Raw genomic sequence first — 72,089 nt, 5'->3', positions numbered from 1 at the left:
ACTAGTATTCTGTCTTGGTCCTGCTCAACTTAAAACCTTTAAATTCCAGGGTCTGCCTTCATACCTTTAATTGCGCGTTGACACTGTCCCCCGTCTCATGAATCAATATAATATCATCTACAAATAGCATGCACCATGGCACCTCCCCTTGGATGTGGCACGTCAGTATGTCCATTGTCATAGCAAACAAAAAAGGGGTTGAGTGCCGACCCCTGATGCAACCCTATCATGAATAGAAAATGGTCTGAGTCCCCACCCACCATCCTTAATCGGGTCTTTACTCCATCATACATGTCTTTAATCAACCTAACATAGGCAATAGGCACACCTCTAGCCTCCAAAAATATCCACAAAACCTCTCTCGAAACTTTATCATACGCCATTTCTAAGTCGATTAATACCATATGCAAGTCCTTTTTTCTCTCTCTATACTGCTCCATCAATATCCTAACAAAGCTTCTATTGTCGAATGCCTCGGCATAAACCCAGACTGGTTCTCGAAATTAGACACACTCCTAGCTCTACCACTATCTCCCAGACTTTCATAGTATGACTAAGCAGCTTGATACCCCGATAGTTATTGCAATTTTGGATATCACCCTTGTTCTTGTATACAAGAACCATCGTGCTTCACCTTCACTCTTCGGGCATATTCTTCGTTCTAAAAATAACATTAAATAACCTAGTGAGCCACTCCAAGCCTGATTTGGCCGTCCTCTTCCAAAACTCCACCGGAATTTCATACGGGCAGGTCACTTTTCCCCTGCTCATCTTACTTATAACCCCCTCAACTTCATCAACTCTAGTACGCCTACAATACCCAAAGTCATAACGACCCCCGAAGAGTTCCAAATCACCCAGTACAATGCTCATGTCCCCCTCCTCGTTCAAGAGACTGTGGAAGTAGGTATGCCATCTTTGACGGATAAGCTTCTCATCCAGCAAAACTCTACCTTCTTCGTCCTTGATGCACTTCAATTGGTCCAAGTCACGCGCCTTCCTTTCTTGTGCCTTGGCTAACCTGAACAACCTCTTATCCCCACCTCGGCCCTCGAGTCCCTCATACAAATGACTAAAAGTTGTTGTCTTGGACGTTGTAACTGCTAGCTTTGCCTCTTTCTTAGCCAACTTATAATGCTCCTTATTCGCCCTATTCTCCTCCTCCTCATTTACGCTTTCCACCAACTTCAAATATGCTGTTTTCTTGGTTTTCACTTTTCATTGCACCTCTCCTTTCTACCACCAGTGTCCCTTGTGCTCACCAGCGTAACCCTTTGAGACCCCTAATACCTCTCTCACGGCTTCCCTAATGCACTGCGCAGTCGTGGTCCACATAGTGCTTGCGCCCCCACTACTCCTCCAAGCCCCTATAGTCACCAGCTTGACCCCCAACTCTTGCTCTTTAACTTCCGTCAAGGCTCCCCACTTGATCCTATGTTGGCTATATATCACCCTCTCTCTCCTTTTCCTCGTGATCTCAAGGTCCATGACCAAGAGCCTATGAAGGGTCGAGAGGTTCTCACTCGGGATGACCTTGCAATCCGTGCAAAGACTTATCGGACTTCCTGCAGATTAAATAATCAATCTGAGTCTCAGCCCTGAACTCTAGAAGGTGACCAAGTGCTCCATCTTCTTTGGGGAAACTCGAGTTTGCTATTACCAAACCAAATGCTCTAGCAATGTTCAGCAAAGACGTTCCTCCTCTGTTTCTATCTCTAAAACCGAAGCCACCATGCATATTATCATACCCCCCAGACGTCGCTCCAATTTGGCCGTTGAAATCTCCTCCTATGAAAAGCTTCTCGGTGAGCGAGATATGCCGCACCATCTCATCCGAATCCTCCCAGAAATGCCTCTTGACTTCCTCATCCTAGCTTGCTTGGGGTGCGTACACACCGATTATGTTCCAAGTAAAACCTCCAACAACTAGCTTACTAGTCATCAACCTGCTATTCAACCTCATAACCTCTACCACTAGATCACATAGGTGTTTATCGACCAAATACCTACCATGTTCTTTCCCCACCCTCCCAGAATACCAAAGTTTGAAACTGCTCATATCCCGCGCCTTATCTCCTGCCCACTTAGTCTCCTGTACACAAGCTATATTAATCTTCCTTTTCTAGAGAATCTTCGCTAACTCTACAGATTTTTCAATTAAAGTTCATATGTTCCAAGACCTCACTCTCAGCCTAGTAACTCCCTTAGCCATCTCACCCCTTACCCCCCCCCCGGCACCCCCTCCCCCATGTTGACACCCCTAAGGATAGACCTTACCCTACCATCGTTTACCCAAGCTACTATAATCTAGGAGTCAGTATGTAAGTACTATCCCAAAAACAAGTGACAAAAATAAAATGAATTACCGAAATATAATCTATCACTAAAGGTCGCAAAACAGGTGAAGAAATAAAATAAAAGAACTAGCGGGAACTATAATCTACAACTAAAGGTTAGATAAATAGGTGAAGAAATAAAACAAAGGAACTGTAATCTACAACAAAAGGTCATAAAAAATGTGCAAAACTATAACAGAACTACTAGGGATATTTAATAAAGATACAAAATAAAAATGTAAACAGGTAGATTTCAATATAAACAAGTATTCAAAGCAATCACAAATGTATATAGTTTGACAATACTAAGGCAAATACTAACTAAGGATCCAAGAATAAAAATAGGCAGACAAAGAGATACAGTTACGCTAAAATGTCAAACTATTAAAATAACAAGACAAGAGAGGAATAATAGAAGCTAGATTGTAGCCTTTGAAGTTAACGAAAATCAGGCTAGCGGTGATGGATTGTGACGAGTTGGAGCAATACTCTATGTATTTCTCGTTCAAATAGAGAGAAGAAATTTCAAATATTTTGTGTTTTTTCTGGAATTTAGACCATCCAAGAAATCGGCAAGAATTGACCAGAATCTGAATTTGGTAAAACAAGGTGATCACGCCCAACTATGCCTTATAAAAAGGACTAAGCGGTCATTGCAAATATAATCCGATTTACAAGTCCGGAGTCGAATCCCACAGAGAACTAAGGCCTAGCTACAGCTGTTCACTATCACCAAGAAGACAAGCTTGAACAGTTCCTAACTTATAGATATTAAGACTATTGTGTTTAACTAATTAACTAATAAATTAAAATAGTAAATTAACAACTACAGATACTAAGGATTAGGGACAAGATTAAGGAAGTCTAGAGTTATGATTTCCCCAGTTGTCGGAATCATTCCCGCTATGTCTTCTATAATTTCGCCTAAGTATTCTCTATCGATCATGAGCGCTCTGCGTGTTGTAATTCTCTCCTAAGTAATTACGACAATTTACTAGACATACTCTCCCGAGTTACGCTAGCTGGCTATAATTATAGCTCACTTAGATCGCACCCAATGTTTCGTTATCCCTAATCCCACCTTTAAACCCTTGGTTATTGATTTCTCACATACGTCGGGAGTGATGTTGTTCAACAACTACCTAAATATGCACTCTCTCCCGAGTAATACATACTAAATAGGCACAGCTAATTGAGGGCCCTTCAATCAATCACAAGAATAATATAGTTGAACAAATAGATAAAATACTACGACTCAATTATATAAAAACATAACAAGAATTTATCCTACAAAAGATTCCATCAAAACTCTAGATAACAAATTAGTTATTCATAATAGTGTGTAAAACTACAATACTAAAAGTCATAACCAACAATGAAAAATAGAAAAAGGAAGGAAACACTCGTAGAAGAATTTCCCGCCTTGCTCCTATTGTGTCTCTGCCTCCTTAGGTCGAATATGTGTCAAAAGTATGTCCAACCCCTTAAAAATACCGTTTTTCCATGGATATATACCAAGTAGGGTCGGGCCCAAACAATTATACCTTATCCTACGCGAAAAAGGACAATATTTCACGTCTGGACTGCCGTGGCCACGGCCCGACCGCGGTACAATCGCGGTATATGGCAGGTATACTGCCTCAGCCCGCCTCAGGTCCGCGGTGACGATTTCGACCGCATTTTTCACCCTGTTCCGTTTGGAATTTGGAAAAACGTAAAACATAAAAGTTGTAGACCATTGCGTTAGATTTCTAACCATATATTGTGGAGACCAAATGGAATTCTGAGCATAAAGTTATGTATATTTTACTAGACAGTGCATAATATGCCTACTCGATTCTTTGTTTTGTTGCTCTATCATTCGTTGATCCCCCAATACGATCCTGGCTTAATTCTTTGGGCTTTTACTCAGACTTGAAAGCTCAAAATTACTTGAATTCATTCTATAACATCTATATAGCTTGGAATCACTCCTACAAGGCATAAAATACACCGTTAGTGCAAAACACTAGCGATTAAAGCGCAAACTCAACTAAAGTGTAGTAAATTTGAGTGTATAAGCGACTAAAATACGTAATTATAGCCTATCATCAACACCCCACATTTAAACATTTGCTTGTCCTCGAGCAATCAAACTACACTTTTTTATAGACACGATATTTTTAATCAATTCTCCTAACTCATCACACCAAGAGTATTTAAAATAGACCAAGCACAAAAGCGTAACATCTTCACCTCAAGATTTGACTCACAAGTACCACGCATTATTCACAACTCACTCACTTACTCTAGCATAGAGGTCACTGATATTACCTTTCCTTCATGAATCAAGTGCCCTCACACAACAAAAGAGAGTAGTTCCATACAATAAAATTTAAGCACACTTAGGAACTCAAGATAGAAAGAATTCACTCACTCTCAGAAATAACAATATGCCACAAAAGATGCACCATAAGCTTGCCCATAGTGTACTACTCCACTAATCGAGCTCATTCAATCTAGGGTCAATTAGGATTTTATTTGGTTGTAATGTAGGCTACGGGACGGATAGGATACATTTAGATATAAGAGTGACTACACTTCCCTAAATACTTTAATACATATACTTTAACATTCAAACCCCATATTTATGTCAAACCAAAACTCCACCTTCACATCAATGTATATTACCTCATTCTTCTTTAAGCACAATTACAGTAAGAGTCACCACTTATTAAAGAATACTTTTTTTTCACAGCAATACAACTATATTTTTTTGGCGAAATACATACGGAGACACTTAAAGTTGGCATGATCTTTCATTTAGACACCTGAACTTAAGAGAGTTCTTATTGAGCACTTATACTACCCAAAACTTATTCCAATTGAGCACTTATTTGACAATCAGCCAAACTAACAAAGTTTGTGAAATGCACTCACTGCTGACGTGGCGAATGAAGAATAATAAAAGGACATATATTATTTTGAGTAAAAAAAAAAGTAAAAACTATGTTAAATCTATTTAATAAACAAAATAATTAGTGGTCTTGGTGTTCTTCATAATTTTCATGTATGTTCTTGTTACAAGCACGATTTTAATCCAAATTTTTATGAGAAACTCCACCAAATTTGTTATAACTTCAGCTAAACATTCCCCACGACGACCCGAAGACAACCCCAATATTAATTTCCCAAACTTTCATCAAATCAAGTAACTCATTTTAAACCTTCAAGCTTTTTAAAGACCCATTAATGGTGGATTTCATTTAATTGCAGTTCTCTGCAACAAGGGGATGCGGCTGCTGCTCTTGACTTCTCCAACCTTAAATCAAATCCAGGATTTACAAGAAAAATTAAAATCCAATAATAAAAATTAAAAAATCAAAAATTGAAGAACATTGAACTCTTGTTAAGAGGGGAGCTCGTTGGAACCCAGATCGTTTTCCTAGGGTTTTAGAATCTTTTCTGTGACCAGCACGGGAGAAGAAGAGGGGAACTCGTTGGTTTTTTGGAGAGGATGAGGTCGCCGGTTTCTCTTGCCGAATTCTGGCAGTGAAGAGACGCAGATCTGTTTTGTTTTTGAGGGAGAAGATGAAGGAAATAAAAAAGAAAAAAGAAAAAATCTGTTTTTTGGGTCTTCACGCGCCTATATCGGGTGAAATTCACTTTATGTGCCAACTCAGCAAGAAATGCTCAATTGGAATAAGTTTCGGGTAGTATAAGTGCTCAATAGGAACTCTCTTAAGTTCAAGTGTCTAAATGAAAGATCGTGCCAACTTTAAGTGTCTACGTATGTATTTCGCCTATTTTTTTTCCAATTCAAGTGGCTCTTACTTGTTCAAAATAGTACACCTTTCTCCTGGTTTTATTAGTTCCACTCAAAAGCCAAACCAACCACCCCACACTTTAACTTTTACATAAATCATCACAATTCAAGTGCTCATGAGAGGTTAGAAGATTCAAATAAATGGTTAATTCAAACAAATGGGTAAGGCTTGTAATGTGGTTGCCAAAGAAACAAGATTACAAGCTCAAAGGAGTTAACTACGATACATAACAATTAGGTGGATAAAATATACATATCTGGCTCAACAAAGAAATGCCTAAATCACTTCCAAGACTGAACAAAACTACTATTTCGCTTCGCAAACACACAAGGCAAGTTCTAGGCATCAAATGCAATGCACAGAATATAATAAATCCTTACACACACATGACACATAACTCACTCAGGATTGGTTTCATCAAGACACTCTAGTCAAAGCAGTTAAGCAAAGTTAAGATCATAAAATTTAAGGTACTTATACAAGAGTCGAAAACTGAGCCTAAGCGTCACAACCAAAATACTCACTATTCTCAAGGCATAACAAAGTCAAGAGATATTGCTTCAATTCAAAACACAACACAATGGCTCCTACTCCCAAAAAAAACTAACTACACCCGATTCAAACAAAACCCTTGGAAAAGAACCGCGACACAAAGAAAAACCAAGGGGGAATTGTCACACTACCTAACAAAAGAAAATCTTTTTATTTTATTTTTTTAGACTTAAATCCCTCAAGAAATTGTCTAATAGATCCATCGTCGGGAAAAGTCCAATCTTTAAAAAAATATTATTTAATTAAAGTAACAAAACTAAAGTAGCATGAAAAGTCACTCAGATAATCTCCTCACCCCACACTTAAAATTGTGCATTGTCCTCAATGCACAACATAACCATAAGAAGGTAAGAGAAACTCTCTGGTAGGCCAAATGCCGAAGCGCTAGCAGTTCATAGAGTACTCAGACTTCTCCCAGGCTTGGTCCTTCGTGCGGGTACCTCGCACTTAGTTTCAACCATCAGCTTCGCTGTTACATCCTTCTAATAGCTTTGCTTTCCATGCTCCTAGAAAATTAAAAATCGGCACTACAAAACTAATACAATAAAAAAATTATCAAAAAAAAATAAAACAAAGCAGTAAAGTTGGGTTGCCTCCCAACAAGCGCTTGATTTAACGTCGCGGCACGACACAAATCATTTATTGCCTCCACTTTGAACTTATGAATTGGACCCCAAGTTTTGCTTCAAGCTTATGATTATGCTCTTGGGGCGGTACAAATTCTTGCGAGCCAAAAATTAGATAGAGTCTTATGCACTTTTTGGCTCTCAACCGAGGAGTGTCACCTTGCCTAGATGGCCTTGAGAATTTCAAAATATAAGGCCCATCTACCTCTTCCTTGGACTCCTTTTTATGCTCGTAAAGATCCATTCCCATTTTATCGTCCGAACATAATGTAGAGAAGTGTTTGGAATGAGGTCCAACACGCTCCAATACATGAACTTCAAGATTTTCGACCTCCTCAACACCCAAAACACTAGAGTCAACTAAATTTGTATCTTCAACGTCCCTGGTTGACTCTAGTATTACTTCTTCAATATCGACATCCTCAAATTCTAGATGGTTAGAGTTTTGGGGTTCTACTTTGGACCCCTCCATTGGAACCTCAATTTCCGTCTCTAATGCAAACTGCTCCTGGATACTATCCATAATATTGACATATTGAGCATTAAAAGCTTCAACTAGTTGACTCACTTGAGCCTCTAAGTTGTTCATAGTTTCATCTTGTCTTTCTATCTGTAGTTGTATTTTACTTTGTTGTTCTATAAGGCACTTTAACATATCTTAGATCTTTTTTAGGTCAGCTTCCTTAGGTTCTTTGTTCCTGTTATCCTCACAGGAAAACGTAGAATCATCATAATAAGGGGTTGGGGGAAGATAAGAAATATAAGCACAACCATGAAAGTGACTATCTTGACAACCACACATATCACACACATTCCACACATAAGATTGAGTTGGTGCACATAACTCGCTCTCGGAAATATTTTGATAATTTTGCCAAGGGTGATTTTCATCACAATATGCATAAGGAGGATTAAAAGTAGAATTAACAACATCAAAACTTTCATAATTCCATGATGCCATATTTTTTTTTAAAATAAACAAGTAAAACAAATAAGAAAGAAAAAAAAATACAAAAAATAAAAATAAAAGTTCAAACTTGAAACCTAGCAATATGTACACCTACAGCTACACCGTTAATTCTTCGGCAACGGCGCCAAAATTTGATCACGCCCAACTATTACTTATAAAAAGGACTAAGCGGTCGTTGCAAATATAATCCGATTTACAAGTCCGGAGTCGAATCTCAGAGAGAACTAAGACCTAGCTACACCTGTTCACTATCACCAAGAAGACAAGCTTGAACAGTTCATAACTTATAGATATTAAGATTCTTGTGTTTAACTAATTAACTAACAAATTAAAATAGTAAATTAACAACTACAGATACTATGGGTTAGGGACAAGATTAAGGAAGTCTAGAGTTATGATTTCCCCAGTTGTCGGAATCCTTCCCGCTATGTCTTCTATTATTTTGCCTAAGTATTCTCTACCGATCATAAGCGCTTTGCGTGTTGTAATTCTCTCCCGAGTAATTACGACAATTTACTAGATATACTCTCCCGAGTTACACTAGCTGGCTATAATTATAGCTCACTTAGATCGCACCCAAGGTTTTGTTATCCCTAATCTCACCTTTAAACCCTTGGTTATTGATTTCTCACATACGTCGGGAGTGATGCTGTTCAACAAATACCTAAATATGCACTCTCTCCCGAGTAATACATACTAAATAGGCACAGCTAATTGAGGGCCCTTCAATCAACCACAAGAATAATATAGTTGAACAAATAGAGAAAATACTACGGCTCAATTATATAAAAACATAACAAGAATTTATCCTACAAAAGGTTCCATCAAAACCCTAGATAACAAATTAGCTATTCATAATAGTATGTAAAACTACAATACTAAAAGTCATAACCAACAATGAAAAATAGGAAAAGGAAGGAAAAACTCGTAGAAGAATTCCTCGCCTTGCTCCAATTGTGTCTCTGCCTCCTTAGATCGAATATGTGTCAAAAGTATGTCCCACCCCTTAAAAATACCGTTTTTCCATGTATATATACCAAGTAGGGTCGGGTCCAAACAATTATACCTTCTCCTACGCGAAAAAGGACAATATTTCACGTTTGGACTGCCGCGGCCACGGCCCGACCGCGCTACAAACGCGGTATATGGCAGGTATACTGCCTCAGCCCGCCTCAGGTCCGTGGTTGCGGTTTTGATCGCATTTTTCACCCTCTTCCGTTTGGAATTTGGAAAAACGTAAAACATGAAAGTTGTTTGCGTTAGGTTTCCATCCATATAATGTGGAGACCAAATGGAATTGTGAGCATAAAGTTATGTACATTTTACGAGACAGTGCGCAATATGCCTACTCGATTCTTCGTTTTGCTGCTCTGTCATCCGTTGATCCCCGAATACGATCCCGGCTTAATTCCTTGGGCTTTTACTCAGACTTGAAAGCTCAAAATCATTTGAATTCATTCCATAACATCTTTATAGCTCGGAATCACTCCTACAAGGCATAAAACACACCGTTAGTGCAAAACACTAGCGATTAAAGCGCAAACTCAACTAAAGTGTAGTAAATTTGAGTGTATAAGCGACTAAAATACATAATTATAGCCTATCATCACACCCCAAACTTAAACCTTTGATTGTGGTCGAGCAATCAAACTACACTTTTTTATAGACACGACATTTTTAAACAATTCTCCTAACTCATCACACCAAGAGTATTTAAAATAGACCAAGCACAAAATCGTAACATCTTCACCTCAAGATTTGGCTCACAAGTACCACGCATTATTTACAACTCACTCACTTACTCTAACATAGAGGTCACTGACATTATCTTTCCTTCATGAATCAAGTGCCCTCACACAACAAAAGAGAGTAGTTCCATACAATAAAATTTAAGCACACTTAGGAACTCAAGATAGAAAGAATTCACTCACTCTCAGAAATAACAATATGTCACAAAAGATGCACCATAAGCTTGCCTGTAGTGTACTACTCCACTAATCGAGCTCATTCAATCTAGGGTCAATTAGGATTTTATTTGGTTGTAATGTAGGCTACGGGACGGATAGGATACATTTAGATATAATAGTGACTACACCTCCCTAAACACTTTAATACATATACTTTAACATTCAAACCCCATATTTATGTCAAACCAAAACTCCACCTTCACATCAATGTATATTACCTCATTCTTCTTTAAGCACAATTACAGTAAGAGTCGCCACTTATTAAAGAATACTTTTTTTTTCATAGCAATACAACTATATTTTTTTTTCCAATTCAAGTGGCTCTTACTTGTTCAAAACAATGCACATTTCTCTTGATTTCATTAGTTCCACTCAAAAGCCAAACCAACCACCCCATACTTTAACTTTTACATAAATCATCACAATTCAAGTGCTCATGAGAGGTTATAAGGTTCAAATAAATGGTTAATTCAAACAAATGGGTAAGGCTTGTAATGTGGTTGCCAAAGAAACAAGATTACAAGCTCAAAGGGGTTAACTACGATACATAACAATTAGGTGGTTAAAATATACATATCTGGCTCAACAAAGAAACGCCTATATCACTTCCAAGACTGAACAAAACTACTATTTCGCTTTGCAAACACACAGGGCAAGTTCTAGGCATCAAATGCAATGCACAAAATATAATAAATCCTTACACACACATGGCACATAACTCACTCAGGATTGGTTTCATCAAGACACTCTAGTCAAAGCAGTTAAGCAAAGTTAAGATCATAAAATTTAAGGTACTTATACAAGAGTCGAAAACTGAGCCTAAGCGTCACAACCAAAGTACTCACTATTCTCAAGGCATAACAAAGTAAAGAGATATTGATTCAATTCAAAACACAACACAATGGCTCCTACTCCCCAAAAAGAAACTAACTACACCCGGTTCAAACAAAACCCTTGGAAAAGAACCGCGATACAAAGAAAAACCAAGGGGGAATTGCTACACTACCTAACAAAAGAAAATCTTTTTATTTTATTTTTTTTAGACTTAAATCCCTCAAGAAATTGTCTAATAGATCCATCGTCGGGAAAAGTCCAATCTTTAAAAAAATATTATTTAATTAAAGTAACACAGCTAAAGTAGCATGAAAAGTCACCCAGACAATCTCCTCACCCCACACTTAAAATTGTGCATTGTCCTCAATGCACAACATAACCATAAAAAGGTAAGAGAAACTCCCTGATAGGCCAAAGGCCGAAGCACTAGCAGTTCATGGGGCACTCAGACTTCTCCCAAGCTTGGTCCTTCGTGTGGGTACCTCGCACTTAGTTTCAACCATCTGCTTCGCTGTTACATCCTTCCAAGCTTTGCTTTCCATGATCCTAGAAAATTTCAAATTGGCACTACAAAAATAATACAATAAAAAAATTATCAAAAAAAATAAAACAAAGCAGTAAAGTTGGGTTGCCTCCCAACAAGCGCTTGATTTAACGTCGCGGCACGACACAAATCATTTATTGCCTCCAATTTGAACTTATGAATTGGACCCCAAGTTTTGCTTCAAGCTTATGATTATGCTCTTGGGGCGGTACAAATTCTTGCGAGCCAAAAATTAGATAGAGTCTTATGCACTTTTTGGCTCTCAACCGAGGAGTGTCGCCTTGCCTAGATGGCCTTGAGAATTTCAAAATATAAGGCCCATCTACCTCTTCCTTGGACTCCTTTTTATGCTCGTAAAGATCCATTCCCATTTCATCGTCCGAACATAATGTAGAGAAGTGTTTGGAATGAGGTCCAACACGCTCCAATACATGAACTTCAAGATTTTCGACCTCCTCAACACCCAAAACACTAGAGTCAACTAAATTTGTATCTTCAACGTCCCTGGTTGACTCTAGTATTACTTCTTCAACATCGGCATCCTCAAATTCTAGATGGTTAGAGTTTTGGGGTTCTACTTTGGACCCCTCCATTGGAACCTCAATTTCCGTCTCTAATGCAAACTGCTCCTGGATATTATCCATAATATTGACATATTGAGCATTAAAAGCTTCAAATAGTTGACTCACTTGAGCCTCTAAGTTGTTAATAGTTTCATCTTGCCTTTCTATCTGCAGTTGTATTTTACTTTGTTGTTCTATAAGGCACTTTAACATATCTTCGATCTTCTTTAGGTCAACTTCCTTAGGTTCTTTGTTCCTGTTATCCTCACAGGAAAACGTAGAATCATCATAATAAGGGGTTGGGGGTAGATAAGAAATATAAGCACAACCATGAAAGTGACCATCTTGACCACCACACATATTACACACATTCCACATATAAGATTGAGTTGGTTCACATAACTCGCTCTCAGAAATATTTTGATAAGTTTGCCAAGGGTGATTTTCATCACAATATGCATAAGGAGGATTAAAAGTAGAATTACCAACATCAAAACTTTCATAATTCCATGATGCCATATTTTTTTTTAAAATAAACAAGTAAAACAAAAAAAAAGAAAAAAAATTAAATACAAAAAATAAAAATAAAAGTTCAAACTTGAAACCTAGCAATATGTACACCTACAGCTACACCGTTAATTCTCCGGCAACGACGCCAAAATTTGATCACGCCCAACTATGCCTTATAAAAAGGACTAAGCGGTCGTTGCAATTATAACCCGGTTTACAAGTCCGGAGTCGAATCCCACAGAGAACTAAGGCCTGGCTACAATTGTTCACTATCACCAAGAAGACAAGCTTGAACAATTCCTAACTTATAGATATTAAGATTCTTGTGTTTAACTAATTAACTAACAAATTAAAATAGTAAATTAACAACTACAGATACTAAGGGTTAGGGACAAGATTAAGGAAGTCTAGAGTTATGATTTTCCCAGTTGTCGGAATCCTTCTCGCTATGTATTCTATAATTTCGCCTAAGTATTCTCTACCGATCATGAGCGCTCTGCATGTTGTAATTCTCTCCCGAGTAATTATGACAATTTACTAGACATAATCTCCCGAGTTACGCTAGCTGGCTATAATTACAGCTCACTTAGATCGCACCAAGGTTTTGATATCCCTAATCTCACCTTTAAACCCTTGGTTATTGATTTCTCACATACGTCGGGAGTGATGCTGTTCAACAATTACCTAAATATGCACTCTCTCCCGAGTAATACATACTAAATAGGCACAACTAATTGAGGGTCCTTCAATCAACCACAAGAATAATATAGTTGAACGAATAGAGAAAATACTACGGCTCAATTATATAAAAACATAACAAGAATTTATCCTACAAAAGATTCCATGAAAACCCTAGATTACAAATTAGTTATTCATAATAGTGTGTAAAACTACAATACTAAAAGTCATAACCAACAATGAAAAATAGGAAAAGGAAGGAAAAACTCGTAGAAGAATTTCCCACCTTGCACCTATTGTGTCTCTGTCTCCTTAGGTAGAATATGTGTCAAAAGTATGTCCAACCCCTTAAAAATACCGTTTTTCCATGTATATATACCAAGTAGGGTGGGGCCCAAACAATTATACTTTCTCCTACGCGAAAAAGGACAATATTTCACGTCTAGACTATCGCGGCCACGGCCCGACCGCGGTACAAACGCGGTATATGGCAGGTATACTGCCTCAACCCGCCTCAGGTCCGCGGTTGCGGTTTCGACCGCATTTTTCACCCTGTTCCGTTTGGAATTTGGAAAAACGTAAAACATTAAAGTTGTAGCCCTTTGCATTAACTTTCCAACCATATATTGTGGAGACCAAATGGAATTCTGAGCATAAAGTTATGTACATTTTACTAGACAGTGCGCAATATGCTTACTCGATTCTTCGTTTTGTTACTCTATCATCCGTTGATCCCCGAATACGATCCCGGCTTAATTCTTTGGGTTTTTACTCAGACTTCAAAGCTCCAAATCACTTGAATTCATTCCATAACATCTATATAACTCGGAATCACTCCTACAAGGCATAAAACACACCGTTAGTGCAAAACACTAGCGATTAAAACGCAAACTCAATTAAAGTGCAGTAAATTTGAGTGTATAAGCGACTAAAATACGTAATTATAACATATCTCACAAGGGCGCCACAGAGAGCGGATGATAAAGAATTTCGAATCGTAATCTTACTGATTTAGATGTTCGTTCACAGTTCTTCAAATAATTAGAAACAATTCTTACTCTAATGGCCAAGAATTGTAGTATTTTAAAAAAAAAAAAATAGGGGAAAAATTAAAACTTATACGTTTTTTTGCCGACCAATAAATTGTGTTAAAAACCCTAAAAGAACGTAATAAATTGTTTTAATCCATATGTTGTACACTATGTAGAATTTCAGAATCCACCAGAAATCAGAAATGGTGGAATCAAACCTGTAGAGGGAGGAGGGCGGTGAAAAACATAGATCCTGACGAAGACGATTACCAGTCCGATTATTCTACGTAGATATAGAGATAAAATTCCCTTTCTCGAAGAATTGATGAAATAGCTATTCTTCTTCTTTAGCTTTACAATATCAAATTCAACTGCTTGAATATTCTTGAACTTAGCCGCTTAATAGGACAAGAAGAATAAACTTAAATACATGTCATCCAATCGCTTAAACTAAAAATAATCGAACAATGTATAATCATATGCTACTCCTTATGTCCCAATTTATGTGATACTTCTTTCTTTTTAATCTGTCCCAAAAAAATGATACTTTTCTATATTTAGTAACAATCCAACGTTAAACTTTCTTTTTTACTTGTAGTGAAATAATTTATAGTCATACTAATTTTATGATTTATTTTAGACCACAAGTTTCAAAAGTCTCCCTTTATTTCTTAAATACGTGCCCAGTCAAATACCACCTTCATATAAATTGGAATGGAGGGAATATAGGTGTAACCATAAATAATTAATATGAAATCTATGTATACCGGTTAAAAAAATAAATATTAAATCCGACGAACTATTTCTATAAAGATCCCATAGGATAAACACATATTGGTAGAAATGACACTAGGTAGCCACTTTAAGGGATTACTATTTAGGAATTAGCCAGTGCATTCTGAATTTCAGCTTTTTAATTCAAATTTTCAAGAAAAAAATATACTTAGTTGTCCTGAAGTTAAGAATTTTAATTTAAAATATCAAGACAAAATAAGTATTGACTAATCTTTAAATAACATCCCGAAAATGACTATCTATACACTTCCCCTACTAATTGCTAGCAAAAATGGACTACCAGCCCGGCCCAACAAGGTTTTTGTGATATGGATCAGGTAATTGGACTTCCTTGTTTGGACCAGTTGATAAGTCCACGCTTCAAAAATTGGGACGGTTGATCTGACGGCGTTCCCCAAAAAAATTGGGAACACCTAATTCGATTAGGCAAAGCAAAAATGCAAAGGGTTTTGAAGGCTCGCCAGCTCGTTAGGGTTTTGAGAAACTCGTCATCTCCTATTCTGCTCAACTCAGTGTCACGAATTCAATCTCATTGTACCTTTGAAGCTACTGAATCATGCCTCAATTTTTCTTTGCGGCGTGGTTACTTTACCTCTGGTACTTATTCATTTTCGATTTGAGTAAGAGGATGTTTTTTTTAATCTGGATTTTACTAGGTCAAAAATTGCGAAAATTTGATTTATAGAAATTATGATTGCTATTTGAAGATTTTTTAATTAATTTGATTTTGAACTTCGACAAGGCTATACTGGAATGCTAGTAAAGTTGCTGTGTTTTTTCCAGCTAAATGACAGTTTTGATATATCGGTATCCTAAGATAGCTATTCTGAATAAACAGGTACTGCAATTTGTGGAAGTTATATGCAAACAAAACACAATATTCGGAGAAATGTATGTCAATGTGAAAAATGCTCTATGATGCTCAAGGCATCATTTTCTACAGAAGCAGGGACAGTTGAAAGTAGTGTGGCAACAGGTGATAGTTTGTTTTCTCGTATGGTTTTGATCTTTATATTTATTTCTGAAGCGTAGTTTTATAGCAGAGTCTGTGAAGGAATTGTATGATAAGATGCTGAAATCTGTCGTGGAACAAAGATCTGCTCCGCCAAATGCTTGGTTGTGGTCCCTAATACAAAGTTGTGCGAACCGTGAAGATGTTAATCTTTTACACGACATTTTGCAGAGACTTCGGATATTTGTTAGTCTCGTTATCTCGTTGAATTAATAGGAGGTCCTTGTTAATTTGCTCGTCTAATGGTAAGTAGCATGTGGTGTATGTTTGAGTGCAGAGACTTTCAAATCTCCGTATCCATGAGAACTTCAATTGTGCCCTCTGCCAGGACATTACAAAGGCTTGTGTACATGTTGGCGCCATTGACTTGGGTAAGTTTCTGAGTTCTCTTTGCTATTCCTCAGTATTTAACCTTAGTTACTTGTTCCCATCATTTGTAGTGCAAACTTGTTAGTATCAATAAGGAAGCTAGAATTTTAGACTGAAAGCGGAAGTGCATCTCATCACGTTGCTTTGACTCCGTACACTTGTTCATCCAAGCTAAGTAAAATTATTTTTTGTAAATTCTAGTTAAAATCTCCATTGTTCTCCTGAGTGAAAAATCTCAAGTAGGAATATACTTGAAACATTTGAGGTTTTAAAGAAAATTTTGTGGTTGCAAACTTTTAGAAGGGAAAGATTGACCATCTTAGGATTGGGATTCCTGCTGGGAATGACACACAGGATATGCTTCTGGCTTTTCTGATGTGTAAGTTAAAACTTTCTAAAAGACGAATAACTTGACTTGGGTAAATTTCGGAGTTCTCTTTGCTATTCTTCAGTATTTAAGCTTAGTTGCTTGTTCCCATCATTTGTAGTGCAAACTTGTTAGTATCAATAAGGAAGCTAAACTTTTAGACTGAAAGCGGAAGTGCATCTCATCACGTTGCTTTGACTCTGTACACTTGTTCACCCAAGCTAAGTAAAATTAATTTTTGTAAAAATTCTAGTTAAAATCTCCATTATTCTTCTGAGGGAAAAATCCTAAGTAGGAATATACTTGAAATATTTGAGTTTTTAAGAAATTTTTGTGGTTACAAACTTTTAAGAGGGAAAGATTGACAATCTTAGGATTGGAATTCTTGCTGGGATGACACGCCGGATATGCTTTTGGTCTTCGTTATGGATTTTCTAATGTGTAAGTTAAAGCTTTCTAAAAGACGGATAACTTGAGTAGTCAATAAATGAGGTGAAAGAAAAATTGCAAATATCATATGCAATTGATTTCTTTCAGTGGTATCTGAATGGATTGTTAAACTGAATCTTCAAGTATTTCTGCTTACTAAGAGCTTGTTGAGAATGTTAAAGTTTCACCTTGTATACAGGTAAGAAGGTGTTGTGGAAGCATAATGTGTACGGATTGACTCCTAATATTGGATCTGCTCACCATTTACTGGTAATTTGGAGTTATACTTTGGCTTCATGATGTATGATATGTGTGTGATGACTAAGCCATGTAAAACTTTGGTGTTGTATGACTGCAGTTGTTTGCGAAACAGCATAATGATGTTAAACTGTTGGTAGAAATTATGAAACTGGTGAAGAAGAACGATTTGAACCTGCAGCCTGGAACTGCAGAAATTGTCTTCAGGTACCGATCCAGTATAAACTGTTACCCAATATCTCTTCCCTCTTTGCTTTTTATTTTTTATTTTCTGTTGTCTAACTAAATCTCTGGCGATCCTATTGTTCTTTACCAGCATGACACTTCTATATTTCTGTAATATGAGGATCATAATATCCATGAAATCGTCAGTGTTCATTTCTTTTACTGACAATAGACATAATTAATCATGCTTTGAGCACTCTTTCTGGGAAGTAGGAACCTTTAGGACGAATAGGGATTTTCTACTACTTTGGATAAGAAGATTGATAACTATTTGAGTTGGTGGGCTTTTCAAGCTTGCTTTCTCCATTCCAATGGTCTATTTGTTGAACTTTGTTGTGACTTTCATAGTTTTATACACATTAATACCTTTATTTTGAGGTCAAGCCCAATTTCGAGAATTGCACATTACGTTGCATTCTTTTCCAGCTGGATTGCACCCATTGTCACATCATGTCGCGATAAAGACAATGACCTGCTCTAGTTCAATAAAAATTATGAGAACACAATTGAGTAGTAATATGCTTTTTGAGATCAAGTTGTGTAGTCCTTCCTTAATTTTTGGATACTTCAGACTAGGGCCCTAGCTTACATCCTAGAGGTTTGTGCCGATAGGATGATAGATACTGTACTTATTTTGAAGAGGTATGTACGCAAAGTGCCACTTAGCTATGCTAGTGTTAACATAATAATATGTATCTTAATGCAAGTAACAGCAATTATCTATATTATTGTTATGTCTTGGCTGAACTATAATCTGTTGCTTCCTTATACACTTCATTCTTTCTAAAAAGATCTTTTTACTTGTTGGATTGATTTATTGCAGCATTTGCTCCCAAACTGATAACTGGGACTTGATGTGTAAGTATGGTAAAAGGTTTGTCAAAGCAGGAGTGAAGCTACGAAAGACTTCCTTGGACACTTGGATGGAGTTTGCCTCAAAAATAGGTACTTGCTCTTCCTTTTCTCCTATTTAAAACTTCAAAATATTTAGAAATTTATATCAGAATCCTCTCATTTTATGCACGAGTACGGTGGCGGTTGGTGGTTAGTTTTTAAAAGTGCAGCAAGTAATAGGGTGAATATCTTAGCGGCTTCAGTTATGGGGTTATAGTTTCCTGATGAACACTAAAGCTTACTGCTGTGGCTTTGACACTCTGCTGTTACTGCATATTTGCTCTGAAGGAGACGTGGATGCTTTGTGGAAAATTGAGAAGATACGATCAGAATCCATGAAGGAACATACTCTTGCAAGTGGACTTTCATGTGCTAAGGTAATTCATTTTCTTAGTTTTGATTTATTTTACATTTCCTTTACCTCCCTCTCTTTCTTGTTTCAGCACAGAAATGAATGACCTAAAAGGGGATCCCAATTTGTATCATATATCCAATTGGAGAAGTGTCCAAAAAAATGTTTGATTTCTCGATAGTAGACTTGTTGACACATCTTTTGGTGCTTTCTTGCATTTAACACCACTGTAACTTACCTGTCGAAAGAATGTGCATTTGGATTGCTCTGAATAGTAACACCTCCTCTTTCCCATCAGATTATATTCAACTGAAGTAGGCAGCCATAGCTATGTGACGAGTCTTATTGATATAAGGGCAAGCTATCAAGTTCAACACATGGTTGATATATAGTGCTAGGCAAGTATTTTCCCACAGAGCCCCAGTAGCTTTTGACAGCCTTAGAGTAGTCTGGATAATGGTAAAATGCAGCATCATTGTTATGAAAGCTGATTTGGAAACTCCTTTAACTTTGGTTGTGAAATTGACTAGCTGATTGGTTTCTATTTCTTGATGATGATTATGAAACTCATGTCTCCTCATCTTTCTAGTTGCTTACAAGTTGCAAGTGCACCTACTATTTAACATCATCTTTCGGCAAATGTATATCCAAGCACTGAAGAGCGGCAGATGTGGTCTCACAATTCTTTTTTTGTCGATATTAACAAATTTTGATTTCGTTTGTAGGCTTTCCTAATTGACCACAAACCTGGAGATGCTGCTGCCATCATTCAATCACTCAATCAGGTGCCTGCCAGTTTTTGCTTGTTTTGAAGTCTATTTTATTGTTCTATGGAGAGGGTGCCATCAAGCATGGCATAGCTTGTGCAATGGTAGGATATTAGGTTGGAACCGGAGCTTTGTGAATAGTCTGCTCTTAGACAACTACAATGGATGTGCTCAAAAGATTGTTCATCATATCGAATATTGGATAATGTGCGCTACTGACTTCAGCAATTTGATAAATTATTGAAAATTCATTATCATGTATACCCCCCTCCCCCCAATTTTTCTCCTTTCCTTTTGGGATAATTGATCATGTATCCCCATTGGAATAGGCTTTTTAATATCGGTGACCATCTCAATTATCGGCAGCATCAGATGTTGATTTCTTTTTTTTGTTCCTACTCAAATATTGATTTCTTGAATGTATAAATTGACCGACTGATGTCAGAGAGCAAATCATCCAATTCTATATGTTTTGTCAGATATTAAATTCTTTAAAGTTCATCCAATCTTCTTTACTGTTCTGGTCTTCCAAACGTTTGGGGGGGGGGGGGTTTCTTGTGATCTGTGATTATAGACTGCTGTTTTTACAATGCTTGGTTCAATGAAGGGGAGGGAAAGGGAAGAAAGAGGGGTTTGAAGTTTTGAATGCTTTAGTTCTCCTTGTTGAAGGTTTATAGGTCCCAGATTTTGGTGCATTCCATCCAATTTAACGGTGCTTGAAAAACTAAGGAAGAAGGTTGACATGCATTTCCATCTTTGCTTATCCTCTTTTGTTTCTTAACTGAACAAGATAAATGAAATTACTTTATCCCTTCTGCTTGTCATTGTGATTAAGATTTTTGTGTAATAGTACTGAACAAATGACGTGGATTGTTATTTTTACCTATTATTCTCATGTTCTTGCACTTAACATATCCTGCAATATTTGGCCCTCATTGCATTTCATGCATATTTATTTTGAAACACTTAACCACACTTGAAAGTACTGATGTTCATTGCAGACAATACCCGATTCGAGAAGGCAAAATCTCATGATTGAACTTCAAAAGCTAGTCGCGGACTGGCCTTTGGAGGTGATAAAGCGTCAAAAGGATGAGAAGAGAAAGGTAAGCTGTTTATGCATTTTATTTTGAGCACATATAGGGCCACTGTATTTGTTGTGATGCTTATTCAATGTCGTCTTTGGTGTTACCTTTCCAAGGAGTTGGCTGTAACGCTACAACATGATATTCCTGCAATGCTCAGTGCATTGCCAAATATGGGCTTGAACTTGGATATAAATTTGGAAGATCTGACAAGAAAAGAAGGTGTCTTATCTTGAAATTTGGGTGAATAAAACATCGAACTTCATGTTGCCCCTTCACTGTGTATTTTGCATTACGGAGAAGCAGCCATCTCAGTTTACTACCTTCAGGAATATCTCCACATGTTTCAATCTTCGCAACTGTGATGCAACCATTAGTTGCTTGAAGGTAGTCTCAGAATACTCACCATTACTAGCTTGAGTGAGGATTCTTATGAATCCGACACATTGAATTACCCTTCTCATTAATTGACGTCCGTAATTTCTGCTGAATCATATATTGATGGGGTTTTCAGCTAGTTCAAAGTTCTTTTTCCCCATTTTAGGTGTTCTTTGATATAGATGGGGCTGACACTGCAGAAAGAGATGGTAGTGAAAATAAATAAGAAAATAAAGGTAATAAAGTCATGGCCTTAGCATCTTTTGGTGCATTCCTTCTTTTATTTCTTCATTGTAAATCAACAGGGTAATTTTGAGACCAGTGTTGTGAAGAGCGTGAAGGGAGGAAAAGCGACAACCACCTTTTCGCTTAAAGCTAGCGAAGCGCTAGCTTTTTTGAAGTGAAGGGGAATTTTAAAAAAAAATTAAAATAAATACTGCATAGACAACACATGTAACTGAAAGCAAATGTTCAATACTTCAATGTAAAAACTAAAGGGAAAAAAAATCCGTCAGCATTTCGTTGCTATTTAGACGTTGAAACTGTGAAAGAGAGAGGAGGAGGAGGAGGAGGTACCTGGACCAAACTTGTTGCATTGTGAAAGATGAAAAGTGTAGAAAACTTGGAACCCTAGTGGAACACTAGTCGCCTTTTTCTCTTTCTTGCTGCTGGTACTTGTATGTTTTAATAAAAGACCACCTTTTTTTAATTAAATAGGCAGGCGTGGGTAAAGGGTCGCATCACCCTATCTAGTCTGACCTTACTATTTGCAGACAATAAGAAAATCAAAATCAGCACCATCATCTTGACCAAGGAAACAAAACAAGTATCAACAAGTCTATTTCCTTTCAGATTTTCTATTCTCAAAACATAATTACATCATGAAGGTGTCTTAATTACTAAAACCACCTACTAGATAAAACACACTTGAGCCCCTTCTAACCCTGAAAACCCCCTCAAGTTGAACATTATATGCTTATAAAATAATAAATTAATCAACATTTCAATGAATTTCTAGAAAGTGATATTTTTGAATTTCAACTTTTGGCATTATACTTTGCAATAAAGTCTATGCCAAAAGTTTCAAAGTTGGGGTGCCAAACTAGCATTGATCACTCTTTCTCCTCAGCAGCCAGCGCACAAAAAGATTGTCCTTTCCGCCACGCTATTGAAGTCAAGCATCAAACATGTGCCGATTAAAGGACCTAAGATATGGATTTCTTTTAACTCGAAAAGTAAACAGGCTTGAATTCTTTAAACCGGAGGCCGAGCCGAGTCATCTGCCAGCAAACCGGGTTCATCACCTTTTGGCTCTAAGCATTTGAACGACGGCATTTTGACTGCCATTTTCACACTGCGTGATGTGGAGCCCTCTTCAATATGCCTTACTTTTGGTGACTTAATCGATGGACCTCTAGTAAAGAACGGTGGTGCAATCTTGAAAACCCACCGGTCCGACTTTGCTTCCTGGTCGAACCGGTCAATTCTCCCGAAAGACCTCGCACCAATATTGCTTCCCTCTCCGGTTCTGTTCCCTGCTCTAGTGCTACCATATCTTGGTATTGTGACTGCACAACTCTTTGTCCGGTTCAGTAGTGCCCGGCTCATCACCTCTTTCCTAACATTCTCCGGTAATCTGAGAGTGTACCGGTCCAAATTCTCCCCCGGTACCACTAACGCGTGGCCGGTCGAATGTGACCTGAACTTGTTAAACATCCTTGGCCTCTTTATAGAAAAAGACGACAATGGCGGGTTCGGCACGTTGAAACTTAAAGTTCGATTAGCTTTCGGTTTTACAGTAGAGGTCTCCTCTTGCTGGAGCATACAATTTTCATCACTCTCTACTTGTATTGAAACCTCGTTATTTTGCTGCAAATTCTCTGTCCCTACTTGATCAGGGTTTGGTACCTCAGCGGCTTGAACCGGCGGTTCATCAGGTTGAGGAGTACTAAGGTCAGCTCGGCAAACCGGGCAAGTAACATGAGACTTGAGCCAAGCATCGATACATTCAGGGTGGAAAACGTGATCACACTTTGGGATCAAACGCAGCGTTTCGTCGTCTTCAAACTCGTTCAAACACACAGCACATTCCAAAGCTCCTTTACCGATATGATGATCCTTTACTTCGGCGTAGGTAAAAGTGGGGAAAGTCTCTATGACCAAATTATCGAGTCCACGTGTGGCAGCAGCAGCACTACGGCGGCGCATGGAAAGTGTTTGACGGATGGTGTTACCGTTAGCGGCGCTGCGGTTGCGGATGTAAATTGAGAAAAATGCAATGAAAAACAGTGCAGCTATGAGAACCACTATAATAACGGCCATTGCTGGGCTGACAGTTGGATACCGGAACCGATTGTGCGGTCCAGAAGAAGAATCTGATGGCTGCGCCGCCGCATTTGGCATCATTGGACATGATAATACGAACAGGAGGATCAGGAGATGAATATTGACGAGCCCATCTTGACTTTTAAAGCTAAACATGTCTCATATAATGCAATTCAATGTAAAATTTCCTTCCCTCTGTTTTTCAGTCGGATGGAGAAGGCGATGTAATGAACTTTAGGGAGTTAATTTTTTTGGGTTTATATATAAATCCACAGAGAGAGATGGAAAAAAGACTTCTAATTGATGTGGAAAAGTCAGTTGTATTATTTGAACAAGGAAAAGAAAGTTTGACTTTTACGGAGGGGATTACAAGGCAGCTTCTGTGAGGAGCGCTTTATAAAGAAGTATTTTCGGTAAGAATTAATTTGTGTTTGATTAATTAATTTGAAAACTGATTCTAAATGTATTTTTCTCAAAATACTTCTTACAAAAGTGCTTTTTGGAAGCTACATTTTTTCTGCTTCCCCTCAAAAATACCTTTTTTTTTTTTCTAAAAACTTGGTCAAACACCTTAATATTTTGGCCAAAACCGCTTTTGGTCAAAAAAATACTTTGGCGAAACACGTTATAAATTAAACTATAGGTAGAAGAGAAGACTGGCTGCTGAGAATTGAGATGTTCTAGAACTTGCACACTCTGGGTCATAATGAGTGGCTTCCACGTGGGCTTGGAGAATTTTAATAAGGTTGGTAAAGTAGTTTATTAATTCATTGTTTGGATGAAATATATTTGCTTTAAAGTGACTTAACATTAGGGGTGAGGTTCTATTCGATAGTTTATTTTTAGAAAATGTTGTACCAAACTAATTTTTTATTATTCATGGGGTATAATGAAAAATTAATCTTTTCCAAATTATTCCAATTGTTTGATCAGTATTAATTCTAAGTGTGATTCGATTATTTATAAGTATTTTATTTTCAGAAGAAGAAATGATTTATGCACGTTCCCTATATTTTTTGTTAAATTTTAATTGACTCTGTTTAACTTTGTCCACATTAATTATGAGATGTAAGTTTTCTTTACGTGTGTCACACGTGTATTCCATGCTGTAACTATAACTTTCTTAAAATCATATAAATAATCTTAAAATAAGTGTGCGATGAGTTATACAAAATTACAGAGGAGAAAGGCCAGGCTCAAACTGAATATATCAAATATTCAACTTTAACAGTTTGATACTATTTAAAAACATATAGTTTCAATTTGAATATGAGGAATATCAACATGTCTTCATTAGGATGACTAATAGATCATTGTCGATTTCATGGTATATGCCTATAAAAAAGTACTAGTTACAAGATACTTAATAGTTACTAACATAAAAAAATTCAATTTATATGTATAAATTATAAATGCATGTAATTCCAACTTATGAGTCCTTTAACACAAGAATATTAGTTGATTGTATATATATACAATCAACTAGCTGAAGGTCTATCGAGAACAACATATCTGCCCTTTCAGGAGTAGGGATAAGGTTGCGTACATCTTACCTTCCCCCGACCCCACTTGTGGAAAACTACTGGGTAACAAAAATATATCACTCTGCTATTACTTATAATTAGAATAACGTCAAAATATAAAACTGTATGAGTGGACCAATAATGCAGAGAAAATTAGGAGATTTACAAGTAGAAAAAGAAATTTTAGCATTATTCCTGACCAAAAAAGAGGAATGGCACAAGGCACCAAATTAGGTAAAGTCAAAGTCCCAGGGGCAACATTTTGCTATAGAATTAGGAAGAATATGATGGCTGTTTAATACTTTTGGATAGATTTCCACCGAATTTTGACAGCACTGTTCATTTCTCAGCCAAGTGAATGATCCACTACGTCTTGATTATGAGCATGCACCACTACTGAAAGATTCCGAACAGCTGCTATGTAATACCATGAATAAGAACAATAGTTGTTGACCAGGTAAAAGAAAAGCATAGATGAACCAAATACTTCTCTCTCAGACAACACATCGAATCAGTTGTTACCAGTTAGAGCTAACTGTAATGATTCTTACACGAAATGATCCATGAGAAATACAAGAATTGATTTTAATTAGATGAGTGGTTCTACATATATAAACAACAAATATATTTAATATGTCATCTAAAATTAACCGCACATAAAGACAAAATTCTGTTCTAGGTTCAACTATCCTTCCAACATCTAATAACAGCCTAGGTGAGATTAATGTGCCCTCGAAAAAATTAACGAGCGAAACTTTCTGAATCTGTTTGCACGCTATCGCTCTAATCATTGACCACCAAATACCTGTAAAAGGTGAAGAGCAAATTCCATCAAAAAGTAAGCAAGTTTTCAGCAAAAGGTGATTCGGGTTTTTTTTGGGGTTAAGGTAGCAAGAGGTGATCGGGGTAGAAAGGTGGGAAGGGGACTTACTCCGGCCAAAATGTCCTTAGACAGCCTTGGCTTGATTTTCCCAGCTTCATCTGCCACAGGTTTTTTCTGTGGAAACTGCCGTATCACCTTTGGCTCAAACTGTTCACTTGGGAGATTAGAAATTTCCCCAGATTCTTGTTGGACCTTTTGCCTCTGAAAAGATGCATAGTTGAAAGTATAGGATCATATTACTCAACCATGAAAGACAAACAGCATAAGGTACATAAAACTGAGTGGTCGAATACCTATGCTAAAACAGAGCACAAGCCTATAAGTAAATTACTGAATACTATTCGGAGCGTGGAGAAGATGGTAACAGTTGCTTCTCCATTCCCTCTCTTTTTCGCCCACTAATACATATCCTTATTATCTTTTGTTTTGACAAAAGAAACTTCTAAAGACCTAGTGATATCTTAGCGATCTGCACTATAAGCTGTTGATGAAAACCTTACAGAACAAAAGGACCGAAAAAGGTATAGAAAAATGGACCCACAGCGTGATTGCCTCAAGTTCTAGCAACTATTTTAACTTTAAAGTTAAACATACAATGAAAACATTAAGAATGAAACTCAAGAGGAAGGCAGACTGAGATGATAAATACGAAATTCAATCAAGGGAGTTCAAAACCCCACTCCAAATGAATTCATTAAAATGACTCACTGACCTTCTTTATTCGTTCTTCAATAGAACTTAAAGCACGGGACTTATCAACTTGTGTAAGGTAGAAATCACGCTCCCTTGTAGCAGCAGAAAGCTCCAAAGCTAGTTTCTGCTCATGAACTGCATGCCTTTTTGCTGCAAAAATATTTGAAATACATCAGCTAAGTTGTGAAAAGAGATTAAAGGATGCAGCATTACCAAATAAATTAAAAACAGCATCATACCAATTTCATCAGTAATATCATCCCATTTGATTTTAGACAAGTACTTGATATTCCAAATGTCATAATAGAATGCTGATCTCTTCCTTCCACCTATAGGAGCAGAAAATTTGGCAGTAAAGAAAATAACATTTTATGGCCACTGAAAATACAAGAAAAGCAGAAGTTGAAAGCTGATATGAAGAACATAAACAAGGATAATGTTAAGACAAATGGAAAAAGCAGCAAATCCACATTAGTATACTTGTAATAGAAGGCAATCTTTTGGCCACCGTATGATTAATTGGTGTTTCCCCTCAGAAATGTGTAAAAAACAAGCACACGTAACGAGTCAATACTCAGAAAGAAATAATGCAAAACTTCCTCCAACATTCACGATGTTACCCTATGGACCAAACGAAAAGAATCAAGATATCGTGTTATCGTACCTATTTGTTGACCATTTAACATATTTGCAACCCCCTTGGCAACACTCTTTTTCATAAATTCAACCCACCTACATATATAGATGATAGTTTAATGACTTTCGGTAATAAATACATAATCTTGCAGATGCAAGATGCAGTATTCATCATTTTAATGAAGGATAAATAAGAGATAAGCTGATATCTTAATCAAATAAACCTCAATATGAAGAATACCCTTCTGAAAATGCTTGCCCTCGGAATCCACCTGCCCGTTTCCGATTCATTTGAGCAGCAGCAGCTGGAAGCAAGGTAAATTAATATGGACAACTAAGCAGAGGGAAGGGGAAAACTGCTGCATAATGAAGCATTTAACCAATAATGAAGATATTAGAGCATAAACAAGGAACTCAACCAACCTTCAGGTACAAGATAAATCCTCTGAATTTCTCCAAACTGAGAAAGAACCTGACGAAGTTTCACGTGGTCCATACGAGGCGGTACTCTACGCACGTGACAAACTCCACATTTTTCACCCTTCACAGCTTCTTTAAGTGACTTTTTCTTCTTTTTAACTTTTCGTACTTCTGTTTTAGCTTCATCTTCCCTCTGATCGTCTGCACATGCTGGACTTGTTTTTTCAACCTCCAATTCTTCTTCACCCATTTACTGACAAATGACACCACGGCAGGGGGAAAATATGGTTTGAGTAACAGATAAACTTTCTGCTACATCGACAAAGCTACAAGTATAATTCCAATGTATTCAAGAGGCATACCAGCAGGTTAGTAGATTAACTCCCCCCCCCTATTTTCTCTCCACCTTAAGGACAGCTAGAAGAGATTGACAACCACATTCATTTAGTAATAATAGAATTCAGCAAATACTCTGTAGCTCAGAAGACAAAATGAACAACAGATTTCAAAAATAATAGGAATGTTACTCCACTAATATCTAACTATTTATGTACTTAAAAAAAAAAAGACAATATCCAACTATCATAAGTATTTTTAGGTTATCTATTGAAGCTAGGGATGAACATTCGGTTAATTTAACTCAGTTTTGAAATGTTCAGAACTGAGCCTGCTTTCGGTTTGGTAAAAATGAAAAACGAAACCAAACTGAAATTAACTCAATTCAGTTTGGTTCTATGAAATTCGGTTCAGCCGTCAAATCCCAGGGCTCAACACTGGACAAGCGGTGGAAACTGCCAAGCTGGAGTACGGTAGGGGCTGTGTTTTGGATAGCATGCGGCGACAAATAGCGACGAGAGAACGCTTCACTGAGGCGAGAGGCGTGCAGCGAAGCGCTCGCCTTTTTTATGTGAAACGACAATTTATATAAAAAAATAAAATATTATATACATATAACTAAAAACTCAATAACAAAACTATATTAATAAATATATCAATTCAAAAATTAAAGACTCAATAGATAGTCATAGCAGATTCATAAACTAAAGTCTAATAGTCTAAAACAAGCAACATCTATTCTTCTTCAAGATTTTCAAATTCTACAACTTCATGAATGTAGCATTAAATTGGCTATTATCTTCTTCATCCTCAGAGTCTTCATCAATTAGGGATCGGCTTGAACTTGCTACTCCCTTTCCCTTGTAACTTGAACTTGAAGAACTCCCCCTAAGACCATAGATATTCTCCTCAACTCCTGCCACCATAGAAACAGTACCCCAATCAAGATCATCTCCTACATACACTTGTTCATCTTCATAATTTTGGGGGGCTCCAGTTAACCATTCATTTGCCTCGCCAATGTTGTCCAACAAAATTGGATCAATGGTATCGCAAGCTTCATAACGTCGCCTCGATGTTTGATAATGAAGTTCCAAATGGACACAGGGAAAATGACCCAAACAAAGAAACGGGCCTTGTGATCTTTCTAGCAAAAGAAACTAAGGCCAGATAAGATATTTTTTAGAATGAGCCAGGTGAGACTTTTACAGAAACATGTATATTGTTAGACCAGCAATTATTACCTCTTTTGTGGCAATGTGATTGGGTGGATGGATGATATCAGTTCAGGATTTGTAACTTATAAATGTGATAGATAGAAATCAAAGAGAAAGCAAGTAAGGGTTCTTTTCTTTTTCATGGTAGAAATATCTATGGTTTCCCTGAAGACTCCACTCGGCAACACAATTTGAAAGGCCCAAAATGGAAATCCAAACCGTCAGCAACTCAGCAGCAAATGGTGGAAGACAGCCTAGCCTTGTTATTATGGATTTTGGTACTTTTGATTTTGTAGGCTGAGCAGTGACTATGACCAACGGGCTAAGGATAGTTGGGTTAACATGTAATTAGGTCATGAATGCGCTAAAGCTAAGGTTCATTGTGTAAATTCTTAATTTCAGTTTTCGGTTAACCAAAAATTTCTAGTTCGAAAAACTGAAAGGCACCCACGATTTACAACATGTTTATTTTATTACTATTTGAAATTATGGTCGAGTCAAGTGAAACGCTCACTCGAATTGGGATTTACGTATCATGACTATACCACGGGAACCACACCCATAGTCACGATGATTTATTTAAGCGCGCCTAAAGCAAGCTACGATATTCATCAATTGATTACTTTTCTAAGTTCAAGATCGTGTGTTAAAGTTGAGAGTTATGAAGCCATGTATTGGGTTGGAATAAGTGCTGGCAGCTCAATATTCATCAACTAGTAGCCTAAACTCATACCCAATTGAACCAAACACCCAGTTGTTTTTTAGTTCTCAAACTCATGTCCAAAGTACTCAAAGAAGCTTGCATTAATTACAGACCAAAGACCTCATCAATATCTGTATTTCAACACTATTTGAACATAAATCAAAGAAGAATTGATCTAATTACATGATTGTTCCCACAAAACTTAAATCACACATGGTAAACAGTGAAATAGGAGGTATTATCCTACTAACTACACAATCCGTAACAAATTGAATAGGTATATCAAATATTCAAATATGTTCAGTCCATAACTAATCAACACAGCCAAAATCTGAGTAAACAATCACAAACTCAATATGAGTAATCCAGAATTTAATCCATAGACTCAAGTAGAGAAAAATAGGTGAGAATTTACATACCTAAAAGCGGTAAAACTGCACTAAAAGACCAAGCAAGGTCTGGAAATAGAAGCCGAAATTCAAGCTTCCAGCAGAGGACAACAGCAACACGGTTTCTTCAGCAAAACCAGAAAAATCGACACCAAATGCTAGCGAAATGTGCTTCTCCGTTCTCTAAATGTGTGTGTGTTTAAAAATGTGAGTGGGGAAAGAAAGTGAAGAAGGAGAGGTGGCGGCTAAGGTTGGGTCTTCCTCAGAGCGAGGGGAACTAAGGAACGGCTGCTAAGGTTCTAAAAGGGGAGGTAGGGTTCTGTCCCTCTAGAAAAAAAACGGGCGTTTAGGGAAATGGGGAAAGGAAAACGAAGTAGTTTTGCCACTATACTACGCGGTTTTGTTGCTCAGGCCTTATAGGCATTTCGGGGGCGTTTGCACCTATACCTATTTTTTTTGTCACGTTTTAACTTATATCTGCTTGGGAAAAAAATTACAAGCGTACCCACTTTTCGCATAATTCAAGCATATGGGCCTTAAGTAGCAAAAAAATTTACCTGAAGTGCAGCAAAACTTCAGATATTTTTGCATAAAGTTTGACCTGTCTTGCAAAGGCAATCATGCAAACTTCAGTTCAATAAAACAACAGCATGTGTTGGCTGAAGTTTTTGTATGTAATTGTTGAACTTAAGCATTCTAGTAGTTGAAGCTTTGTTCTGTATTTGCTGAACTTTAGCATGTTTTAGCTGAAGCTTTTGATTGTAATTGCTGAACTTCAGCATTCCAGTAGCTGGAGTTTTATTCTGTATTTGCTGAACTTCAGCATATTTTAGTTGAAGCTTTGTTATGTTTGTGATGAACTTCAGGGCTGAAGTTTATTTTGTATTTGTTGAACTTCAGCATTTTAGGAGCTGAAGTTTTTGAATCTGGCTATTTTTGAATTTCTCCCAAATTTTTATCTTCAATGTTTACAAATTATCCATTGTTGTTAATTTTTTCTTGATTTTTTAAGAAACTATTTTTTTTTTCAAATTTTCGAGTTACGGCCATCCAACTGAATAAATAATACAATCAGCCAGAACAAAAAAAAAAGTGTTATGAAACAATAAAAGAAGAAGAAGAGTATTGCAGAGAAAAGTAGGGAGAGAGAATTCTTATTGATTTTGGGATGAATTACAATGGAATAAAACCCTCTATTTATAGGGAAAGGGTGACTTAGCCACCAAGTAATGAACCTAGAATCTCTCTAAAAATAGACATTCACCATAAATATAACTCTATTTATAACACTCTCCCTTGAATGTCTATTCAATAGATAATGTGTCTCGTTAAAATCTTAACTAAAATAAAACCCAATGGGAAAAAAATTCTAGAAAAGGAAAAAGAGTACACATATCTAACAATACGCTTTTTGGTTGCCTCGTTAAAAATCTTGCAAGGAAAACCCAGCGGGACAAAACTTTGTAAGGGAAAAAGAATACAACGCGTATTAACTCCCCCTAATGAGAGCATTAATTCACATCTTTAAGCATTTGCATTCCAATCTTGTGCACTATCTTCAAACGATCTTTGTTAGAAACTTGATAAATAAATCAGCCATATTAACTTGAATGAATATATTGCATCCTGAAATCATCATTCTTGATAGAGATGTAATGTCTTCATAAACTTTCGTAGAATGGCCTTTTCAATATCTCCATAGAGGTATTCTCGCTATCACATTATCATGCTTATAGTTATAGCAAAATACATGTGTGCACAAATTACACTTATCATACGGTACTTGGGGACCAAGAATTGTATATGCTTCAAGCGATTTAAATCCTTCAAGGATTGTCATATAAGTTAAGTCATATAAGCCATATAATAGACTTTAGATGCATATCAAATTTTTATGTCATGCTAGACATATAAGATATCGAAAACTGATTGCACATACCATTGACTTTATACTTTCAAGTATTTGAACAACATAGACAAAATTATATGTCTTTCATATGGAATCAATTCTACTTGAATTATGTCTCTTCCATTTGGCCAATACTTTTGTGTCTATATTCGATAGACTTAAGATCCTCATCTATACTTAGCGCTATGATAGATGTCGTCGATAAACATTTTATATCGGTTCCAATATGTTTCATAAAGACATAACATAGAGATCTCTTCATTCATATATTCAGGTACCTGAATCTCTCATGAGACTTTATAAAGTGTTATGTCATGTGATCTTCTAGATCACTTGCCTCCCTTATTATGATCATTTTGATCATTTGTTCATCTTCTTAATCAAGAGGTTTATTTGAAACCGATTTGTCTATATGGTTTAAGCGTACCATAGACTTTGTCCTTCTAGGACTTAATAGGAGCATTTGCAATGAGAATATAGTTACTTTCTTTGGGTCAGCAAATGCGTCTAGCATACTTTGCAATATATTGCAGATGAATTATCTTTTTATGAACTTCAAGTTTATATTATCGTATTTGAGGATCTAGATATACAAATGATAATTCATTCCACATAACTTTTTCTCAACTATTTATCGTCTCTCCCCCCTCATGTTGGAAAAACTAACTTGTTTTCCTCAACTCTGAAAATTCATCTTTGTGTGTTATGGTGCTAATCAAAATACACACTGCACATTAATAATAATACGATGGAATTATTTGGTTTCTGACCCAGAAGCACTTGTGATGGGAGAATGTAATATACTTTCGTATATAACCTATATCAAACTGATATAGATAACTTTGTTCTCATAAGCAATAGTTTAGCTATTAAGTGGAGGCACTCAATAAATTATTTTGCTAAACCAACTGTGATGTAACTCAATTTATCAAGATAAACTATCTTGGATAGAAAAGCTGGAAATTATGCTCTAAATTAAATTATTGAGCAAATTACCTTGCAAACACTAAGTTGCAGGTTAAAAATAATCGCACATGTAACCATCTCATAGATGCATCTTATGTGGTATACATGGCAGGTGAATGAGCCCATATTCACCTTTGATATTTCCAGCATTCATGGGATTCAATCCCAATTTTAGTTGGTCAATTTAATTAATGAGAACATGCAATATAAGAGAATTCGTAAAGAACTCTCTAGTTCTTTAATATTTATCCATGTGAATTCTCTTTTATTTTTGCACATCATGGCTAAATCAATTATGCCAACTGGATAAATTATCAAAATTGATAAACTTCAGGTTTACACCATGATGCGTGCAATTATCAATAAACTTCAAGTTTATTATGATATGGGTTTTTATATCAATAAACTTCTACTTTATTGTTGCATCCTTTTATTTATGCAGTACAAATTGGAGAATAAAGCGGGTAGCTCCTCACATATATATTACCCCGTTATAAGTTGTAGTAATAGAAGATATTAAATCTTTCCTTTATTTATAGTCTCAATATAATCGATCGCTTTCGCGTATACTTTGGAAACTGAATAAGTTTCTTTGAGACTTACTACAACACAATAAATTGACATGACAATCAATTGTATTCCTTCAAAATAATAATAATTGGCTCTTCCAAAACTCTCAATTAATTTGGTGCTACCACATATTCATCAACATCCCTATGGTGGATATCTCTTTTAAAGAGAAAGTTATACCATTATGGTTATGGTCAAAATTATATGCAAAATCTGGTTCTTGCATTACCGTTGTCTTTAAATAATCACATTGCCAGAATATTTTGGCGTACAGTAGGTACGTCACCAATGACCATTCATGCCATAATAATGACATTATTTTCTTATATCATCTCAAACCTTCTTCTAGAGGTGAGTATGATATATTCACTACCACTAGCACATTCATATTCTTCCAAGAATGAATATGTATTCATAAATAAGATGTTGTCACATTCACATCATGAATGGACCATAATCATCTATATGTACTTTATAAAATCTCATGTCAAATCGATGACAAACATTACTTTCACAGAGTGAAGGATTATTTTGAGAATCCTTATTATTCTCATTACTCAATGATGACGATTATAATTTATTCGTCTATTGCTACGTCCACATCCATTGATACATTCATAATAGTAATTTTGTCTTCTTTCAGACTTATCACATATTGCTATCACATTCTCTTAAGGGAACGAGAATGGAGCAAATTCAATAGGACGGGTTTTCAATTCCTTGCCCACAATCATACATGGATTTGATCATGGCAAGGCATAGAAATTTTACCACTTTGGGTGGTTATAATTTCTTTCAAACTCCATTAGAGTTGCAATCAAACTTTATCGTCTTTGCCTGTATTTAAAATCAAATTATAGAATGTCAAGAATTTGAAATAGAAAAGTAAAATACTTGCCTTAAATTCAGGATTTAATCATGAAGGAAGTTCATAGAACAATTAACAATCATTATGCTCAATCCCAAAACTTCTACTCAATTGGTCAGAGTCTCGTGCTGATAACGTGTTATGAAACAATAAAAGAAGAAGAAGAGTATTGCAGAGAAAGTAGGGAGAGAGAATTATTATTGATTTTGGGATGAATTACAATGAAATAAAACCCTCTATTTATAGGGAGAGGGTGACTTAGCCACCAAGTAATGAATCATAGAATCTCTCTGAATATAGACATTCATCATAAATATAATTCTATTTATAACAAAAAGGATACTTTCTAGCAACAAGTGAAAAAAAAATGAATAGCATAATCCTCACATAAAACTTGCTACCACGAGAAGAACTAATTAAAAGATAGAAGAATAAAGCTAAAAAGATGATAAATAAGAACTTATTTGATAATATTAAGCAGTGGAAGCAAACAAGATGAAGAATCTTAAGAGTGGATCCAAAGCTCTAAATATGAATTCTAACTGTACGTAGCTGGATCAATCCAAGTTCCAAATATTTAGCTGTACGTAGTTATAATTTTGTTCAATAAGAATTTTATTTCTAGAGGGTAATATAATTAATTTTACATTAGACATAATTTTTATTTAATTAATTTAAAATATTTAAAATTTTATACTTAACTAAAGTTTGGACTAATATTAAGTGTTTGTTCATGTAAGAATTCTAATATTTGGGGGGCGGAGGGGAGGGGATAGGAAAAAATCGATTATCATATAGTATTAAAGTCAAATTGGAAACATGCAAACCTATAGCAATAAGGATGAACTAGTAGTGGACAAATATATTCTAAATGCAAACTTTTAGCAATAAGAATAAATTAGTAGAAGACAAATGTAATCTATATAAGTTGTCATTAATTTTTTTTTTCTTTTTCTATTCATTTTATTATAAAAGATTAACGCAACATTAGTTATTCGTATACATTATATTGTCACTTGTCAATATTTTTCTATAAGTTAAAGGGTCAATCTCTTCGTTCACAAACCTTCACAAACCAAAAGATTTAATTTTTAATTTTATTATTTTGACAAATCATTGAAGAATTATGATAAAAAGTATGTTTGTGTTACTTGTTCGTTTACCGTATTAAATTGCAAAATAACAATAATTTCATAAGATATTCACAAGCATATGAGGATTTATATGGGGTATGATTACTTCTTTTTTTTATTGACGTAGCTAAATAGATCAACATCATGACTTTCAGAAACTTACACTTTCTTATTTAATTTATTATTTTATAAAAAAACTTAAACATAGTGTTTTAATACTAATATTTATGCAAGTTTTTAAAATTATATATTTATTAAAATAGGGTATACGCTAAAACTAGTATTATTTATAACAACATAGTAATTTTTGCAAATTTAGACTTCCCAACTCAGACTTTTATACAGAAACTTGAAACTTGTTTTTAATTTATCCTTTTATTGGGAACGTGCATAGAAATAGATTTTATGTTGCAGCATGAACCTTGAAGGACTTAGAGAAAAGTTAAATGAATTTAATGTAATCATTTTAAGAAGTAACTTTTGATAGATGTCAACGAGATTAACAGTTCCGCAAATCAATTAAGAACAAAAACCATTTATCTTCTTAATATAAATACTTTTGCAGTACTTTCTTATGCGAAACTAGACGTATAATAAACCAACTCACTCCTAAGACATTGGCACTACACAGACCACGTCCCACAGCTTGGTGTTTATAAAATAGACAGATTTACAAGTGGTCATTCAAAAATAGCCACAGTTTTAAAAGTAATCGACATTTAGTCACTTTTCATATAAAGATAAATCTGAACGTTCAAAATTATTATACTGGAGTTCCAGTATATTATGTTGGAATTCCAGTATAATATACTGGAGTTCCAATATAATATTCCGGTCCAACATAATATACTGGAACTTTCAGCGTGTAGGAGTTCCAGCATAATATGCTGGAAGTTCACACACAGGTGCATCGATCTCCAGTATATTATGCTGGAACTTTCCGTGTTGCAGCAAAATATTGACTATTTTTCAATAACTTTGCAAACACGGGTTATTTTTGAATGACCGGTCCAAAAACTGGTTAGCCGGTGCTATTAAAGTATGACTAGCAGTTTGCAAATAAATACCATTACCTCGGTAACAATGTCAATTAATCTGGTCGAGCCGGGTACATGAGCAAATGGCCTAAATTATGGAATAACAGGCTTTGAAAGTATTAAACTTACTTTACGTTTAAGCAAATAAACAATGTTCGGTCTATCTTAAACGGTGAATTCCCTATTTAAAATCCACGCCGGAGAACAAACTCAGCAGTTGGGATATTGCAAGGTTCTTCTTCGGACAGGCCCATCATGGATCTTACTGGAATGTCACTAGGTGATTCAACTGCTGACCAACCCTTGGACTGCTCAACTAGCTCAAGAATCTTCGCCAAAAAATAACAAAGTTAATACACATGGATGACTACTTCATCAGTGACAGGTTCCTTATTCTTGTAAGCAGCTATAAGTCCAGCATAGCAGAATTTATTAAGACCAAGACCAGCAGCAGTCATGTCCCTAACAATTGCAAAGTTGGAAGGGCAGCCAATCAGATGCCAGAGGAAACGAAGATTACGAATCCAACAGAAAAATAAACCACGTAACACCATGTTTTGGAAAGATTGGATGAAACTTGACACTGAAACATCAACAAGGAGAGCAGAGAAGTTTTGACGCTGCAGGAAACTTTATGGCTCTGCATCCAGTAGCTTCCTATAGCATATTTATCAAAAACTGTTTTCACTAATAAGCAGATTCTTTCAGTTAAATGAACTCTAATCGTATCAACATGTTACTATCCAGACTATACACTAATAATTTGCTGTATTCCAGACTATCCACTACATGATGGACCTAATCGTACAACTAACTAAGCAGATATCAAGATATGTCCATTTTTGTCATCTGGGAAAGATCTTCTCAAATCATCCCAAGCCTCAATACTCCAAACATCATCCAAGACAACAAGAAAACGCTTAAATTTCAAGCTTTTGTATAGCTGATCGGCTAATTCATCATTGGTTTTTGTGTAGGCATCAGAGAGATCAGTGATATGGCGCAAAATGCCTAATAGCATTTCCCTGACCTGATACTGTTGGGAGACAGTAATCCAAGCATGGATATCAAAACGATTCACCAAGCAAGGATCATTATAAGAGGCTCTGGCAAGAGCAGTTTTGCCTATTTCACCCATACCTACTATTGGGACAATATTGAGTTTAGATGACAATCTAAAGAATCAACATCTGATTCTTCCCAAGTGATCATTGAAGTCCCAAAATCTGTTTTCTTGATGTGAAGCTTGTTCTGATGAATTACCAAGTAAGGACTCCCCTGCTTGGAAATCTTTGGTGCCATGAGCAAACGGATTAATGGTCTTCAGTTTCTTGTTTACAGACAAAATTTCTCTGAGTAATTCTTGCAATCCATCTACTGATATCATATGTGCATTTCCTTCATTCTCACCACTTCTATTAATATGACTTGTGCATAGACATAACTCAATAGCATATTCGGCTTTATAAGCCACATCTCTTATCAGCCTCTCCCAAATTCTCATCTCAGGTTTTGTTGCTGAAGGTAGTTGAATAAAAGCCTGCAAAGAACTAACCTCACTATAGAGAGCTTCAAATGTTGCTCTCTTTTCAGGAAATAGACATGAATCTTGATTCAGCAGCTTCTCCAATGTCTGCGTAACCGAATTTAGAGAAGCATAGATCATCCTTTCCTCCCCTTAATAATCTTCTGGTTAACTGGGAAATTTCTTGTTGTTACCTCAATTAGGCCTACAAATACTCAACAAGACAATAACAATCAAACGGGAACTTCAACAAAAAAGAAAAGAAAAGCTGCACAAAACTATGAAAGGAATGAACATTGCAGAATACCTGGAAATGAAAAAGGGGCGATCTTGCTAGCGTTCCACAGTTCAACAAATTTCAAGGTTTTTATTCCATAGAGAACAGTTGGGGTTGGCTTTATAACAGTCAACTTGATCATTGCTATACCCACTGGGATTAAAATAAAAAGGAACTTTTATCTTAATCAAACTACAACTACTCGGAAAATTATATCTTGGAATGAAGAGCTAGAGCTACTAAACTTTTAATTGGTAGCTAGGATATAAAAACAATAGTTTATTAGGACAATAGCTAGCTGAGTTGATTCCAGAAAAACTGACCTGAAACTGGATATATATGGAGTTAATTGCAGTAGTTTATTTTTGAAGTTCATGCACGCCATCTGCTTTTGGCAGCATAGGAACTTTTTTTTAAAAATAAACAAGAAAAGATTCGTGAGTGGAATTGAAAGGATTGCAGAAAATGCTGCTATGGAGAAGTATAACAGGTGAAGCCCATGAGACCCGAGAAGTAGTATTTGCATGCATGTTCAAGAAGCAGAATACACTTATACAAGAAATTTGGAAATAACAAAATTAATAATAAAAAGTTCATCATATAGGGGGTGATTGAATAAACATGAGGAACGAGAGAAGACAGAATATGAAGCATTATCTTTTCCTCTGTTTTTTTCCCTTCAAATAATTTATTATGACATAAAGGTTACTGCACATGAAACCTGAAGTTCCTCTTGGATGGGGATGAAGATGATGACAACCAGACAAGTTTTCAATTATATGTCCCATTTCTTTTTAACTGTTCTTCAACCTTGGGAAGACATCTGGTCTAGATTATAAAATGTGTTTCCATGAAGACTTAACTGTCTTAATTATAGAAAAGAACGAAAATTTGCAGTCACTAAATTCTGGTCGAATTGCTGCTACTACAAAAGTACAAATTCGCTGTATTCAGGAAGATTTCCTATAACTTTAACAACCAATACATGGATTTTTGTCCAAAAGAGAGACTAGATTTCAGCAGTAACTACCCACTTTATCCCTATTGATTGGCATATTCCTCTCAAGGCTTAACTGTGTCTTTTCCATAGTTTTTAATTAAGGAAAACGATTAAAAAAAATGAATAAACGAAAACAGCGGGAGCAAAGCGCTGAACGACAAAGTGAACTTCTGCTTCTGCGAAGAAAATTAAGCAAGCAGCCCGTGTCCAAGAAACCACAATCACAAGCTCAAACTTAAAATTGAACGTTACTTCTTTGTTTGTGTAACCGAAAATAGTGAAGCATATGATTTCAGTTTCACTCGTCATTCATACCATATGGGGCTAAGAAACTTCAACCAGAAAAGAAAGGAATATCTAAGCTAGTTGAGACATGCCATAACCACAAAAGGAAAGCGAAACATTTGTACAGGACCACAACTATAGTCACAACCATAGTTAACTAAAGAGAGAGAGAGAGAGAGAGAGAGAGAGAGAGAGAGAGAGAGAGAGGGAGGGAGGGAGAGAGAGAGAGAGAGAGAGAGACGCATTTTAGTTTACAAAATTTGATTACTCGACAGCTACTCACAGCAAATGGATTGCCCCCATACAAACAACAAATGGACTGTTATTATACATAACTACAACCCCTGAAATGCTCTGGTTTGGGAAGAGAATCTAATATATTCAACTCCCACTGGCAAAAAGACCTTTGCATACGTATGTGAGGATTCATTCTTAGTTCCAAAATTTGATGCCTTTGACTAAGGAGTATCCCCATTTTTCAGAAAACGGGGTTTAAATCACCTTGACTTCTTTCCAAAACATTTCATGGTATAACACATATAGTAAGCTCAGACCACATACCAATTACCCAACTTCAGGCTCTGCCTCACTAGTCACACTGATCTTTAAGATATAGTACATGACCATACTGATGAATAGGCAATAAGCTGGCAGAGTCCAATGCGTTTGTATCCATGTGGTGAACCATTACCGTTCACGAAAATTGGGAGCACATTGTTGGTGAACTACCCTCAATGCTCTATACAACTCGAACCCAAGTCCCACCACACATAGGACAGCCATATGCCCACCGGCTGATCCACCATACTTCCTTCTCATTTTGAGTGGCGGAAGGGTTGCCACCAGGTGAAGTAAAAGCTGAAGTCTGTCTCAAACATCTTATGCACTGCAAGAAACAGTCAACATCATAAACTGAGAAACTAAACTTAGACTACAATCAAATTATCTTGTTACGCTACTCATATCAATCAGGTCTCAACAAAATATATAGGAATAAGACCATGTTTTCTTACCATTTGCTACTAAATAGAAGAGAGTAAATAAATTGAAACTAATGCTAAGCGGGATTAGACTAAATCTGGATGAAAAACAGGGTTCGAGTGAAGCTCGCTTTGCTTTGCTTTGCTTTCCCCAAGATATATCATTCATTGGGTAGATATTGCACAGATTTACTAACTAATGATTATAGCAGATTTCATCAGAAAACCCAAGGACTGATCAGCACGATAACGTATGATGTGGCCTACAGCCTAATTTCCATTATCTGATCAACAGTAAGTAGATTCTAAACCAACATACAAGTTGACCTCAGCAGCGTTAAGTACACTCACCTACGAAAATCTAAGACGTGACATGAGGATACTAGATTGTACACATGTGAGTGAGTCATATATGGTAGGTAAGAAACTGAATTATAACAATTATCAGTTGTTATCTAACACTCGAACATCGAAACCTTTTGATCTTAATAATTTAGCATTTCAAAATCACTTCTCGAAAAAACGATTCAGCATATAAAAAACATAATTAGAACTTTTATGCAACATAGGTAGCAAATAAAATGTCTAAGACAGAGAAATACTTCCAAACACAACGCAAAATAAAAAGACAAAATTTCCCTAAACATTTTGGTGAAATTAATGTAAGTATCCGTATGAAATGGTAGTACAGGAAACTAAAAAACCAAAACACCAAAACATTAAATCAACAAGACTTTTAGAAGAAGGAACTAAAGCCACATTGCAATGTTAGCATTACCTTACAATGGATTCTTACAAGAAATTTATGTCAACTTTATCCAAGTAAATATGTCAATAATTTTAAATGCTAGCGTTGACTTTTGTTCTTCCCAAGTTAGGGACACTGGCCTAATTATCTCTCCAGTACACAATCCAACTTGGTTAATTATAACTTTATTTATGCCTTCATGCAAAGAGATGCAATAAAAAATGAACTATAACAGCAATAAATTGAACCTAGGAATAAATAGAGATCCAAATGTTATAGACAAACCTTATACCAAACTCCTTCAAGCCCAGTCTTCCAAACAGCTGTCACAACATCTCGTCGAGACCCCATTATACCAAGATATGCACCCAGGCCCACTGAAGTATTCAACCCAAAAGCAGCGTCTCGTTCTGACATCCTACGTTTCCTTGGCCACAAACCATGAGCTCCATAAGATACATCACAGTTTTCTGATGAGCTGCACTCAGTCAAGTCCCTTGATGGGCTAAGCTTAGAATTATCGTCCACACCCCCAATATCTTCTGAATCAGACCAAGGTCCACCAAACATATTTCTCCTGTGCCATTCCTCAGCAGGTGGATGGAGCTCTAACTCACGCAATAGCAGCCCAGCAGCATCTGCACCTCTAGGGCGAGGCATATTCTGCAAGAAAAGGGAATGAGATGAGAAGAACTGTAAAAGTCTAAGAATTCTGGGGATTCCTACCCAAGCCTACATAAGTCATTTTGTTTATGGTTGGTGTTTTTTTTCCCAATAGAGGAGGTTTGAAGTACTGCCGTGGCCCAATTGGAGTCGACAAATATAACCGGCTTATCCCAGCCCATCCAACAAATATTTAAAAAACAAAATTTTCCTGTTATTTTCTTTCACGTGTTATTTTCTTGTATAAGACATAATTAAAATAGGATGACTGGAATAGAGAAGCTCTACATAAGTGCTATGCTATAGAAAGATACCTAACAAAGTGAGAGACAAGTTCTACAGAATGATTCACTAAAAATTTTACATAGGGGTGTATGTTGCCCAAGATATTTACAAAATGAATAGTATAACTCTCTAACTGGTGCGATAGATACAATGGACTTGTTTGAATCCCTAGCTTTGCAGGTCTGCCCAAGTCCAACTTATTATACTGTTCACAGTACCTTCTTGATACTCATTTGAGTAGTATTACCTAACCTTATCCCTAAAAAGAAGATGAATGCTATAAAAATCCGGACGTGAAAATGGATATATGGTTATACAAGATTAGACAAGAGTTAGAAATGATTAAACAGGATTTGGTCAAATCAATGTAGACCTCTCTCTAGTTGCACTTGCCACTCGTGTTACTGATAAAAGGGAGAAAATTTTTCTTTAAAAAAACTTATATTTTTGCAGAATCCGTGGACTTAGTTAAGCAGAACACAACGGAAGCAAATATAATCTATAAAGACTAACAACTAGTTGGCAATAAACTAGTTATTCATACATGGTTGGGTTTAAGATTTAAAAAGAAATTGCTAATGCTTTAAAAGGCAAATTATTTAAATATTAAAATGAGATTTGGGATTGAATTGTAATTGATTGATATTTCCTCTCACATCTTGAAATCTAAGGTGCCGTTTTTTAACATTTACCATAATTAAAAAGTTAGCATGTCCCTTAGTCATTCATCCATAATAATTTTCTCATATCTTTGTCATCAACGTTTCTCCAGATACAGGACTAGTTTTTGTTTTTCCCACAACTCATTCATGCAGTTCTACCAGCCATCCTTTAGAAACACATGCATATTGTTAAAGTGTGTGACCATCTCATCTAAAAGCTTAAATAGACCACATTTTCTTTTGATTAAACTATGTCTTCAACAGGCCTCCTCGTGAGGAGGCCTGATTCTTTTTCATGGGCCAAGCACGTGAAAATTCTTTTGATAATGGGTGACGGTGAAACTCAAACTCACAACTTCCACCTGCTTTCGTACCATATTGAGTGTGTGACCACCTTATCTCAAACTTAAATAGTTAGAGAGAGCACGCTTTTATTTCCTTATAATTCAACACATGTAAGTGATGTAACATATTATTGATGCTAAACATGTATATATATGCTTGCACTGTCAAAACTCAAAAGTAATATTCAACTATGGCATAGAGGATTGGAGCAGAACAATAATAGTATCTTTTGAAGGACTTCAAGTGGTATAGAAAGAGAATGGGACTAGAACCATAAGGAGGAATATTATTGCAACAATTTGCAATAAACTGATGAATGGGTATAAAATGTTAGGAAGGAAGCTCCAAATACATATCTAGCACCCAGAACAACAGGAATCATTACAGCTATAAATGTTGAGTTGTGTAAATAAAAAATTGCAAGACATATTCACTCCTACATGCATTGCACATGTACCTCAACAAATAGAACTAATGACGGTAGAATTACCTGCATGTGAGGTCCGAGGGAAGCTTCAACTACTTCTGGCAAAACAGTGTAGTTCCCATCAATGTAATGAAGGCGGACCTGAATGTTGCTGCTCCCAACCTGAGAAACCGGCAATGGATGCACCAAACCAGCAGTCCGACGACAAAGATCCATAAGAATAAGAAAGAGGACCCTCACCTGCATGACAGTTTCAATTTAATTAATATTTCATCCACATAGCGAATAAGTTCGCGACTTCAAACAGGGAAGAATCTTATTTGATAAGTTCAAACAGAGAAAAAACTCAGATAGGCTTTCAATTTTGTGGGGAAGGTGTGTGTGTGTTGCCCCCCCCCCCGGGGGGGGGGGGGTAATCTGCTGAGAAAAAACCCTTTACCTCCTCATATGTGTATCCTTGACCAGCATTGCCAGAACCTATCCTAGACCGTTTAGATGGACCTTCTTCGGATCCCTTTGCTCCTGTCCCAACCTGACCACCTGGTGTTGGTTTTGCACCAGAGTTGGAATCTTCTGCTTTGCCTGGAATACTGGGTTGAGGCTTTTGCATTGAAGAATCCGCATTCCTTTGAGCAGCCCCCATAAAACGCGGTAATTGTGTTCCACGGAAGAAAAAACAGAAATGCAAAAGTTGACATAGCCGATGCAGAAAATGACAGTCCCCTATAAGCCTAACAGCTGGAGTTCCAGGGAAAGTGCCTGTGTTGATACTTATGGGCATAAAAGTAGAAGGACCAGTGATGGGGTTTGGGGCTGAACTAGGAACACTGTCGGCCGTACTACTAATTTTTGCAATAGCTCCTTGTACCCAAGCTTGCATCTGAGTGTTCCCAGTGGAACTTGCAGTACCACCCTGAGCACCTGAAAAGCATAGGTCCGTGGTTTAACTAAGAGAGAGGAAGTGAATTCTTGTATCCAGAAAGGTACATCCTTTAACAGCACATGATAGAGCAAATTACACTAACCCTGAGAAGTCGCAGGAGATGTAACACTTGGAGTTGGACTAGTCACCATACTCCTACTCCCACCTGTACCAGCAGTAACAGCATGACTAGCCAATGTACGGCAGAAACTTGCGTAGCGTCGTAAACGCGTGATGAAATGGGAGGCCAGATCAAGTATAGCATCTACATATGCCTGAATTAAATCATCCCAATATTTGAGAAACTCAAACACAATGAAGAAATAGAAGTATTTGGTCACAAATACAGAAAGATGACAATCACTAAGACATACCTGGATACTTGGCACCAGTGCTGGTTCAACGGCCATCGCCTCAGGATCAATGCCAAACAGTGTCTCACTGGAAGCTTGCCATGGCTCTGGAACCAATGCTGATGGGTTTGTTAAAGCTGATTCAATCCCCTTGCCAAGCATATCTAGCAACAATCTTGCTTGCATGTCAAGCACCATTGCCCGGACTTCTTGAGCATTTGTACCTTCTAGAAGCCTGCATTTTATCCTGTCTAGGCTCTGCATTATATGGACCAGATCTATCAGAACTCAAAGAAATCCAAGAATGGGTCCCTGATAGTGAACTTTGATGAAATAAACAAACAGGTTTAAAATTCAAGAACTACGTGTATGCAAGTGAGCACGGATTCACTGAAAGGAAAAGATGATCACATAATCTGACAAAAATGCACACACCACATGTATACACACTCACACAATCTTCCACATGACAGACTACTAGATTAATATTAAGTTGAGAGAAATAGAAAACCAATTGCATTGCATATCGATTTTAAGGACTTCACTAGAACTACAATACTTCGTTGTGTCATCTTCAAAAGATACACATTAACAATGGCATCTAGAAATTGGGTGTAGAAAAGAAAGACTAGTTTTGTGGATTGTTGAGTTGCCCCACATCGGAGGGATTTGAGGTCCTTGGTCTCCTTATATGGCTTGGGCAATCCTCACCTCATAAGCTAGCTTTTGGGGTTGAGTTAGGCCCAAGGTCCATTCTTATCATGGTATCAGAACCAGGCCCATCCCAATTATTGTTACCAATGTTGGGCCCCCATTTATGTTGTCCACGCTCCAGAGGTCTGGGCGTGAGGGGGGGGGGGTGTTGAGTTGTCCCACATCGGAGGGATTTGAGGTCCTTGGTCTCCTTATATGGCTTGGGCACTCCTCACCTCATAAGCTAGCTTTTGGGGTTGAGTTAGGCCCAAGGTCCATTCTTATCACGAATCATTTTAATACATACAATTCCATAACATTTGACTATTTCTATGCCCTTCCGCAAGAGCTGTACTAAGTTTGATGCAACATGCAATTCCTTCTATTCAAATTCATTAAGATGTTCATTTTACATTTATGGATCAAAAGCACAGAAAGAATTAGTAATTTCTCACAAGACATCTTCAGGCAGTGTCAGCCTTCTGCTAAAGGAATCATTTCCTCTCTTACTTCACATTCTCATTTCTCCATTGTTTTGACTTCTCACAATAACCTCTCTTCTCAATTGATACAATCATTATCTTAATCTCACTTCAGATTTCTGGATTTTGTAAAGTTTCACTGTTCAGATACTGTTACATGGTGTATAAGTTTGGGGGAAAGGGTTCAGGAAGAACCCCCCCCCCCCCTTTCTCCTTGGCACCTACATCTTTAATGATAAGTAAGACCTCTGCAGATTGATTTAATTACTTTGTATCAAGGTTTTCATTATATAAAACTGTGTCCAAGATTTTTGTCATGACAGGATTCCACAAGGAGAAACGCATAAGTAATTTGACCATGCTATTCATTTAACAAGCAAAAAACACGTCTTTTGCATATCCAAACATGATATAATATATTGTATTTTCTGATTGCATTCAAGAAAGCGCTGTAAATCATATGTTAAAATAAGCAAATAACATCAAACAGAGGTTTGCACGTTCTCATGATATAAAAAAATTATTTTTTGATAAGGATATAAAAAAATTATATACTTAATCAATACAACAACTATGCTTCAACCCCAAACAAGTTGCGGACTTGTAGTAGGCTATGTGAATCCTCACTTCTTCATTTAAGCTCAACTCATATCATCATATTAAATAAATAAAAGTGAAATAAGTTACACACACACGCGCGCGCACCGCACATATATAATAGAATTAATAATAATAATAATAATAATATTAAAAGTTTCCTACAAGCCTAAAACCTGTTTCCAACCGGAAGATACCACATATATGGATCTTTTTCTTCCATTGTGCCCTATCTTTAGCTAAGTGTAATACACTGCTCCAAAATCTTCTCTAAAGCCTAATTCACACCCCCAACCCCACTCCTTCCCAAAAAGATATGAATTCTCCATCCTGAGTAAGCGGAAGTCAGAATGATATCATGCAAGAGCAAAGCTCATACAGAGAGGCAAAGCATATAAAAGTATAAAGCAGAACGTGAAATCCAGTGTTCGATGTCTGCACTAAATTGCTCTATATTACCAGTCTCCGTCAAATTTGATACACCAGGATGACAATGTCCTCATTATGAAAATGATAGGCTTAAAGATAGATTTAAATAAAAGAAACATACCGGTCCATACTGCTGTCTATGCTGAGTTGAAGGAAGGGAATGGAAATCTGCATCCAGTACAGCAATGACACTGTTCAAAGCAACTGCAACAAAAGAACACATCATTAGTGATTGCCTGATCCTTCACGCACGCGCCTGATCCTTCCAGAATCATGTAGTCAAAATTACTCAAACAGAAAAAGGGCAAAGATCAACTGATATTTTTTATCAAATCCTCAATTCAGAAAAAAGCAAGGCCAGGTGAAATCTCAAACTCTAACTAAGGCCTGCAGCAGAACAGGTCAGACATTATATCAGGCTGAAGCAGAATCTCTTCAAACACCAATAAGAATTACTAAAGCTACTCATTTTAATAGACTTTGTGAAGATGGAGGACTTTCGGAAGACAAAACAAAAGGCACAACTGAGGATGTCATGGAAGAGGAATAGCCATCTTCAATTATTTCAGAGTCAAAGCAGAAGAAACAGAGGAAAACAGAGCATGTAAGGACCTATGGTACTCTTCAAACTACACAAGAATTTCAACAAACTAAAGATGCTATGTTTTTTCCATTTTGCAGTTCCATGAAACACAAGAAAGGATCTTCCAGCAGAATGACCATGGATTAGACAAAAGATTACTGCTATCAGCTATGCTAGGATATGGCATTTCAGTTCTTTAGAATACCATCTATTGCAAAAGGGTGGGGATTATGTTTACTTGAACCCGGATATTAGTACAGAGAGACCTCAATAATTAAAACAGGAATGGAATTTTTAATTTCAAAGCTCTTCATGGCTTCTTATGATTTCATATTAACGCATCAAATAGAGAACAATCATAAATCCTATCATAGAGCTCCGCTGAAACCTGGTTAGATATCAGAGGTCTGAAATTCTATTTTAGCTCTTGATCACGATATCAAGTTTGAAGTACTTTCCAAATCCATTCAGCAGTTCAGTTCTAAATCTGCCAACAGATTAAGCTCTTACCAATACCATCCTCCGCAGCGCTTTGTGTGCATCCCACGGCATCCCACCAATCAACTCCAACCAAAAGACTCCACCAAAATCTTCCAATAGAAAGAAAAATATGTCATCTCTAGGAAGACGGTTTAATATCATAAACCAAATACAATCTAACTTTTTTTATAAGGTACCAATACTATTCTAACTAGATGTAATAACAGTCGGATTGAAATGTCTTAATTGAGCATATTAAAATGATTCAAAAATTTGAGTATAGTGCACAAAAGCACATGTACCTCTCAGCAATTGCACGTTCCCAATTCGCGGAGTTAGCTTTCCCCTGATTACTTGGAACAGCAGGAGGAAGAACTCGAATAATCTTCAAAATTGTACAATCTCTGCTGGTATCATGCCAAACAGAAGCTGAGCAGCAACTTGTCGAAGAGAAGGCAGGAGCAGAAATGGCAGATCCAACATCAATATGGTAGTTATCAACAGGGGTGAAGCTTGGACCTGAGAATACATGGACGCCACCTCGTAGAAAAGCGACAGCTATCTCACCACCATGAGCAGAATACACAATACGGGCAAGAGTTCTAACATCACTTGGAAGATCAAAGGGATCAAAACTGACCCTCTTTCCCATCTCCATACCAGAGTCAGCCATGTTTCTTCCATCAGAAACTGGTCCTGCTCCCACTGCTAGGGGTCTATTAAAATCATTTCCTGCTGGGATACATTTAATTACTTTACTCACCCATACTGTCTGTTTTGGCGCCTGGCCACCAAAGCTGGATGTAGGATTTCCAAATATTTGGTGGAGGACAACATCCTCCACAGATGATTCCCAACGTTGAACCCTCCATCCTGTGATTGAAGGACCTTCATCGGGATCATAAGGCGACATGTACTGACCTAAAGAAACAAAAAGAGTAAAGATTAGCTAACAAATATAAAGTTGGAAAAAGTTAGTGCCAGAAAGAAAACCAGAGAAGGGGGGAAACCATCATCACTAGAAAAAATTGAAGGGCAAAGAGGGGCATCAGGTCCATATCCGTACCCTCAACAATCACAACAGCTATAACAGAACCACCACGGGTCGGATCAAAAGCAACTGCAGTAACACCAGAACCCCATGTCGTGGTAGCTGTGGATTGAGCTGCTGCTTCAGGACTAACATATGCAGAAAAGTTGGAAACTGGTGAACAATGAAGTGCGACCATGTCATTGTAATGTTGCTCCGTTAGTTTTTTGCCTTGCTTAGCCTCTTGTAATAAACACTCCTGCCAGCTAAACAAATATGCAGCCAAAGGGGCAAATCCATCCCAAGAAGGTGGATTAAGGGACGGTGGAACGCCATTGCTCACACTTGTCTTTGGAATTGCTTGAAATCCATTACCAGGGCCAGGTGTCACCTCCCAGACAACAACAGTTGATGGATTGACAATGGGAACTCCAGCAACATGCATTGCTCCAGAGTCTGTTATGATAGCATCAGCAGCCATGATGCCACTAGGACCCGCTCCCAATAGCCCTTTGCTTGTGCAAAACCATTTTGATGGTGTACCATTCTGATTAGGTGGCCATTGAGACCAATGGAGCTGAACAGACCCTGATGAGAAGACAGAGCATACACACAGAAAATTTGGCCATCCAGCTGCAATCAAAATTAAAGTAAAATTAATTAAGGAAAAATTTCCATTAAAATTGATACTTTAAATATGAAGAACGCCAAGGGCACATGATGGCAGAAGTAGCAGGATCAGCAGCAGAACAGCAGTGTAGTGCTTATGGGATTGACTGAGGTCCAAGGTCAATTATTTTAATATGGTATTAGAGCCAGACTCATCTCTATTCTTGGTTTACCCACCGTTGGGCCCCCATGTAATGTTGTTCACATTCCAAATATCCTGTCTTGGGCGTGCAAGAGGGTATTAGAGTCCCATATTGGTTGAGAATATGAGTTGTCTCCTCGTATGGTCTTGGACAATTCTCGCCTCATGAGCAAGTATTTGGGATTGAATTAGCCCCAAAGGTCAAGTCTTAACAACCTTAAACGTTGGGGTACGCCATCTGGAGTCAAGCGTCCCCTACCACTAGTAAGGCAGTTTCATTGCGCCCCTTGGGTTCATTTGAGGTTGCTCAAACCTCGAAGCTAAGCGAAATATAACCGTACTTCTCCTCACTTAGGTAGAGCTTCTGTCTAGGCACCAAGATGCTAAGGATGTGCCCCACACCTATGGACTACTAAAACGAGAACAATAACTATTTCACTTAATTTTTTTTTTTTTTTATTTGCACCGGGTGTCCGAGTCTCTACGAGCTCCGACTAATCCCGGGGGTGCACAGGCCCTCGGCAAGGAGTTTCCCGCAAGTGCACCACGGTTAATTCAGGTTTTACCTAGTCCGATGGCCCTCAGAAATTGTTTGCACCCAGTTACCCACCGTTGGGCCCCCATGTTATGTTGTTCACGTTCCAAATATCCTGTCTTGGGCGTGCAAGAGGGTATTAGAGTCCCATACTGATTGGGAATATGAGTTGTCTCCTCATATGGTCTTGGACAATTCTCGCCTCATGAGCAAGTATTTGGGATTGAATTAGCCCCAAAGGTCCAGTCTTAACAACCTTAAACGTTGGGTATAATTTTATCAATTCCTTTATCCACATAATTGCTGTTTGTGAATATAGTTATTATTTTTGAATTACATATATTTTTTTCTTTTACTTTTCTTCAGTTGCGCACTTTTTCATAAAGCTTGCGCTTTACTCGAGCTATATGCATTACTTGCGCTTTGTGCTTAAAGCCCACAACAGATATCAATGCTTTTTTTTGTTTTTTGCCTATGACAACATTGCTTGTAACACGAACCATAAATGTTTTTGAATCACTTTACATATATCCCTACTAACTACTCATTTGATGGAACATATACAAAAAGAGATAGAGAAACAAGGAACCTGCCTGGAGATTGTGGTTGCTGTGAAAGGAATTTCTCCTCAAACGTTGACTTAGCGGAACCACCAGTTCTTGTTGAAAGCCACCTATACTAATGTTAGGTAAAACAAAAACAAGATATGAGCCAATCGAATTATGCAAATTCTTAAATCCAAATTTCGAGATATCATAACAATTGCATACCGGAGAAACTCCTGATAACCACTTTGTAACAACTGCAATATCTTGACGCCATTCATACTCTCGCTGCCAACAACTGGCATCTCGTACCAGATTAGCTGGACCCTGAGTAACCAAGCATACATGTTAGGTAAGAATACTTTTTTGAAGCAACAATACAGAAATAATCAGGAACGTGTAGCATATGGGCAAAACCAAGACTCAATCAGGTATTGGCTACCAGGTGTGACATGGAAAAAGTGAGAAACCTTACACCAAGAACTTGCAAGTCACCGAAAATACATGCAGACAGAAAGTGAAGAGGGCGACAGAATGCACTATAATCCAGAAACCAGCTTACTTGAGAAGTCTGAGTCCAGATGGTTATTCTCCCATGAAAGTTAGCTATGAGCAGCGCACGCGGACAAGAAGTAGGAGACCATTCAATGAATTGGACAGAATCACGAGGGGAATCTGTAGAACATAAAAAGTTGTAAAATATGAAATATCAAAAACATACCACCAGCCATAAATGAAAGGTAACCAATTCTGCACAAAAGTTAAAGATGTGCATCTCTTTAGACAAAATTCAGTTCACTACAACAATAGCACGATGTGCCCGAATTTTTAGGGCCCATTTAGTTATGTGGAAAAAAACGCCTACCCATTTGAAATTAAAACAGCCCGAGTGCTCTCGAAAAGTCACTCGGTTGTTTCAAACAGTCAAACGTGGGCTTCAAGGGTGTTTCTTAACTACATGCAACCATTTTCTAATCCAACACAATCTTGTAAAAATCAATTAACTGCGTTTCCAATGAATAGTTCTTTATAATATGCCCACAAGGTCGAAGCTTGATTCAGGCTTTGCGTGGAAACTAGAAGGATCATTTTTGTCGAAATGCAATTGTACCAGATATTTATGATCATTAAGATAATTCAAATGTTCGGTTCAATTGGAAACTCCCAGATATTTTAGTATGAACAGTGATTAGCAATCTGGCACACTAGTCAGTAGATGTATGTCGGAAAAAAAAAATTGAAAAAAAAACAATCTCAAAAAAAAATGAAAAGAGCCATCAGAATTCTTCAATACTCTGAAGGTACAATACATATGTTACTCAGAAAGTTGAAAACTTAATTAGATGCCCCTACATGAAGAGCTGTTTATCCATCACAGCTTTGCATTGCACCATCTGTTATATATTCTTCTATTCACCATTTCTAAAATATCTCTGATTTTCCTTCTATTTTGCAAGAAAATAAAAAAAGGAAAAGAAAATACTATTCATAAAAGACTGCTGACTCTAAAGCAGCGGGCCTCATTTTTGAGGTTCTAAACGCGTTCGCAAAAGGAAGACAAATCCTTGGCCATTACAAAGGTGAGTACAAATTGCAGCTATTCAATGCACATAAACAGAAAAATGAACGAGTAACAAAGTTGGCCAAAAAAATCCTCCAATTTAAGGCACTCAAGCTTCAAAACATGCAACAATATTACCCCAGTAATCAATACCGGAAAGTTATTTTACAATACCTGCTATAACATTGAACACAGTGCACTCAGTTGGTCGTTCTGGGATGACTATATGTACAGGGATCCAGAAAGGTGGATTTGCATTTGAACTACAAAAAGTTAGAGACTAATAAGAATAAAACAATACATGCAAAGAAATAAAGTGATATCTCAAGTATTTGACCACATTGAATTTGTTGAAAATTAGCACAGCCTTCGCATCTTTTAGTGGAAACACTGAAAAAGTTCTTGATAGCCAAGCACAATAAATTACAGTGTGCTGAAATAATTTGAACAAATTATACCACTTACTATGATGGAAATCAAACCTCTAACCTTGGAATCCTTGCACATGTTTCGGAAGCACAAGCTATTGCATTTAGCTTGCCGCACCAAGCAACAGCACTGAGAAAACAATCAAACAAACAAGTCAGAAACAAAAGACAATAAATCTACCCATTTGAAATGAAAGCTTAAGCAATTACCAGAGGAACAAAGAGACTGACTGACTGACAAGCAGGGGGGGGGGGGGGGGAAGACTATCTGACTGTTGGAGAATGGAAATAACATCAAAGGCATGATCTTGATAGCAAATTGAAGGATATACACATTCTTGATAGTGAATTGAAGGGCATACACATAACAATAGATGTATGATAAATCATGAAAACCCAAGCATCAGTAGTTACAACAACAACCACCCAGTGGAATCTCACAAGTGGGGTTTGGGGAGGGTAGTGTGTACGCGGACCTTACCCCTACTTCTGGAGTAGGGAGGCTGTTTCCGATAGACCCTCGGCTAAAGAAGATGAAAAGAGACAACGGTGCAGTAATATCAGAGTAAGCAAGAAAGAAAGAGAGATAACGTCAGCAACGTAATACCAGAAAATAGAGAGAAAACAATAACAATAAGCAGTAATAATGGTACAGTACTATAGACACAAAAGAGTAATATGGATACAACAAGAGTCACTAGCACCCTAAGACACTACACTATCGGACTAGTCTCCTACGATCTAACCTGCAGTCCTAAAGAAGTAATATGGACACAATCGAAGCCACTAGCAGCCTAAGACAAACATACGCTAGCCTCCTACTTCCTAACCTACAACCTTAATACTTGCCCTCCACAACTTCCTATCAAGGGTCATGTCCTCGGCAATCTGAAGTCGCACCAGGTCCTGCCTGATCACCTCTCCCCAATATTTCTTTGGTCGCCCTCTACCTTTTCTCACACCCGTCAAGGCCAGCCGTTCACACCTCCTAACTGGGGCATCCATGCTTCTCCTCCGCACGTGTTCGAACCATCTAAGCTTAGCTTCCCGCATCTTGTCTTCTATGGGAGCCACGCCCACCTTCCCCCGGATATCTTCATTCCTAATCTTATCCAGCCTAGTGTGCCCGCACATCCATCTCAACATCCTCATTTCTGCAACTTTCATCTTCTGGATATGAGAATTCTTGACTGGCCAACACTCAGCACCATACATCATGGTCGATCTAACCACCGCTCTATAGAACTTACCTTTTAGTTTTAAGGGCACCTTTTTGTCAGACAAGACACCAGACGCTAGCCTACATTTCATCCAACCCACCCCTATACGGTGTGTAACATCCTCATCAATCTCCCCATCCTCCTGGATAACCAACCCCAGGTACTTGAAACTCTCTTTCTTGGTAACGACTTGAGATTCAAGCCTCACGTCCATGTCTGCTTCTCCCGAAATGCTGCTGAACTTGCACTCTATGTATTCTGTCTTAGTCCGACTCAACTTGAAACCTTTAGACTCAAGAGTCTGTCTCCAAATCTCTGACCTCTCGTAAACACCGCCTTGCGTCTCATCGATCAGAACAATATCATCGGCGAATAACGTACACCATGGCACCTCCCCTTGTATATGGTGTGTCAGTGCGTCCATCGCCAGGGCAAATAAGAATGGGCTGAGCGTTGAGCCTTAGTGTAAACCCATAACAACCGGAAAATGCTTAAAGTCGCCCCCCCGTCCTAACCCGAGTCTTAGCTCCATCATACGTGTCCTTAATCACCCTAATATAAGCAACCGGAACACCTTTCACCTACAGGCATCTCCAAAGAACTTTCCTAGGGACCTTGTCATATGCTTTTTCTAGGTCAATAAACACCATGTACAAATCCTTCTTCCTATCCCTGTATAGTTCAACCAACCTTCTTATAAGATGGATAGCTTTCGTAGTAGAACGTCCAGGCATGAATCCAAACTGTTTATCGGATATCGACACCGACCTCCTCACCCTCACTTCCACTACCCTCTCCTAAACCTTTATGGTATGACTTAGTAACTTGATACCCCTATAGTTGTTACAATTCTGGATATCGCCTTTGTTCTTGTACAACGGTATCATCATACTCCACCTCCGTTCTTCTGGCATATTTTTCATCCTGAAAATAATATTAAACAGTCCAGTTAGCCACTCCAATCCCGCTCTACCCACCGACTTCTAGAATTCTATCGGAATCTCGTTGGGCCCGGTTGCTCTGTCGCTGCGCATCTTATGCATAGCCCCACGACCTCATCGACCTTAATGCACCTACAGTAGCTAAAATCTCGATGACTCTCAAAGTGTTCCAATTCCCCTAGCACAATATATGTGTCCCCTTCGTCATTCAGCAATTTATGAAAGTAAGTCTGTCATCTCCGCTTGATCTGAGCATCTTCTACCAAACACTCTGCCTTCCTCGTCCTTGATACACCTCACTTGGTCTAGATCACGAGTTGTCCCCTTTCTCGCCTTGGCCAGCCGAAATAACTTCTTGTCCCCGCCTTTGTCTCCCAGTTCTTTGTACGGGCAACATAACACTGCAGTCTTGGCCTCCGTAACTGCTAACTTCGCCACCTTCCTAGATGTCTTATATCTTTCTCTGCACATCCTCCTTTCCTCTTCGTTTATACTCTCCACTAACCTCCGGTATGCCGCTTTCTTTTCTTTCACCTTTCCCTGGACCTCGGCGCTCCACCACCAGTCGCCCTTGTAACCGCCCGAGTAACCCTTCGAGACCCCTAACACCTCTCTCGCAACCTCCCTTATATAGTTCATCGTCATTTTCCACATATCGCTCGCGTCCCCGCTACTCCTCCAAGCATCAGTAGTTGAATAGCAAAATAGACGTCATCATTTACATGTTGATACAAGATGGATTTTCAGGCTCACCTCCATCATAGCAGCATTGAAAGGAAAGAACATTCTTATAACAACAAGTATAAATGTATAATAATGTGTACAAGCACCATCTGCTATGTCAAAAATTGAATAACTAGCATGGAGACAAAGCTCCAACACCCGATGATTTGAACATGGCATAGCCTAATATTGGTCCAACATAGTTATGGCATATGTGATTTATCCAGTGAAATAAGACACAGGCCCACTTTATTGCTTAATGCCTAACATTCTAGAGAGAAATAGGGCTAGTGATATTAAACATACCAGGCATATCCGACTGCAGGGACTCCCGTGAGACAATAGCCAAGCTTTTTCCTCTTATATTAAGAATAGCGCTTATGGGGATTTTATCTGGCACAAAAAAGGTATTTGTGGGACAAAACAAACTTAGATGCTACATTACAAGTTGATCTTGAGCATGCTTACAGTTACATTAATATGCCACCCTTGATATCATATGGCATCAAGGGTGGGATTAATATGTCTCCTGGAAACACTCTCTGCCCCTCGGGGTAGGGGTAAGGTCTGCGTACATATTACTCTCCCAGATCCCACTTGTGGGATTATACTGGGCCGTTATTGTTGTTGTTGATATCATATGGCATTTGGGAGAAGACGGATCTGATGGACTAGATGTATTTTCAAAATTAAATTCTCTATTCTCATCCTATCAAGTCTATTCATTTCTTGTGTGTTCTTCATCCAAGCCCCATAATACTTCTAAAGTTGTGTTTTTAAAGATGAAAATGTAAAAGAAAAAATTATCTATGGAGCTATAAGCAAAAAAGCGAGAAGCAAAGTGTATGCTCTTTCGAAGTCAAACTTTGATTAATTTATTGAAGATACAGATATTAGACTTCAAAACTTGTAACATCAGATTGAATTGAACTTATTTATTTCAGCATTGATCGTACAATAGTGAGAATTTTCTTTTTATCAAGACGATAGTGACAATATTAGCACAACTTGTAGTATTAAAAATAATTAAAATGCAGTTTCAACAAGGTCATGGAAAGATAAATTTCAATTGCAAAATTTAAAATTCAATATTCGACTAACCAATGATTGAAAAAGCATTTCTTTGCAGCATTCAATTTCATGTTTAAATAGTTTAGCAACTGCATCAAGTACAACAAATCAGCCACAGGTTTTGTTATCGGGAGTTGGTACCTCCTGTTTTACTGCTTCCCTTTTGGTGTTAGCTAAATTATTGTTACTTTACTTCGCAATAGTTAAACCTTTCAACTAGGATACTAGTTACCACTTGTTTCCTTCTTGTTTGATTTGCGTACGTTGTGCACTAGCGAGTCTTCTCTAGATTGTTGTAGGTGTAGTGGCTGCAGTCTGGAATGATAGAATAAGGGCATGTCCTCGGGTGGGGCAGAGTGGGGGCTGGGGTTCAGGGGGTGGGTCGGGTAGCAGGGGAGGTAGAGGGGGCAAGGGAGCCTATAGGTTGAGAATCGGGTCATGGAACATAGGTTCACTAACGAGTAAATCCATAGAGTTGGCGAAAATCCTGCAGAAGAGGAAGATTAATATAGCGTGTGTCCAGGAGACTAGGTGGGTCGGATCGAGGGCGAAAAACGTGGATGGGTATAAGTTGTGGTACTCTGGTATCCTGAGGGGTAAGAATGGAGTGGGTATCCTGGTAGATAGCCATCTTAGAGAGTCCGTGGTAGAGGTCAGGCGGGTGAATGATAGACTAATGACTATTAAGTTGGTGGTAGGTGAGGGTACTTTAAATGTCGTTAGCGCGTACGCACCGCAAGCAGGCTTAGATGAGGATATTAAGAGGCGCTTTTGGGAGGGGTTGGATGAGATTGTTCGTAGTATACCGCCTTCTGAGAGGTTATTCATAGGAGGAGATTTCAATGGTCATATTGGGTCATCTGCAGGTGGGTACACTGAGGTGCATGGCGGCTTTGGTTTCGGAGAGCGGAACGGAGGGGGCATTGCGCTGTTGGACTTTGCCAAGGCTTTCGATCTAGTCATTGCGAACTCGAGTTTTACGAAGCGGGATGAACATTTGGTTACTTACCAAAGTTCGGTGGCGAAGACTCAGATTGACTATCTCCTCCTCAGGAGATGCGACAGAAGGTTGTGCGAGGACTGCAAGGTTATCCCAGGTGAGACCCTCTCAACGCAGCATAGGCTTTTGGTGATGGACATTTGTATTAGGATAAGGAGGAAGAAGAGGTCAGTACAAGGACGCCCTAGGATTAGGTGGGGCGCCTTGACTAAGGATAAAGCCAAGGAGTTGGAAGGAAGGTTATCGGCAATGGGAGCTTGGAGAAGTGGTGGGGACGCAAACACAATGTGGTCGACGACGGCGGACTGTATAAGAAAGGCGGCGAGAGAGGTGTTAGGGATATCTACGGGCCGCAATGGTGGGCACAAAGGAGATTGGTGGTGGAATGCAGTTGTCCAAGGTAAAGTGAAAGCGAAGAAGGCGGCTTACTTGCGGTTAGTAGGGAGCACTAACGAGGAGGAGAAGAGAGAGAACAGTCAAAGGTATAAGGTGGCTAGGAAGGAGGCAAAGATGGCAGTGACGGAGGCTAAGACGACATCTTTTGCTCGTCTGTATGAGGAACTAAGGAACAAAGGCGGGGAGAAGAAGTTATTCCGACTCGCTAAGGCGAGAGAGAGGATAACTCGAGATCTAGACCAGGTGAGGTGCATAAAAGATGACGACGGCAAAGTTTTGATGGGAGATGACCAGATTAAGAGGAGGTGGCAGACCTACTTTCATAAACTTCTAAGTGAAGAAGGAGATCAAGATATTAGACCTGGGGAATCGAGGAATGCCGACAGTCACCATGAATTAAGTAATTGTAGGGACATTGAGATCGATGAAGTCATGGAGGCAATGCGTAAGATGAGAAGGGGCAGAGCTACCGGGCCAGACGAAATTCCGGTTGAACTGTGGAGGTGTGTGGGTAGAGCAGGCTTGGAATGGCTTACTGCATTGTTTAGTGTTATATTCAAGACTAATAGGATGCCTGAAGAGTGGAGGTGGAGTACAATGGTCCCGTTGTATAAGAACAAAGGTGATGTCCAGAGCTGTAACAACTATAGGGGCATCAAATTACTAAGTCATACCATGAAAGTTTGGGAGAGAGTGGTAGAAATGAGAGTGCGAAGGACGGTGTCTATTTCAGACAACCAGTTCGGGTTCATGCCGGGGCGATCTACCACAGAAGCTTATCCACCTTATTAGGAGGATGGTGGAACAGTACAGGGATAGGAAGAAGGATCTTCACATGGTGTTTATTGATTTGGAGAAAGCGTACGATAAGGTTCCTAGGGAGGTCTTATGGAGCTGCTTAGAGGATAAAGGGGTCCCGATTGACTATATTAGGGTGATTAAAGACATGTATGATGGAGCTTAAGACTCGGGTTAGGACAGTAGGAGGCGACTCTGAACATTTTCCAGTTATTACGGGGTTGCACCAAGGGTCTGCGCTCAGCCCATTCCTATTTGCCCTGGTGATGGATGCACTGACTCATCATATTCAAGGGAGGTGCCATGGTGCATGCTATTTGCTGATGACATTATTCTAATTGACGAGACACGAGGCGGCGTCAACGAGAGGCTAGAGATTTGGAGACATGCTCTTGAGTCTAAAGGTTTCAAGTTGAGCAGGACGAAGACGGAATACCTCGAGTGCAAATTTGGAGTTGAGCCGACGGAAGCGGGAGTTGAAGTGAGGCTTGACTCTCAAGTCATTCCCAAGAGGGGTAGTTTCAAGTACCTTGGATCGGTTATTCAGGGGATCGGGGAGATTGACGAGGATGTCACACACCGTATAGGGGTGGGGTGGATGAAGTGGAGGTTAGCGTCGGGAGTCTTGTGTGACAAGAAAGTGCCACCGTTACTAAAAGGTAAGTTTTATAGAGCAGTGGTTAGGCCTGCCATGTTATATGGAACTGAATGTTGGCCGGTAAAGAACTCACACATCCAGAAGATGAAAGTAGCGGAGATGAGGATGTTGAGGTGGATGTGCGGGCATACAAGAATGGATAAGATTAGGAATGAAGATATTCGAGAGAAGGTGGGCGTGGCCCCCATAGAGGACAAGATGCGGGAAGCAAGACTCAGATGGTTCGGGCACATTCAGAGGAGGAGCACTGATGCACCGGTGAGGAGGTGTGAGCGACTGGCTGTAGTGGGCACGCGGAGAGGTAGAGGACGACCTAATAAGTATTGGGGAGAGGTGATCAGACAGGACATGGCGCGACTTAGGATTACTGAGGACATGGCCCTTGACAGGGAATTATGGAGGTCGAGTATTAAGGTTGTAGGTTAGGGGAGAGTTGTGAATATTTCTACAGCACAATAGAGTGAGACTAGCCAGTTAGGAGTTAGACTAAGAAGGTCATTGGTCGTCTATTGATGCAGGGCTTTACCTGCTAGTTTTACTATACCAGCCATTTTTTTCGTATTTCGTATTCTGTATTTCATATCTATTGTATCGCTGTTATTTTATTATGCATTTTTGTGGTACTAATATACCGACTTCTGTTGTTGTTTTTTTAGCCGAGGGTCTCCTGGAAACAGCCTCTCTACCCTTCAGGGTAGGGGTAAGGTCTGCGTACATATTACCCTCCCCAGACCCCACGTGTGGGATTATACTGGGTTGTTGTTGTTGTTGTTGTTGTTGGTTGCTCCTTAAGACAGTGACTTGATTGATTCTCTGTCTACTAAACAGTTCCCTGGTTGAAGAAGATATAAATGTTTTAATAAGTTTAGGATTAGGATCAGTAAACTCTTCTTTTCTTATATAGAAGCAACAGCTTTTTCACCACTCAACTTCTTCAATCGTCCAGGAATCTTGTCTTTCACTTTCATGTTCTTTTACAATAACCTCTAAGATAAGCCATAATCACCCTTCCTATTCTTGGTTTTTCCATAACAAACTAAGGCACTGATACAAAAAGGAATCCCTATTCTCCGAGTCAAGACCAGTCTACACCATCACAGCAACTAGGAAACATGGTCACAATAGTCGGAAATTTCAAAAAAAAAAAAAGATCTATTGGCAGCCAATACACTCAGTTCATACAGGAGATAAAAAAAAATTGATGAAATTGATAGGTAGCTACACAACTCAGATATGTTGGAAGGTCGTCTTCACAAAAAAATCCTTCTAAGAAAATGTATTTTCTGGACATTACAATATGGATATGCAGAGAGATGTTAAACCAGGAACCTTCACCACTTTATGCAATGTAGCGAGATAAAGAGAGCAGCTTAAGCCTTACTCTCTCTAGTTCCCTCCATTGAATAGTTAAAATAACTACTTTTCTGTCAGGAATAAATAAGAAAAAGAAAAGAGGTGCACCCAAGGGGAAGATTGGGCGTCATTTGTAGAGAATCATGTTCTGATATAAATTCTCTACTTTTTGGTATACTTATTGTATACGAGAGTTTTCTCCCTTTTGATTAATACAATGTACCTTATCAAAAAAAAAGAGGTGCACCCAAGGGTGTCACCTAGAGGTCAATCAAGTGGATTGAGAAAACTGAGGTCTCAAAGTTCCAGTCCCAACGAAGACAAAAACATCTTCCCATTTGTCCAAGCCTTGGTGTATAGAGTTACCTGATACTTGTGCTGGTGGGAGGTAGCAGGTACCCCGTGGAATTAGTTGAGGTGCGCGCAAGCTGGTCCGACTACCACAATTATAATAGGGGGAGGGGGGGTTTACTTTCATCTCTTCTATATCAAGAACTCTCGTCTCTTGTTAAAAATACTTAATCTATCGTCTTACTACCCCGCTGAGAAAGAAAAGATGAATACCCCATTGAGCACACAAGATGCTATGGAAGAGACCAGAGGAAATATAAAAAATTTCCACACTAGTATGTTTCAAATACTGAAACTAGGATAATTTCAAATACCAGGATAATTCTCCCTCTATCCAGAAATCACAGATGTTTTGATGAAATATCAACTGGTAACCACTCACTTAAGGCTAAATGTCTTTTACTTTTACTTGTATTTTAGTTGGCAAAATCTTTCTTGTAACTTGCCCTATAGATATTTTTTTGAGAGAGGGTAATGACTTTATTCATCGGTTATCAGCACCCAAAATAGAATTGGTATCTAATACTTAAAAGAAGAAAACGCCTGCAATTCTTACAAGGAGTCATAAAAGTCAAGCAATGATTCTGCATCATCTACCAGCTGTTAAAATTAGAGGAAACTTGCCCTATAAGTATTCTGGACTTTATCAGCTCCCTAGCAGTCTAGGCATATGTACTGGAGCTGTTTCTTCTTTTTGAAGTCCTTATCTTTGAAACTTGCATCTCCTTGATGCCAGTCAATGAAACTATTTACTTAATCAAAAAAAATCTCTGTATCCAGAAAATGAACAGAGAGAATCAAAGAGCTCTAGGAACAATGAACACTGAAACTAAAAGAATAAATCAAAGTTCCCTCTATCGTTCTTAAGACCATATTGAAAATGTAATTCTGTTTTTTTTCTCATTTCTTCCACATTCTAGTGAAGAATTTTATTCAAATAAAGCAGATTTTTGTCTAATTTTGTTATGCATAGGTGAATTACTGCATATATGAACAAAATATACTGTGCAATCCCTTATGATATATATGGAAGTTAAACTTTTAGCTAGATGATTATGAGGAGCCAAATGTCCTAGTAGTATGGTCTAGGTAGGAGACACATGGTCGGACTAACAAGTCAACACTTTGATTAGCCCCCTTGCTATCATTGAAGCAGTGTTCAATTCTCTGCAACTTTAGAACTCAATTGAGTGACTTTCACCACTTCAAAAGTTAAACTGGGACGTCCCAGCATGTTTTCAATATTCAGCATAACTAACCCCTTTTAACTAAGTAATCCTCAATAAATGACTAATGATAATTTTTTCTGCTTTTTCCTTCTCAAAAAAAAAATTCTGCTTTTCTCAAATTTGGTCATTTCCTTGCTTCTTTAGCTTCATTACAAATGTTCAAGCTAAATTTGATAAAAGAGAACTACTCTAATCAAGATAAAGTTATCATTATTCTCTTCTAATTAACTTCTCCAGTATGAGCTTCACATCTTATGTAAACTCACATTGCTGGTATAAGACTAGTCAATTTAAGATGATCTATTGTTAAAAACGTGATTAACTCCATAGGAGACAATATGAGCAAAAGACAGGAATCCCTAAATCCTGCAGAAAAGAAGTAAATACAAGTGTGTTCTCGCTACTCGCTTAAGCTTTTAGATTAGATGGTCACGCATTTCAACATCTATCACAACATAGAAGATTCATGTAGCCCAGAACTGAGACCTAGTTATTGTTGTTGTTTTATTCTCAGCAAAATTACAGAAATATATGAAGAAGCTATGATAACATAAGAAAAATTCAGCAATAAAAAAGAATCACCTGAAATTGCGGCAAAGTTCAGGAACACTCATTTTATGAAGCAAATTGGACCTAGGTTGTTTAAGCCTAATGCAAAAAACGGTAGCAGGATTCACAGAATCCTCATCCATGGGATCGTCGTTGTCGACGGAAGAAACCTCCTTCTCAGTCGTCACGATTGCAGCCCCCGGGTGATCGTCTTCACCAGTATCAGGTTTGTCCTGAACCTTAATAGAAGCTTCGAGAGAGTTCGTAGTGGTAATAGCAGAAGAAGACTCCTCTTCAGAGTCTTTAACAGCAACAGGTGGAGGAGCTGGTGGTTGTTGATTATTCATTTGAATAAACCAAAAAGGTACAAAACCCTAATTAATTTATACTTATTTTTGTTGGAATTGTATACGTATATAGTGAGAGAAACAAGTTAGAGAGAGAAGTGGGTGGCCTAAAGTCTTAACAATTGAAGGCGACAGGAATCACTATAGTGTGTGAATGTGTGTGTGTGAGAGAGAGAGATATTTGAGTGCGTGGGGTTAGGGTTTGCGTTGGATCGGAGGAATTGGGGGGAATGTGAAGTCACTCACAACAAGTGACGAGATTCCAGATGGTGGAATTTTTTTAGCTTTTCTTTTAAGCTGGTGTCAGTGTTTTTTTTATTACTACTGAGGCCAAACTCGCCCAATCCCTGCTTGCTTTCTGTTGTTTCTAAAATGTTTGGTTCTGTTGGCTGAGTGGGCCGTTGGTGCTGCTCTTGTGATTGGACAGGTTTCATATAATAGTGGTAACAATATGTTGCTTTGTCTCTAACTTGCACATAATTCATCCCAAATCTTTCTTTCTCCTATACATCTTCAGATTTTTATCAGATTAATTTTGTGACATAACTAAAAACAATTCTTAAATTATTTCATAAGCTACATTATTAAGTGTATCGGGAAATAAACTTTTTTTCCTTGATCTCATATTAACAAATATTTTTCTGTTATAAAATATAATTATGGTGGGTGTCCATAATCATCAAATGGGTAATACCCACAACTCTTCTCCATTATCTCCATAACTCTAATACTTATGGAGTTATGGTTATAACTCTCATACCTTCCCCTGATCTTCCACCATGATCTCAAATGCTTAATAGCATATTTATATAATTCTTTTGGTATACCTCTATGTAGTACTATAAATAGAGGATGAGAAGTCATTTTGTAATACACTTGAATACATTGAAGAAATAAGAATCTCTCCTCTCTTTCTCTCTACATTCTTGTCTATTTGTTTGTTTCATATTATTACTTTGAGCTAAGTTTCTAAACACGTTATCAGCACGAATTGCTATATTCTTCTTATATTTTCTGTAAGAGATGAAAGCCTTCCATGGGAGCTACAACCTTGAATCAATTTGGTTGAGCCTGTGAAAATCTGGGCATTTCGTTGCCATATCAATGTTGTGTTTGCTTCTGTTATACAGGGAGTATCATTTTTCAGTTGCCATGAATTCTGCAATTAACTTGTGTTAATATTTAAGACTTGGTTTAATTTGTGTTACTTAACAATTTACTTTCATTTGTGCAGATGTATACATATGGAGTACTTGCTTTAGAGTGACAAATAAGAGCATATTACGATGCCTTGACATCATCTCCTATATGTATTGCTCCGACAGTTTGCAAGCCAAGATTATGGAACTATTAACTATTGAGAAGGTTTCTAATTAATCTTAAAAAATAATAAGAATTTAAATATATATTGTGGTCAAAATAAATTTTGTATAACTAAGATAGTTGTATTCCCTTTATAGTTGATCATATGGTTGTTCATGAAAAAGATCAATGTGAACTTTAATTAAAGTTCGGGCAAAAATAACTAATTATTATAAAGTGGTATATTATGAAAGGCTCAAGGGTGAGTTCACTTATACTTATTATGCCATTGTATAAGGGTAAGACATCGGGTTTGAGTCATGGTGCTCCATGACGATAAGAGTTAGATTTGAGTCCCAACTCATTATGGCCTAACATGCCTTTTATAAGGATAAAGCATTGAGTTTGAGTCTCAATGCACCATATTGATGATATAATGATAACTAAAGAAAAATAATGTATTTTTCATGAAAAAGCATGAAGTTTGTGCCACTTGATTTGCTCCATTCTTAAAGTGAATGTGATAGCGGTGCATAATAAGTCTAAATAAGATAAATGATTGACCGATGAACATGGTCGTGCCAAAGATAAAAATAATAATAGTCATCATTATGGTATTTGTAAAAAGGAGAACAATAAAGGTTCTCAAAATAATCCTTCAAAAGTGAAGGAAATATGTATCAATGTGGTCTGTTAATACGAGACACGCTCACATTATTATAGTCCATTATTTGAAAATGTGACTTGTGATAAGCATTGTAACTGCAGACTCATTCCTGAAAGTGAATGTGAAAATATATGCTTCATGTGATAAAGATTATGCATAATAGCGTGCTTATGTATGATTGGATAAATACCACAATTCACCTCCAAGTGATGTTTAAGAGAAATAAAGATAATGAATTTTACAATATGGTTACATGACTATGTCATTGGTCGCGTATATGTGGTACGCCAAAAATATTTTGTCGTGTTTTATAAAAAGTTATTAAGGACAAAAGTAAAGCAAGAAATGATTTTGCTTATGATGATTTAGACCATGATAATTATTATGATATGATTTTCTCCGTAAAGGAGATATTCACCATATGGATGGTATGGCAAAAGATCTTGTAGTACAAAATCAGTTAAGAGCTCCAGAAAAGCTAATTTGTTACTACCTGGATGAATGAAATTATTCATGACATTGGTATTATAGTAAGTCTCAAAAGAAACTTTTTGAGTTTCAAATATTAGCCAAAGTGGTTGGCATTTGAGACTATAAATGAAAGGAAGATTGAATATCTTCATATTACTACAATCATACCGGGTAAATATGAAAGGTTACCCGATTTTTCTTCTATTTATAGTACACATGTATAAGTATGATAATGGAATCACATGCCACAAGTAAACTAGAGGCTTACCGAAATAAAGATTAGTTGGCATGACCGGATGGCCATCGCGGTTTAATTATGATGCGAAAATTACTTGAGAATTCACATTAGCATATATTGAAGAAATAGAGATTCTTCAAAAATTCTCCTGTGCTGCTTATTCTCATGATATACCAGTTAAGGTTGGGATTGAATCCCTTGATTTTTGGAACGAATAAAATGTGATATATTTATGGGCTCAGTCACCTGTCGTATAAATCGTTTACTATTATATGATTTTAATAGATGCAGTTATTGTATGGTCACATGTGCATTGGTTATCAACTTGCAATTTGGCTTTTGCAAGGTTGCTTGCTCAAATTATGAGAGCACAATTCCAGAATATAAATTGTGATGATAATGTTGGTTTAAATCCAAGTCGGTTTAATAGAAATTGTATGCCTCCAATTGTAGCTAAACCATTGGTTATGAGAATAAAACTCCAAATAGAAATTTGGTATGAAGTGTATTATTTAATATACAATAGCACTTGTACACATCTAGCCAACAAGTTATGATAAATTCTCTCCATCACAATTGGTTCAGGGCCAGGAACCAAATATTTTCATCTAGAAATATGGATGTGCTATATGATTTAATTTTTCCACCACAATGCACAAAGATGGGTCTCCAAAGAAGGTTTGAGATATGTGGTTGTGATCCCAACATTAAGGGGAGAAAATGGGCAGCTGAAAAAGTAATACATGGAATGAATTATTATGGGTACACCTAGATCCTCATACAAGAAAATGTGAACTTGAAGATCAAGTGATAATTCATTTGCAAAATAATATCAGGCGCATTTGCTAACCCAAAGCAAAATGTTTATTTCAGTTGCTAACGCTCTAAATGGAATAAAATTCATGATAGACAGACTCTGTGGCACGCATCAAGCGTAATAAACTAATCGGTTCCAAGGATAAAACTCCTTGAAGAAGATGATGAGCAAATGTTCAAGATGGTCACAATAAGGAGGCAAGTGCTTTATAAGAGCACCATGACATAACACTTTATAAGACCTCATGGGAGAGGCTCGAGTACCTGAAAATAATGAGATCTCGATAAGTTATGTCTTTATTGATTGATGATGGAACCGACATAAAATGATCATCGACGATGTTGTTGATATAATGTGGCGCTCAATATTATTAATATTGGCGAGGATCTTGAGCTCAAATTTGTCATGAAATTTGAACAGATAAATAATTGGCCAAATGAAAAGTACGCAATGAAAATTGACTTTACATGAAAAATGTGAAGTTAGACGGATAGTCCTAAAACCTGAAAGTATAAAGCCAGTGGAGGTATAAATGTGTTCTTGTGCAAAAGGTTAAATAAAAAATCAAGTCGATAGACATTAAGACGACTTGTGGCACAAGAAGATTTGTAAATATCTTGGCGTTGATTATATGGAGATATGTTCTCTTGTGGTAGATGCAGTCATTTTAGGTTTTGGTCTGATAATATATTTGATATGCGTAAAATCTTTGAAGGATTTAAATTGTTCTGAAGCATATTAAGGTTCTCAAGAAATTTATTAAATAAAGTTTCGGCAAATCCTTAGGTAGATTAGAGCGATCACGGCGTACATGATTCGTTTTTATGGCTAGTGCAATTAGTGCACTAATATATTTGGCTAGAACCATGAGTACAACAATATGCTAGCGAGATATAGTTTTATTCCTATGTGGAGATATAGGAATACAATTAGTGTTATATTTCAAAAGGAATGATGTAGATTTGTTTATTCTAACAAATATTGTCAAAATTTTGTTGGTTATGCAAATACAGGCATTTTCTTGAAGTTCGTTCTTCAAACAATCTATTTACATGTGAGAGTACTGCCATATTATCATTGTACAAGGCAATTAATTGTTGAGACTTATTCAATTCATGCCAAGATAAGCAACTGATAAAACAAGGGACTCAACACACAACAAACGTGTGACTTTTCTTTGAAAAGAAGATTCCAATAATACTGAACATAATGTTATTTGCTTATCTCAATTGGAAAAAGGATATATTGAATGCAACCAAATAAAGCACATTTCATCAAAGTTTTTTTTTCCAGACATGATCTTCGACATATTGGTGATATAGACGTTCAACAAATTTATTTGATTGATAATTTGGTGGATTTGTTTAATGGATCATTACCAACCCCAGCATTTGAGAAGCTGGTATACTGGAATGGAATGCGTCATTTCCGAAAAGTAAAGTGATGTTTTCATCAGGGGAAGTAAGATATGCACTACACTCTTTTTTCCTTAGCTGTGGTTTTATCCTATTGGATTTTTCTAGCAAGGTTTTTAACGAGGCAACAAACAATGCGTATTACAAGATATGTGTACTCTTTTTCCTTCACAAAGATTTATTCTCATGGGTTTTTTTTAGTAAGGTTTTAATGAGGCACATTACTATAGACATCCAAGGGGGAGTATTATAAAATATAATTATGGTGGATGTCCATAACCACCAAATGAGTAATACCCATAACTCTTCTCCATAACTCCCACTACTCTAATACTTATGGAGTTATGGTTATAACTCTCATACCTCCCCCATGATCTCAAATGCTTAATGGCATATTTATGTAATTCTTTTGGTATACCTCTATGTAGTACTATAAATAGAGGATGAGAAGTCATTTTGTAATACCTCTTGTCTATTTGCTTGTTTCATATTATTACTTTGAGCTAAGTTTCTTAACATTTTCATAATTGTCACATTCATTTGCTAGAAATTAGATGTGATGACCCGGCTCGTCGTCACGTGAGTTACCGCCCCGTTCCCCCCATTTTATGCTTCTTCATGTTTCGTTATCGGTATTCGGTGTGTTAGAGTTAAATCTGATTGGTTTTGATAGGAAATGAGACACTTAGTCTCTTTTAAGGAGGTTTAAGTTGGAAAAGTCAACCGAACATTGACTTATGTGTTAGAGGGCTCGGATTTGAATTCCGATGATTCAGTTAGCTTCGAGGGATGATTTGTGACTTAGGAGTGTGATCGGAAGTAATTTTGGAGGTCCGGTGTAGAATTAGGCTTGAATTGGCGAAGTTAGTATTTTGGCGATTTCCGCTTGATAGGTGATATTTTGATTCGAGAGTTGGAATGGAATTCCGAGAGTTGTTATAGCTTTGTTATGTCATTTTGGACTTGTCTGAAAAATTTGAGGTCATTCGGACGTGGTTTGGTTGGGGTTTTGATCAAAAATGGAATTTGGAAGTTCTTGAGATTCATAGGCTTGAATCCGATGATGATTTGATGTTTTGATATTATTTTGGGTGTTCCGAAGGTTGGGACAAGTTTGAATGATATTGTGGGACATGTTGATATAATTGGATAAGGTCCCGAGGGCCTCGGGTGGATTTCGGAAGGTTAACGGAATGGAATTCGGACCCAAAAAGAAAAGAAAAAGTTGTTGCAATTTCTGCTGCTAAGTTGTCTTTGGACAGCAAATGTGCAGTCGTGGAGCGTACTTCGGAGGCCTATATCTTTTGATCTACAAAGAATTTTGAAATGATTCAAAAACAAAAGTTGTAGACCTTCGCGTCTAGTTTCCATAAAGCTAAGAAAATCGTAATTTGGACATCTGTAGAGAAAGTTATGATCGATTGAAGATGACTAGTGGGGCAATTTCTCCAGAATTTTCTGATTTCATGGAACCGACTTTAGAAGCTCATATCTCGGGATATATAAAGAGTTATATGGTGTACAAACTATCAAATTGAAGATCTTCGAATCTAGTTTCTAAATATTCAAACCATTTATAATTTAGATATTTATACAAGACGTTATGGGTGTTTAAACAGAAGGTATCCGACAAGGAAAAATTTTAATAGGACGTACAACTTGTATAGCACAAGTGCAAGGTACAACTCGACGAAGCACGAACAGATTCTTTAAACACGGATTTGGCTTATTCCTTTCATTTCTTTCATTTGACTTGGATGATTTTGGAGAGAATTTCAAGGGGAATTTTATCAAGAATCAAAGGTGAGTTATTTCTACTTATTTCCAAGTTAAATACAAGATTATATGTGAATTAGAACATGAAAATCAGTAGAAAAGTGGGGTTTTAGGGCTTGCGCTTTTGAGATTTTCTATGGTCGATTTGAAGAGTCAAACGAGCTCCGATTGTTTTGTTCTTTATATGTACAGACTCGTGAGAGGACGAAGAACATTTTGGTATAAAAATTTCTGAGTTTTGAGACGTGGGCCCGGGGCTCGGGTTTCGCCAAATTCGTTAATTTTGATATTTTTCGAGTGTTTTCGATTGGGTATTGTCCCTTTAGCATAATGCGACATATTCGTTGTGATTTTGAGCAGATTCGTCGCACGAGGAGGCTAATTTGAGAGGCAAGGGTATAGCGAGCTAGAGCTTTGGCCGATTTGAGGTGAGTAATTGATGTAAATGATGTCCTGAGGGTTTGAAACCCCACAATTTCACATCGTAACACTATATTGAGGTGACTTGCACGCCGGATAACGGGCGTGGGGTAGAGCACCATTGGGGATTGTGACTTAGTCCGTCCCGAGAGATGTTTTTACCGTGTTTTCTACTTGAACTAAATTGAAAATCATCCTTACTTGGATTTAATTGTTACATTTGGGCTTCTTGCCAATTATTTGAATCCTTCAGGGATTGACATCACTGTTTTCGCATACATGCATATCATTTGATCTCAGTCCAAGGTTTTAAATACTGTTTTGCAAACTCAGCCATCTTTCTAAGTTTTGAAAACTTAAATGATATTTCTAAATGATATTTCGGGCTGAGAAATACTGTTTTACAAATGCCCAAGGGGCTTATTATGATTTCTGGACTGAGCATGGATCGGGCTGCGCGCCGCAGCAGTGATTTGAAACAGTGGTAACAATGACACTATATGATGTGACTTGAAACAGTGGTAACAATGGCACTGTGTGATGTAAATTGGTCAGGTAACAATGACTGGCCAGGACTTGATTGATGCCACGAGATGGCTTGTTATTGCGCTCGGGCTGTAGGAGCCCCTCCGGAGTCTGTACACACCCCCAGTGAGCGTCGTCGACGATAAATAAAATGGATGGCTCGGGCTGTACGCTGCAGCGAGTACTAGAGAGTATCATCATATGCATTGCATTGCACTCA

At 37.5% G+C, this 72,089-nt stretch overlaps 5 protein-coding genes across 6 annotated transcripts; 1 reads left to right on the top strand and 4 right to left on the bottom strand.

The window, feature by feature from the left end:
- Positions 1 to 636: 636 nt before the first annotated feature.
- On the bottom strand, positions 637 to 1,488 carry LOC138884135 (uncharacterized). The gene is made up of 2 exons (XM_070165012.1): positions 1,291 to 1,488; positions 637 to 1,185 (listed from the first exon to the last, which is right to left on the bottom strand). Exons 1-2 carry the CDS (start codon positions 1,486 to 1,488, stop codon positions 637 to 639), a joined length of 747 nt encoding a protein of 248 aa, XP_070021113.1.
- A 14,101-nt stretch (positions 1,489 to 15,589) lies between these two features.
- LOC104246399 (uncharacterized) lies at positions 15,590 to 21,487 on the top strand. The gene is made up of 11 exons (XM_009802208.2): positions 15,590 to 15,809; positions 16,051 to 16,188; positions 16,256 to 16,410; positions 16,502 to 16,595; positions 17,589 to 17,659; positions 17,748 to 17,854; positions 18,696 to 18,817; positions 19,055 to 19,143; positions 19,844 to 19,903; positions 20,887 to 20,991; positions 21,087 to 21,487. The coding sequence occupies exons 1-11, from the start codon at positions 15,650 to 15,652 to the stop codon at positions 21,204 to 21,206; spliced, it is 1,221 nt and encodes a 406-aa protein (XP_009800510.1). The 5' UTR covers positions 15,590 to 15,649; the 3' UTR covers positions 21,207 to 21,487.
- A 688-nt stretch (positions 21,488 to 22,175) lies between these two features.
- LOC104246400 (E3 ubiquitin-protein ligase ATL31-like) lies at positions 22,176 to 23,969 on the bottom strand. Its single transcript, XM_009802209.2, has one exon. The coding sequence runs from the start codon at positions 23,827 to 23,829 to the stop codon at positions 22,603 to 22,605; it is 1,227 nt and encodes a 408-aa protein (XP_009800511.1). The 5' UTR covers positions 23,830 to 23,969; the 3' UTR covers positions 22,176 to 22,602.
- A 1,784-nt stretch (positions 23,970 to 25,753) lies between these two features.
- Positions 25,754 to 30,648, bottom strand: LOC104246401 (pre-rRNA-processing protein ESF2-like). The gene is made up of 8 exons (XM_009802211.2): positions 30,504 to 30,648; positions 27,832 to 28,081; positions 27,650 to 27,713; positions 27,437 to 27,504; positions 27,012 to 27,101; positions 26,792 to 26,922; positions 26,128 to 26,280; positions 25,754 to 26,001 (listed from the first exon to the last, which is right to left on the bottom strand). Exons 2-8 carry the CDS (start codon positions 28,076 to 28,078, stop codon positions 25,984 to 25,986), a joined length of 771 nt encoding a protein of 256 aa, XP_009800513.2. The 5' UTR covers positions 28,079 to 28,081; positions 30,504 to 30,648; the 3' UTR covers positions 25,754 to 25,983.
- A 9,495-nt stretch (positions 30,649 to 40,143) lies between these two features.
- On the bottom strand, positions 40,144 to 64,518 carry LOC104246402 (mediator of RNA polymerase II transcription subunit 16). 2 transcript variants are annotated; one of them, XM_070167816.1, is made up of 16 exons: positions 63,925 to 64,518; positions 53,664 to 53,732; positions 53,349 to 53,437; positions 52,176 to 52,288; positions 51,839 to 51,940; positions 51,662 to 51,746; positions 49,759 to 50,355; positions 48,995 to 49,613; positions 48,723 to 48,802; positions 47,751 to 47,833; positions 45,450 to 45,686; positions 45,179 to 45,350; positions 44,593 to 45,074; positions 44,217 to 44,393; positions 42,057 to 42,434; positions 40,144 to 40,929 (listed from the first exon to the last, which is right to left on the bottom strand). In XM_070167816.1, the coding sequence occupies exons 1-16, from the start codon at positions 64,236 to 64,238 to the stop codon at positions 40,783 to 40,785; spliced, it is 3,744 nt and encodes a 1,247-aa protein (XP_070023917.1). In that variant the 5' UTR covers positions 64,239 to 64,518; the 3' UTR covers positions 40,144 to 40,782. The 2 variants fall into 2 exon arrangements, with proteins under 2 accessions (XP_070023917.1, XP_070023918.1); XM_070167817.1 differs by lacking the exons at positions 53,349 to 53,437; positions 53,664 to 53,732; positions 63,925 to 64,518 and having other exon boundaries at positions 51,662 to 51,741; positions 52,176 to 52,266.
- Between the last annotated feature and the right edge of the window lie 7,571 nt (positions 64,519 to 72,089).

The sequence above is a fragment of the Nicotiana sylvestris genome, chromosome 2, assembly GCF_000393655.2.
Source record: "Nicotiana sylvestris chromosome 2, ASM39365v2, whole genome shotgun sequence".
Lineage (NCBI taxonomy): Eukaryota > Viridiplantae > Streptophyta > Magnoliopsida > Solanales > Solanaceae > Nicotiana > Nicotiana sylvestris.
Note: the sequence above shows the minus strand (reverse complement) of the source record. Positions and strands in the feature narration are given on the sequence as shown.

What these genes read in the sequence shown, in the direction of transcription:
- LOC104246402 (XM_070167816.1), bottom strand. Translation starts at nt 64,238, where the DNA reads ATGAATAATCAACAACCACCAGCTCCTCCACCTGTTGCTGTTAAAGAC. An exon ending in TGTGTTCAATGTTATAGCAG is followed by an intron (nt 52,289 to 53,348) that starts GTATTGTAAAAT and finishes TATGTTCTACAG; the next exon opens with ATTCCCCTCGTGATTCTGTC. An exon ending in TCTGGACTCAGACTTCTCAA is followed by an intron (nt 51,941 to 52,175) that starts GTAAGCTGGTTT and finishes TTGGTTACTCAG; the next exon opens with GGTCCAGCTAATCTGGTACG.
- LOC104246400 (XM_009802209.2), bottom strand. Translation starts at nt 23,829, where the DNA reads ATGTTTAGCTTTAAAAGTCAAGATGGGCTCGTCAATATTCATCTCCTG.
- LOC104246399 (XM_009802208.2), top strand. Translation starts at nt 15,650, where the DNA reads ATGCAAAGGGTTTTGAAGGCTCGCCAGCTCGTTAGGGTTTTGAGAAAC. An exon ending in TGCAGAGACTTCGGATATTT is followed by an intron (nt 16,411 to 16,501) that starts GTTAGTCTCGTT and finishes GTTTGAGTGCAG; the next exon opens with AGACTTTCAAATCTCCGTAT. An exon ending in AAAAGGATGAGAAGAGAAAG is followed by an intron (nt 20,992 to 21,086) that starts GTAAGCTGTTTA and finishes TACCTTTCCAAG; the next exon opens with GAGTTGGCTGTAACGCTACA.
- LOC104246401 (XM_009802211.2), bottom strand. Translation starts at nt 28,078, where the DNA reads ATGGGTGAAGAAGAATTGGAGGTTGAAAAAACAAGTCCAGCATGTGCA. An exon ending in GATTTATCTTGTACCTGAAG is followed by an intron (nt 27,714 to 27,831) that starts GTTGGTTGAGTT and finishes CCTTGCTTCCAG; the next exon opens with CTGCTGCTGCTCAAATGAAT. An exon ending in GTTAAATGGTCAACAAATAG is followed by an intron (nt 27,102 to 27,436) that starts GTACGATAACAC and finishes CTGCTCCTATAG; the next exon opens with GTGGAAGGAAGAGATCAGCA.
- LOC138884135 (XM_070165012.1), bottom strand. Translation starts at nt 1,488, where the DNA reads ATGGACCTTGAGATCACGAGGAAAAGGAGAGAGAGGGTGATATATAGC. An exon ending in TTAGGGAAGCCGTGAGAGAG is followed by an intron (nt 1,186 to 1,290) that starts GTATTAGGGGTC and finishes GCATATTTGAAG; the next exon opens with TTGGTGGAAAGCGTAAATGA.